This window comes from Podarcis pityusensis, assembly GCF_964106645.2.
Source record: "Podarcis pityusensis genome assembly, chromosome: 4".
In the NCBI taxonomy this organism is placed as follows: Eukaryota; Metazoa; Chordata; class Lepidosauria; order Squamata; family Lacertidae; genus Podarcis; species Podarcis pityusensis.
The window spans coordinates 8,735,466-8,800,054 of record NC_138027.1 but is presented as its reverse complement, the minus strand read 5'-3'; the positions used below and the strand labels follow the sequence as shown (position 1 = coordinate 8,800,054).

At 46.5% G+C, this 64,589-nt stretch overlaps 1 long non-coding RNA gene and 1 pseudogene across 2 annotated transcripts; both read right to left on the bottom strand.

The window, feature by feature from the left end:
- Positions 1 to 21,724: 21,724 nt before the first annotated feature.
- Positions 21,725 to 22,394, bottom strand: LOC308476456 (peptidyl-prolyl cis-trans isomerase A pseudogene; annotated as a pseudogene). The gene has a single exon. The product of its transcript is annotated as a peptidyl-prolyl cis-trans isomerase A pseudogene (transcript).
- A 26,276-nt stretch (positions 22,395 to 48,670) lies between these two features.
- On the bottom strand, positions 48,671 to 64,250 carry LOC308475472. The gene is made up of 3 exons (XR_013985235.1): positions 64,191 to 64,250; positions 55,734 to 56,173; positions 48,671 to 49,316 (listed from the first exon to the last, which is right to left on the bottom strand). It is a non-coding gene; the product is annotated as an uncharacterized lncRNA (long non-coding RNA).
- Positions 64,251 to 64,589: the final 339 nt, after the last annotated feature.

Below are 64,589 nucleotides of genomic sequence, written 5' to 3'. Positions count from 1 at the left end.
GATGAAGCAGTCTGTTTCCTGTCCAATGGCACTTTTGCTCACTCAATAAGTCTGTTCTGTCACTTTTCACGCTAACCTGCAATTCAATTGGTTTTTTAAAATTAAAAATGCATGAAAATCTTCTTCTTTCTTTGGCGATCACTCATAGCCAAGTAAGATTGTCTTCCATAAACACGGTTTTAACAATGAGTCCGTAAGTGACTGTGGAGGCCAATTCTGGATCCATAAGTCCTTCCACAGTGGGGACATTGGTTTCCAGGTGGGAGTTGATCACGGTGTGGATTTGTCAATCATGCCTTCCTCCTAGCACATTTCTCCCTTGCGTCCTGAGTTCGAGTGTCTTCAAAGCCCATGACACCTTTGGTAAAGGCTGTTCTCCAACTGGAGCGCTCACAGGCCAGCGTTTTAATGCATTTTAATGTTGTATTTTAATCTTGTTTTTAAGTTGTATTTCAATCAATTGTTTTTATACCGGTGTTAGCCACCCTGAGCCTGGTCTTGGCTGGGGAGGGTGGGGTATAAATAAAATTTAATAATAATAATAATAATAATAATAATAATAATAACAACATCAACTTCGTTGGACTGGTCATGTTGTGCGGATGCCTGATGATCGTCTTCCAAAGCAACTGCTCTATTCTGAACTTAAAAATGGAAAGCGTAATGCTGGTGGTCAACAAAAGAGGTTTAAAGACTGTCTCAAGGCAAATTTTAAAAATAATGAAGTATAAACACTGACAACTGGGAAACACTGGCCTGCGAGTGCTCCAGTTGGAGAACAGCCTTTCCCAAAGGTGTCATGGGCTTTGAAGACACTCAAACACAGGATGAAAAGGAGAAATATGCTAAGAGGAAGGCACGCTTGGCAAACCCTCACTGTGATCAGTTCCCACTTGGAAACTAATGTCCCCACTGTGGAAGAATGTATGGATCCAGAACTGGCCTCCACAGTCACTTACAGACTCACTGTTAAGACCGTGTTCATGGAAGACAATCTTACTCGACTACGAGGGATCACTGAAGATAAGAAAGAGAGTGCACAGCACAATAAACATGTCAGCATCTGGAAGCGAGGAGTCATAGATTCAAATCCTGCATCTTCCAAAATGCTGGCAGCCAAACCAACAGATTCAAATTACAAGAATGGCGATTCTGACTAAACACCAGGAAGAACTTTCTGATGGTAGTTGCTGTTAGACAGTGGAACGGTCTCCCTCAGGAGGTGGTCGACTCTCCTTCCTTTGAGGTTTTTAAGCAGTGGTTGGATGGCCATCTGCCATGGATGCTTTAGACGAGATTCCTGCATTGCAGCGGGTTGGACTAGATGACCCCTGGGTTGCCTCCCTAGTCTACGATTCTGTGATTCTAAGGTGGCTCACCGTTACCAGGGGAACCAGAACTCTGCAAAACATCAGGAGAAGCAGGAAAGATCTGACCCGGCTCTCCGTCTGCAGCTGTTGAGTTGCACTCTGGCTACTTACAGCAGCGCTAATAAGCTGCCCCATAAATTTAAGAAATTGATTTGTTTTAATGTTAGGAAATATATGGTGTCCTTTTATCATAATGCAATAACCGCTCGGCTCAGATGACTCAGACTCTCTCTGCTTTCCCCCCCTCCTTCCTGTGGAAGAGAACTCCTGTGTGTGCACTTATCACATCACTTACCCACACCCCCGAGTCCTTTATAAGCTTAATTGAGTGTAGTTAATTTTTTACCAGGTAGAGCCATTATAGCTTTGTTTAAAAAAAAAAAACTCTTTATGGCAGTGTGCGGATTTGATCCGACTGACCTCACAGGGATGGAATAGATGCATTTATTTTTTAAAAAATCATTATTACTGTTATTATTAGAGGGAGATCTGGTTAGTATTAGCAACTGTAACTTATATGCAGCCCCCTGACAAGATTGGGGTGGGTTTTTTGTGTGTTTTTTTACAAGATGAAGTATTACCTTTTTTATTTTTTTAAAAAAAAAAGGTGAATATTTGAGAGATAGCTTTAAAAAACAAAAGCCAGAGATGAGCTTTGGAGTCAATTGAATTCTTTTAAAAAAATTGAATTGGGGGGGGAGGGGCTATGCATGTTAAAAATTATAGGGAGTCCCATATGCTTCTCCCATTCCACAGATGTGATTCCTATTTGAATCAGAAGGGATGCTAGGGAGGGGCAGTCTGTCTCTAACACGAACCCACCCACTGACATCAACGGCAATTGCGTTAGCTCAGTCCTGGGTTTGAGCTGCATGCTGCATTGCAGAGAATATTACCGTATTTTTCGCTCCATAAGATGCACTTTTTTCTTCCTAAAAAGTAAGGGGAAATGTCTGTGCGTCTTATGAAGCGAATGTGTGGTCCCTGGAGCCGAATTGCCCAGGGGCGAAAAGCAGATCATGCCTTTTTTTTTGAAAGAGGGACGTGGGTGTTGAAACAAAGCTGCTGATCGGCAAGCGATCGGGAGCGAGATAAGGGAGCATAGCAATAAAGGAGGCTGCCTGGAAGGGGGGAGGTAAAGACAGCGAACTTGCAAGGAGAGGAGACAGGAAGACTAAAGCAATGAGGAGAGAAATTAGAAGAAGAGGAGGAGCAAAAAACTGCTCCAGCTAAGGAAAAGACACTAAGGCAAACAAGAGGGAAGGAGGTGTTGAAAGGAAGCAGCTGATCGGTGGGATCGGGAGAGAGATAAGGGAGGCTAGCGATAAAGGAGGCTGCCTGGGAGTGGGGAGGAAAAGCCCATGGATCCTCAGGATTTTTACATTGGGTCACCCCAAATTCACCATCAGATCACATAACATCTCCATGGCTACAGCCTGCACCAAAAAAATCATGCACCCACTGTTGCGTGGGGCTACAATGGCGCAAAAACGTGGTTACAAAGCACAGATCCACATGGATCCTCATGATTTTTGCATTGGGCTACCCCAAACTCACCATCAAATCACATATCATGTCTGTGGCCACAGCATGAACCGCAAAAATCATACATCCACTGTTTCGTTCAGAATATTTTTTTCCCTCTTGTTTTCCTCCTCTAAAAACTAGGTGTGTCTTATGGTCACGTGCGTCTTATGGGGCAAAAAATACAGTATATCTAGACTGACAGTCAGGCCAGGACCAGACCCTGTCCAATAATAGTAAGGCTTGTACCAGGTTATCGCAGGTGTTCCTAAGGCAGGGGTAAGCCCAAGAACCACGTTTCTTGAGGAGAACAATCAAGGCGATGGAGCAATTCCCCTACGAGGAAAGACTGCAAGCTTGGGTTTTTTAAAATTTTGGTTTAGAGAAAAGGCAAGTAAAAGGTTACATAAAATAATGTGTGGCAGAAAGAACGTGGATAGAGAAATGTTTTGTCTCCATGTCTCATAAAACTGGAACTCATGGTCACCCAAGTGAAGCTGAACGTTGGATGGTTCAGGACAGGCAACCTGAATCGTAGCTGATAATTAACTACTGGTGTTTTCTGCTAACTCTGATGTGAGTGTTTAACCTTAGATCAAGTGATTAAGATATTGAATTGATGACCGCCAACCTGGATGGCATTAAAAGACAAATTCATGGAGATCAAGATGATCAGTGGTTATGAGTCACCAAAAGTGACTCCCTGCAAGATCCCCGTGATTGGGCAGCGACAATTCCCGAGCTATGCTGGACCCAAGTGCTTAAGGGCCCTGCAAACTATTAATTACAAGAAGCACTACTGCTCAAGGAGCTGTGCAGATTGTTGGTGCCTGCAAAGCATCTTTCATTCTAGTCCTGCCTTTATCTGCCCCACAGGGCGGGTGCCGGGAGCAGGTCAGCAATAACTCACACAGTGTCAGTGAAGTTAACTCTTTATTCAAGGAAACAAAACACTAATGAGTCCAAGCTTAGTGAGCACAAGAACTCTTCCCAGTAGACCTTGCCCCAATGAGGCAGTTGGCAGGACTGAACCTTCCCACCGTTCCCTAAGTCCCCTTATCTCCTGGGCCCTTCCCAAGCAATCTGAGACTTCGTCGCCTTATCTTCCTTTGCTCCACCCTCTTCATGCCTCTTCAGATTCTGTGAGACCAGAGGGGAGGGGAGCAGGTCTCAGCAGCAGGGGCTTCTCCTGCAGCCTGACTCATCTCTGCCATAATAATAATAATAATAATAATAATAATAATAATAATAATAATTTATTATTTATACCCCGCCCATCTGGCTAGGTTTCCACAGCCACTCTGGGCGGCTTCTAACCAAATATTAAAAACAATACAGCGTCAGACATTTAAAACTTCCCTAAAAGGCTGCCTTCAGTTGTCTTTTAAAAGTAAAATAATTGTTTATTGCCTTGACATCTGATGGGAGGGTTTTCCACAGGGCAGGCGCCACTACTGAGAAGGCCCTCTGCCTGGTTCCCTGTAACTTCACTTCTCACAGTGAGGGAACCACCAGAAGGCCCTTAGCGCTGGGCCTCAGTGTCTGGGCAGAACGATGGAGGTGGAGATGCTCCTTCAGGTACACTGGACCGAGGCTTTTTAGGGCTTTAAAGGTCAGCACCAACACTTTGAATTGTGCTCGGAAACATACTGGGAGCCAATGAAGATCTTTCAGGACTGGCGTTATATGGTCTTGGCGGCCACTCCCAGTCACCAGTCTAGCTGCCGCATTCTGGATTAATCGCAGTTTCCGAGTCACCTTCAAAGGTAGCCCCACGTAGAGTGCATGGCAGTAGTCCAAGCTGCACTTTTGGCTACCTTCCTCTCCAGCCTCCTCTTCTGCTCTGGTTCTGGACTGCTGTCTTTCACAGAGTCTCCCAGCTCACTAAGCCCTGTTATCTCTCCATCTTCCGACACCTCCTCCTCCCAGTCTACTCCCTCTTCTCCCTCTGACCACTCATCAATGTCCCACCACCAATCCCTGGGCTATGACCCTTCTTCTCTTGGGGGTTCACCATTTCTTTGCAGCTAGCCAGTCCACGACAGCAGATGGCTGTGACTTGGCTTTTGTGGGCCAAATACGGGGGCCAGATTAGGCCTGGGGACCAGAGGTTCCCCACCCTTGTGCTAGAGACATGCAATGTGAAAGGGGGTTAGACTATTGTCATCACCTCTTGCTTGTGGGTTTTTTGGGAAGGATTTGACTAGGCATTGTACAAAACAGGATGCTGGAGACAAAGGATCCAACAGAGTTCGTCTTATGTTCTTAACCAAGAACAGTCGGGACACGAAGACATTCTCTTTATTCTTGCCCCCTCCTCTCTGTTTATGAACACAGCAAAGAGTAAGCAGACATATATCCACCATCTGGGAACAATGCCATTATTTGCAAGGGGGGGGGGGATATCTTGGCACCAAGATCTGTTGCGTTGTAAAGAGGAGACTGAAGATTCGGGCTTCTTCTTCTGCATTGTTTGTGCAAACGAAGTGCAGTAAATTATTCCGGCTCATTGTGCTTCAATTTCTCGCAGCTGTTCAGTTTGACTTAACCAGCTCTGATCTGCACAGTTTCCACCCAGATGGTTTTCCCCCAGGTATTTGCACAGAACGGATCTTTGCAAATGCTTCTCGTTTTACTGTCCTTTTTATGCCAGGCCTCTTAACCTGTGCGGTGCTCAAAATCATTTGATGGGAGACTTGAAAGGAAAGCCATAAAAATGGACACAGAATGCGGAGAGGAGGCATGTTAACAGAATGAGCGTTTTAAGGGAGTTTGCTGGGGGGGGTTGTTTTTTACTCCAAATACCACTCAGGACAGAACAAGATTTTCAGCAGCAGTTTCTAAATCCCTGTCTGTATCCAACACTATGGTCAGCGGCACCATGCACCAACTCCTAGGGGCTGAGCTGTAGAGTTTGCTTTTGAGGGTGCAACAACGTTTGTTTAAATGCCCCCTTATTACTCTTTCCAGTATAATCTCTGGAATCTCTGGAAATGATACTGGGAAAAAGCTTGCTGTCAGGGGTTCAGGGACAGAGGCACAGGGTAGGCAGGAGATGGAGAGCGATGGGGATGAATCCCAGGACAGCGAGGAAGAGGATGACAATGACTCAAGAGATTCCATGAGTCTTTCCAGCGAATCAGAGGATTCCCAGAAGGGGGCGCCGGTGGTCAAGGCCAGGGGAGCCCCAGGGGGGACGTGTCAGGAGCAGGGGGCCAGCGGGGGATCCCAAAGTGGCAGCTGGGCGTCAGGACCAGCCTCCCCGCCAGAGTGCAGCGAAGGGGGTGGAGGTTTCAGTGTATCAGGGGAAGCGGCTCCGGCAGCAGAGAAAGGAGGGAGGTCGGAGCAAGCCACCCTCCCGGAAGGGGAGGGGAGTAGTGAAGGGAGTAGTGTAGCTGTTAAAAGGAAGGTTAGAGGTTGGGCGCGCGCGCCAAGTTCAAATGTAGAGGCGCGCGGAAGTACAGGGAGCCCGGAGGAGGGGCCAGGTCCCAAAGCCCGTAGGAGGGGGCAAGAGCAGTCTGATTCCGCGTCAGAGGAATCCAGGAGGGGCGAAACCCCAGCGGGCAGAAAGACCCTGCGGAAAAGGAAAGAGAGAAAGAGGTGGAGCAGCGCAAGCCTCTTAAACTGGTGCAGGGGAGGGACGGATTCAGAGGGGACTTCAGCGGTCTAAGCCTAGCAGACGTAGGGCTGCGCGCCTCGGATGTGAAGCAAACAATGAACTGCAATAAACACTTTTGTATATAAGAAGAGATGGGCGTTGGTCTTTTGTGAGCTGAGACTTGAGGCAGCCTTGACACTTGCTAACACTAAGGGTGCTTCTAGACGGCCTGTTTATCAAGCATTCATCCTGATTTGTGTTCAGAGAGGTCGGACAAAGCCACTTCCGCCTTCAGAGGAGGTGGGATTGCGGGCTGCACGCCCCCGCCACGCGCGCGGTGGCTGGCTCTCAGCCTCTGCGCGATTGAGGGAATCCCCGGCCGCATCATCCCCTGGGCAGCCAATTGGCTGCTTCAGGGTGTGTGGCCTGCCCAATTTAACGCAGGCGCGGCCAGGGATCTCCCTCTTTGGCCGCCTCCAGCTGCTCCAGTTTCCCACCCTCCCGCCTTTTAAGGTTTCGTCCTTGACCTTGCTATGTACCTTGGTTGGTCGCCGTTGAGGGGCCTGGTAGGAATTTTTTCCACTTGACAAATTGGCACCAGCCACTTGGTTTCGCCTACCTCGTAGCAAATCGTCACAACTTCCTTGGTATTGGCGGTTAGGTATTGGTATTGTTATGTAGATGAAGAGGGGAGGAAGTGCCATCACCTCCCCCGCATATTGAAGGGCAGTCCGATAAAGGATTCTGGGGAGCGTGGCCCTGTCCGAAGCCTGGGGAGGTGAGGGCCTAAGGCACGCCCCCTATTGGTGACCCCGGGGGAGTTCCTAGTTGATGTGCATCAGCAGGACTCCCCCTACTGGTGGTTAACCCTTCCTGGACTTCAAGCGGATGGGCTGAAGCCGGATATAGTTGGTTAGGACCAATGCCTAAGCCAATATCGCTCATCACCTGTAACCTATAAAGTTGTGGCCATATTTAACCCATTGTCAGGGAACTGACATCGGAGCTAGAGGTGGAGGGAAGGCTCTCTAATGATGCTGGAGAAGGGCCCAGCAGGGAGAGAGGCAGCTCAGCAGATGGGGAAGCAATTCAGTGCAACACCAGGAATAAGGAGGGGCAGATGGGGGAATCGGCGAGAGGGCTCCCAGACTCTTCACCGGACACCAGCGGGGAGAGCACTGGTCCTCCGCTACCCACGCCCTCCCTGCGCAGAAGACTTCCGCACAGAGAAAGTAGGAGGAGACTGGGTGTCAAACAACTTTTATGTTGGAAAAGGTTTAAGAAACACCCACTGACGGATTCTGCTAGCGACTGAGGCAGCCACGAATTGAAGGGCTGTCCAGACAGAAAGGTTTAACAAGGCAACATAGCCAGGAGAGGCGGCAACTTACGCAAGAGCAACCCCATACCATTATACTCATTAACCTTAAATAATTGTGTCACGTGTCTTTATTTCCACTGGGGGGGGGGAGACACTCGCCACGCAACATTCCCTGTCTTGCAAAGAGAGGAACATAGGAAGCTGCCTTGTGCTGAGTCAGCACTGTCTACAGTGACTCGCGGTGCCTCTCCTGGGTTTCAGATGAGGGACGCTCACAGATGAGGGACACCTGGAGATGCCAGGGACTGAACCCAGGACCTTCTGCGTGCAAAGCAGATGCTCTCCCACTGAGACGTGGCCCCACCCCCAGAGAGCTTAGATGATGTTGCAGCCCTCTTTAGGGAAGCTTTTAATATTTGTCAAATTATTGTATTTTAGTATTTTACTGGAAGCCTCCCAGAGTGGCTGGGGAAACCCAGCCAGATGGGCGGGGTATAAATAGTAAATTATTATTATTATTATTATTATTATTATTATTATTATTATATCATCAAGCAAGTGTCACCCCCACACTTCCGAGTGAATTTTCCCCATCACTTTCCTTCTGGCAAAAAGTCCAGTATCTGGGGAGGAAGCAGGCTTGTTGTGCAAGACTTCCCAACAGGGTTGCCACCTATTCTGTATAATACAGGATTGTCCCATATTTCAATGTAAAATGCAACATCCTATATTGATACAGTTTTGTCCTGTATTTCAGATTGTGGTGCATGTGTACCTCTCCAATGTAGAGCCAGTGTGGTGTAGTGGTTAAGAGCGGTGGCCTCGTAATCTGGTGAACTGGGTTCGCGTCTCCGCTCCTCCACATGCAGCTGCTGGGTGACCTTGGGCCAGTCACACTTCTTTGAAATCTCTCAGCCCCACTCACCTCACAGAGTGTTTGTTGTGGGGGAGGAAGGGAAAGGAGAATGTTAGCTGCTTTGAGACTCCTTCAGGTAGTGATAAAGCAGGATATCAAATCCAAACTCTTCTTCTTCTTCTTTTCTCTCTCTCATTCTTCCATGTTCAGGATCTTCTCCAAATGCAAATGTTTGAAAGGGTGTGTGAAAGCTATTTAAGCTCTGAGTTGCCAGACACAGACAGGTTTATAAATTCGTGTGTGTGTGTGTGTGTGTGTGTGTGTGTGTGAGAGAGAGAGAGAGAGAGAGAGAGAGAGAGAAATCCCCAAGAGACAATCTTGTTAGGCTGCCATAGGTTGTAATGGATCGCTTTGAAGTTACTTCAGCACCAGATGGGGGGGGAAATTGTCCCACAGCTGCCTTCCCTGTGCTGTATTTTGCGACAACAAAGGTGGCATCCGTACCTCCCAACCAACCATAACTGCACAGCCTATATTTGCCAGCATGCAATTGACTCCCACTCAAAAACAGCAATGATTTGGACGCACCCTAATGGAAGGGTGGCGGGACGTGGGTGGCGCTGTGGGTAAAACCTCAGCGCCTAGGACTTGCCGATTGTATGGTCGGCGGTTCGAATCCCCACGGCGGGGTGAGCTCCCATCGTTCGGTCCCAGCTCCTGCCCACCTAGCAGTTCGAAAGCACCCCAAGTGCAAGTAGATAAATACGTACCGCTTTATAGCGGGAAGGTAAACGGCGTTTCCGTGTGCTGCGCTGGTGCTGGCTCACCAGAGCAGCTTCGTCACGCTGGCCACGTGACCCGGAAGTGTCTCCAGACAGCGATGGCCCCTGGCCTCTTAAGTGAGATGGGCGCACAACCCTAGAGTCGGACACGACTGGCCCGTACGGGCAGGGGTACCTTTACCTTAATGGAAGGTCTGGCAAAATTCTACCTTTTCCCTTTCTCGCGTCGACTGTGCCCCATCTCGTGAACTTTTTCCCCCCTACTGCTCACCCTCAAAGGAATTATAAGGAAAAGGGCAGGCGGGTGGGGAATCCCGCTTTTCCTCTCGTCGAAAAAGGAAATTGCAAGAAAACTCTCTTTCACCCCTTCCTTTCTCCCCGGAGTCGCTATAAAGGCCGCCTTTCCCATTTTCTCGTTTCTGTTATGGGGCCAAGCGTGAACCAACAAGGCCCCGTGGATCCATTAAAGGGTAGCAAGCTGACATCACGCTGGCTCCAGGGCTGCCTCGCCGCTTCCCAAACGCTCCCAGCTACCACAAAGGCAGAGGCACTTTAATCCTGCTGAAAATTGACTTTTAAAAAGTTAATTAAGGAGGTGATTTTCCGTAGGAGGAAAGGAATGTCTTCTCCGCTGCCTCCCTGCCTTGACCATCTATATAGCAAACCGTTCTCTGCCCTTACCCTTCCCTCTCCAAATTGCAGATCTGATGAGGCTTTCCTTGGCCAGCAGATAAGGAGCTGATCAATCTAAGTTCTCATTACATCAGAGAATGTTCTCCTCTGGTGCAAATATTTGACATGTGGTTTCTATTCGGGGGAATATTGGGATCCCTTCCAGGGAGCTTCAGGTCATTGCCTCGAACTTTCCTTGAATTGTTGTAGAAATCGAGGTAATAATAACCTCCAATATCCTGGGAAAGGAGGAGAGGTGGGCAAAAGTTCTTTCAAGCACTTAAGGCGGGAGACAGCGTATCTTGCAAATCAGCAGAACGGCAACTTTAACCTCAGGCAAGAGGGTCATAAAACATTCGTGAAGAGGGACACAACAATTTCCAGCGAGGGCTGGTTCGCCAGCTGTGGCCATTCCTGGAATGAGCTAAATGGGTCTCTAGTAACCTCATTGTTGGACTGCTGCAATGGGTTCTGCAAAAGGCTGCCCTTGAAATCTGTAGACTGCAGCAGGTGCAGAATGCAATTGCCTGGCTATGGAGAAGGGCAACAATTTGGGAGAACGTAACACCGGTCTTAGAGAAGAAGAAGAAGAAGAGTTTGGATTTGATATCCCGCTTTATCACTACCCTAAGGAGTCTCAAAGCGGCTAACAATCTCCTTTCCCTTCCTCCCCCACAACAAACACTCTGTGAGGTGAGTGGGGCTGAGAGACTTCAAAGAAGTGTGACTGGCTCAAGGTCACCCAGCAGCTGCATGTGGAGGAACGGGGAAGCGAACCCGGTTCACCAGATTACGAGTCCACTGCTCTTAACCACTACACCACACTGGTAGCGGTTGCCTGTGAGCTACGGGGTCCAATTCTAGGTTTTGGTATTAGTCTACAGAGCCTCAACGCAGGGCAGATCATAATAACCCGTTTATTATTTTTAAAAGTTCTCATGAAAATCCACCAGCGGTTTAGTGTACAGTGGTACCTTGGGTTAAAAATGTAATTCGTTCTGGAGGTCCGTTCTTAACCTGAAACTGTTCTTAACCTGAGGTACCACTTTAGCTAATGGGGCCTCCCGCTGCCGCCGCGCGATTTCTGTTCTCATCCTGAAGAAAAGTGCTTAACCCGAGGTACTATTTCTGGGTTAGCGGAGTCTGTAACCTGAAGCATCTGTAACCCGAGGTACCACTGTAAATGTATCCTGATAGACACATTTTTGCAACCAATAAGATGTGCATCTTTGCAAAACAATGTTACCTAATATATTGCAGTTCTGTTATTTTTGTAAATATATTTTCATTCCCCTCCCCCCCCACACTACATCCTAGTACAGTCGTACCTTGGTTCTCGAACATAATCTGTTCCGCAAGTCCGTTTGACTTCTGAAACGTTCAAAAACCAAGGTGCGGCTTCCGATTGGCTGCAGGAGCTTCCTGCACTCAAGCGGAAACCGCGTCAGACGTTCGGCTTCTGAAAAACGTTCAAAAACCGGAACACTTACTTCCGGGTTTTCGGGAGCCAAAACGTATGAGTACCAAGGCATTTGAGAACCAAGGTACTGCTGTATGTGCATTTTTCTGGCACATTGTTTTGCTAAAAAACTGCCCTGCAAAATCCACACATGTGTACATTTTGAATGGTGGCTGTGGTTTGATTCGCATATCGTTCTGGAAAGTGAGGCTGTTGTAGGCTCGCTTTTAAATATGAACTAAATCGAATCCGCCTCCTTCCATCCCTAACTAGGAAACATGAAATCATAGGGAGGATGCTATGTACGCTGTATGCCGCCCCAAAACTCATTTGCGTTGGTGCGCCCTGATGACATCATCAACGTGCTGCAGGGACCATCAGCTTTTGGACAATCCCAGCCATTCCTCTCCCTTGTTTCACGTGGAGCTAAAATTCCGCAGGAACAACACTCGTTGGTTTAAAACACACTCACACTCGCAAGAAGATAGATAAGGGAGGCTTGGGCCGTAGAAGTCCTGAATTCTGACAGGACTGGAATCAATATAAAACTTCATTTTAGCTAAGTGATGCGATGTGGGGGCAGAGGAAGGGTAGACAAAAGGAAACAAATAAAGAGGGTTTTTTTGGAAAAGTGAGTGTGAAAGAGACTCCAGGGAGGCAGATGAAGGGCTCTTTATTGCAAAGAACAACATATGATCTGACATGTGTGTTGCACATGGAGGAGGCACTTTGAATCCTTTCCTTTGTTTATGATTTGGGGGGGGGGCAGGGGAGAGAATAAGTATCTTATGTAGAAGCACTGCAGTTGAAATATTTGGTCTGGAGGGCAGGGGGTGTTTTCTATATGCACACCCCTAAGCATTTCTGTCTGTACCTGCACAGTTGGTTCCAAGAGCCCGATTGGAGGGCTGGCGCTTGCATTCCTAGCTCTCAGCACCTCCATAAATCTTGCCAACAGGCTGGATTTCCTGTACATTCGTTTATGTGCGCCCATAAGGGCCCGGGCCGGAAAACGGATTCTCTCTGCTGCCACGATGCCAAGCGTTGCGGTTCATTCCTCTCCCCGCCACCCCCCAGAAGACTCTGATCTCATGGAGCAAATATGTAGAGCTGAACTTCCTTCGATGGCTCTCCAGAAAAGAAAACTCAGTGCCCTAAAGGTGGCTAAGACTACAAAGCTGAAAGCGATTTGAGCGTCATAACGGCTTTCGGAAAACAACCGCAAAGCAAATTGAAGAAAGCAGAGGATCTACTGAGAAATTTATGGGCCGCCATTATCCAGAACCAGCATTTGTGGAGGACTTTCATTGCTTTTTTTTTTTTTTTTTGAATAATTTTTATTGATTTTAACATATAAATTATAAAATGTACCACAAAACTTATCACTTATACAATCTTTTGAGACTTCCATCAGCACCTCTGATGATCCACCGTTTTAACCACTTCTTATGTATTTCTTAACTTTATATTGCCTTTACATCTCTTAACAAATCATCCTTCCCCTTCTCCATTTTTGCAATACTTCCAATAATACTCCTCACAAAACTTCTTGCAAACCTACAAACGTCATCTGATCTTCACAAATACTTTTCAAATAGTCTGTAAATTTACTCCAGTCTTCCGTGAATTTCTGGTCCCGCTGGTTTCGAATCCTTCCTGTTAGTTTATCTAGTTCTGCATAGTCCATTAACTTCATCCTCCATTCTTCAATCGTCGGTAACTCTTCTTGCTTCCATTTTTGGGCCAGTAATATTCTTGCTGCTGTTATTGCATATAAAAAGAGCTTACATTCTTTTCTATTTATATCATTCCCCACAATGCCCAGTAAAAATGCTTCTGGTTTCTTTATAAATGTATATTTCACCATTTTTTTCATCTCCTTATATATCATCTCCCAGAAGCATTTCACCTTTTTACATTCCCACCACATGTGATAAAATGTTCCCTCTTTTTCTTTACATTTCCAACATTTATTACTGACTTTATACATTTTCGCTAACTTGACAGGTGTAATATACCATCTATACATCATTTTCATCACGGAGGACTTTCATTGCTGATGTTGCACAGAGGAGAAATCCGATTCATGTTCCACCTGCAATCTGTTGTGGTACAGCCTAGACGATGGCTTAATTTAGGGATGGAAGAAGGCATTGTGTCTGGTTCCGCTGCGTATTTATCGCATGCCGTGCCGTTTCAATTCTGCTGCAGTTTGTCTTCCCCCAAAGGCTACTCTATTCACCTCATTGTCCACCGTGGTGAAATTACGTAAGTTGTCTTCTCATTACGTTATCCAACCTCATTTATTTCACTGCAAAGGAAACACAATGCAAACGGCAAGGAGGTGCTGCAGATATTACTATTGCACAGTTTGAACTGACAGGAAGCATAAAAACGGACTCCTTTTTGTAATGAAGCATAGTCCAGACCCATTAGATATTGTTCAAAACTTTACTTGGCAGAACTTTCGTCAAAACAGAACAGAAACATCAAATGATACATCCAGACAGTTCCACAAGACATATGCCTGTCCAAGGCATATGCTCAGCATCTTACAAAATATGAAATAACTCCAACAGAGCTAGAAGCAGAGGTTCCAGCCTCCATTTTGCCTTAGGCTGTTTACCTGGAGAGCTTCATTTACATCCTTACTCTCACAGTCTGAGAACAAAGGCAACTCCCTTTCAAGATGGTGATTTGTAATTCAATACCTTAATCACCTGATCTAAGGTTAAACACTCACGTCAGAGCTACCGGAAAACAGCAATAGTTCATTATCAACTATTAAAGCTCCTTAGAGTTCCTTAGAATACTGCAGTGGAATTTTCCAACATCATGCCTTTAGCAACATACAGGCAGGCATTTTCCATTTCAGTCTCAAATAAATAATTATACTTAACAGGGGAAATGTAATCAAAAGAAGAAGAACAGAAGGAAAACCCTGCAGGATCCGGCCAATGGCCCATCTAGTCCAGCATCCTGTTCTCACAGTGGCCAACCAGATGACTGGGGGAAACTGGCAAGCAGGATTCGACCACAAGAACCCACTCCCCTCCTGTGGTTTCTTTTTTTTTAATAGTTTTTATTGGGTTTTACAATTTTATATTCATCACCATTATCACAAAGAAAGAAAAGAATATAAATCCTAATCTCCCCCTCCCCCCATGACTTCCCTCATCTTGTTCTTTGCTTCTCCTGCTTATTTTATTCTACCTTAATACTGTAGTCTTTAAATTAAATATTGTTATATTCTTATCATTTTTGAACCATAATTCTTTTCAAGTGACATCTTACATTTTGTTATTTTCCAATTATCACATCTTAGCTTTTGTGTTTGTTTTCTTGATTGTAAGTGTTTACTCAAACCCTGCTAGTGAGCTCACTTCTTTACAATGTTTCCTTAAAGGTAAAGGTAAAGGGACCCCTGACCATTAGGTCCAGTCGTAGCCGACTCTGGGGTTGCGGCGCTCATCTCGCTTTACTGGCTGAGGGAGCGGGCGTACAGCTTCCGGGTCATGTGTCCAGCATGACTAAGCTGCTTCTGGCGAACCAGAGCAGCGCACGGAAACGCCGTTTACCTTCCTGACGGAGTGGTACCTATTTATCTACTTGCACTTTGACGTGCTTTCGAACTGCTAGGTTGGCAGGAGCAGGGACCGAGCAACGGGAGCTCACCCCATCACGGGGATTCGAACCGCCAACCTTCTGATTGGCAAGCCCTAGGCTCTGTGGTTTAACCCACAGCGCCACCTGTGTATGCCGCCCCAAAACTCATTTGCGTTGGTGCGCCCTGATGACATCATCAACGTGCTGCAGGGACCATCAGCTTTTGGACAAGCCCAGCCATTCCTCTCCCTTGTTTCACGTGGAGCTAAAATTCCGCAGGAAAAACACTTGTTGATTTAAAACACACTCACACTCACAAGAAGATAGATAAGGGAGGCTCTGTGGTTTAACCCACAGCACCACCCACGTCCCTTACAATGTTTCCTTAAGTACAGCCTAAACGGTTTCCAGTCTTTTTTTGAAATCTCTACAGTGGTACCTCTGGTTGCGAACGGGATCCGTTCCAGAGATCTGTTCACCACATGAGCAGGAAGCAACCCGCGTCTGAGCATCTGCACATGCGCAGGTCAAGACTGGCTGTTTCTGCGCATGCGCATGACATCATTTTGAGCGTCTGCGCATGTGCGAGCAGCGAAACCTGGAAATAACCCTTTCCGGTACTTCCGGGTCGCCGTGGGACACAACCTGAAAAGATGTAACCTGAACCGAACACAACAAGAGGTATGACTGTATCTCTGGGTTTTCCAGTTAGCTTCGCCATTTCAGCGTGTTCCATCAGTTTTTCTTCCCATTCTTCTTTCATCAGTATCTTGTTCCCCTCCTGTGGTTTCCAGCACATTGCTACCTCAAACTGTTGAGACAGAGTGTAGCCCTCATGGTGTGCAGCCATGGCCATGAATTTGTCTAATCCTCTTCTAAAGCCATCTAGGCTGGTCGCCATCACTGCCCCCGGTGGGAGCAACAGAGAGCAGCAGCAACAACAGTGAATACCAATTGTATTTATTGGATTGGATTTTCATTCCAGACATGAGACAAACAAGCAAGTCTTGGCAGTTTCTGCTCCCATTTCTGTTTTTGTTGGAATTTTCCGACATCTCTAGCTTTACTGATGCTTTGTTTATTTTTAACTGGCCTATGGTTTTAAACATTTTTTATTTTTATTTTTTGGTATTGCCGTCATTTAGATTGGGGAAAGGCCATCCCTCAGTAATAGAGCACATGTCTTGCATGCAAAAAATTCCGGGTTAAATCTGTGAAATCAGCCGACTCCAAGTTGTGGGATGTGATCCATGTAAAGGTAAAGGTAAAGGGACCCCTGACCATTAGGTCCAGTAACGGACGGCTCTGGGGTTGCAGTGCTCATCTCGCTTTACTGGCCAAGGGAGCCGGCGTACAGCTTCTGGGTCATGTGGCCAGCAGGACTAAGCCACTTCTGGTGAACTAGAGCAGCGCACGGAAATGCTGTTTACCTTCCCGCCAGAGGTGTACCTATTTATCTACTTGCACTTTGATGGGCTTTCGAACTGCTAGGTTGGCAGGAGTAGGGACCAAGCAACGGGAGCTCACCCCATCATGGGGATTTGAACAGCCGACCTTCTGATCGGCAAACCCTAGGCTCTGTGGTTTAGACCACAGCACCACCCACGTCCATGATCCATGAGAGGCAGTCAAATACAACATTCCTTGAAATGCTAGAGAAGACATGCGAGGGAATGTTTGGTCCAGCCAGTCAAAACTTCCTGTTTCTCCTGGCTGGAGCATCCTTGCTTTTGCATGTGATAGAAGGTGGGCGTGACCTAACCTGTCCAGGTAACGAAAGGACGAGTCACACAGCAACCTTTCCTCTTTTTGACTTCCTTCTTCTTTTGACCAGCTTCTAGCTAGGACTGCTCTGCTAGCTCTCAGCTAGCAGAAGCACTGGGAATATTCCCCCATATGGGGTAGATCCACATGTACATATCAGTAACTAAGTCTGCCTTCAGGAATCCAACCGTGAACTGATGTAAGTAAACTTCTTTTACTGACTTTGAATAAGATTGTGGCGTCTTTATTCTTTTAAGAGGGATTCAAGGGAACTTTCCAGGAAAGTACAATTCAATCTGAAGGCAGACTGAGTTGTATAATAGTGAGAGGCTCACACAAGCCTGCAACCAGCTATCTGCTGTGCATGTAAAAAGGGGAATGTAACTCTCCTAAGTAAAGGAACTTGCGAGTGCAAGTTAGGAAGGCTATTAATAAACAATATATCCTCTCCTGCCACCCTGAACATTCCCACACGTGGGGGTGTGGATGTTTCTTCCCAGAGAGCCACAGCCAGCCAGTGTCCACAACACTCAGCTACATGGATCAATGATCTACCTTAGCAGTTTCCTATGTTCCAAACTGTCTAGTTGCATTAGGAATGGAAAGCCACTTTGTGTGATCTGTGCCCAAAGGGTGACCTGTAAATGAGTTTATTATAGATGATACAGCAGCAACATGCCTAGCATTACTTGGGGAGTCTAAGAAATGGCGGGAATCCGTACAATTTTGAAATTGGTGACTAAAATCAGTGCGCTTTCAGAAAGGTCGGTCTGTCAGTCAGGTCAATGACCTTGCACATACAGTGGTACCTCAGGTTAAGTACTTAATTCGTTCCAGAGGTCCGTACTTAACCTGAAACTGTTCTTAACCTGAAGCACCACTTTAGCTAATGGGGCTTCCCGCTGCCGCCGCCCCACCCAAACCACGATTTCTGTTCTCATCCTGAAGCAAAGTTCTTAACCTGAAGCATCTGTAACCTGAAGCGTATGTAACCCGAGGTACCACTGTACAGTGGTACTTCGGGTTACAGACACTTCGGGTTACAAACTCCGCTAACCAGGAAGTGGTTGCTCCAGGTTAAGAAATTTGCACCAGGATAAGAATGAAAATCGTGCGCCAGCGGCAGCAGGAAGTCCCATTAGCAAAAGCACGCCTCGGGTTAAGAACGGTTTCAGGTTAAGAAGGGACCTCTGGAACGAATTAAGTTCTTAACCCGAGGTACCACTGTACATCCAAATTATTTCTGAGGGCACCATCTTGATTTGAAATGGTCTCCAACCATATCCAAACTCCTTGATCTGAGTAACTGTGATGCAAAATCAGGGCTGTTTTGAAAAGTTTGCTCCCAAAATGCATTCTATTAGGCAAAACATTTTTAAAAATGTATATATTAGGGGAAATTCACACTGAATTGCTGGTGAGTTTTCATGAGGACTAAAAAAGTGAGAGAGATAGCAAACAATAGGTTTTGCGACTTTATATGGAGAATGCAGTGCCGGATATATGTATAAACTAAACAAGCTATAGCTTAAGGCCCCACTCTCTTGGGGGCCCCAAAAAAATTTAAAGGGGGAAAACACTGGGTGTACATTTCCAAAATACAAGATAAAAAACAAATAAAATAAAACCTACATACAGCAACAGTGTTTTGTGTTGTGTAGGCTGCTATGATGTAAGTCATGGGCCCCACCTGCTAGCCTGCTCCCTCAAATATCACTGGTTTGCTCCTTTCTATATATAGGGTGCCTACATTCTGCATGTGCAAATGGCTTGAGATATCTCTCAGGTCCATAAATTACCATATAGCATATATTCAACAACAAAAAACAGTGGCAATTTGTTGTGGGCAAAGGACTGCTGGACATATAAAGGGCCCCATTACCTTCCATAGCTTAGGGTCTCATAAATCCTAAATCTGGCCCTTGGAGAATGGATTTCATTATTTTTTTTAAATGATATTTATTGAAAATTTTAGAATTACAAAAGAAAACAAAGAAGAAAAAGAAAAAAAAGAAAGAAAAAACAGAGAAAAGACAAACCACAATCCAACAATACAGATTAATAAAAATCAAGATCAAAAAATAACACAACACAATTAAAAAACAAAAATATGTCACAAACATTTAAAAACAAATCCCATATTCTCAACTCTTTAACTGTCATTACCTTCTTTCTTTGACCTCCTCCTCCTCCCTTTTTTGTATCCTAGTTGTTAATTGTCGCAGCAAATCCTTTCCATATTTCATGATATTCTGTCATTACTTTACCTTAATCTATTTTAATCTTATCTTACTATGAAAACCTTAAAACTTAAAACTTAAATCTTATTTTTACCAATTTTTCATAACCATAATATTCTTACATAATTCTTTAAACATTTTTACTAGAGCCAAATAATTTCGTTTCAACATCTTTCTAACATTCATCAATTTTATAAAACAATCATAATAAAAAAGAAAGAATAACAATCCAATCTTCATCCAGCGTCTCTTCCTCCTGGACCCGGGTTTTGTCAGTCCTTTCTATCCCATCAGTCTGGCGCATTAACCTGGTAACCTTATGTCCGAGGCCCTTAAGTCCCTTCCATGTCCCTTCCGCAGCTCTTCTTGATATTTATAGCTGTATTTTCCTTCGTCTCCTAGTTCTTTCACTCTTGGGAACTCCAGCTTGAGAATGCTTTTGACCCTTCTCGACAAATCAGCCCCTTTTCCATAGTCCACACTAAGCTCCATGTGATATTTAAGAACATGTTTCAAAATCCCTCCAAAATTGAGAGCCCCCACAACCCCAAACATCTCACGGCCCATTGCCAGACTCGAAAAGTCCAAACCTCCCTGCATAGGGGGGTCTATCCAACCCCCCATTTCCAAGCCAAACCAAACTTTATCTTTCCAAATCTGGCTTTTTCCAAGTTCATTTGTCAAAAAAAAAAAAAAGAGAGAGAGAGAGAGAGAATGGATTTCACGCACAGGCCAAGTGATGAAAAGTGAAAACATTTCCTGGAGGACTCACCTGGGCGCTTCCCCTCGCCTTTTATCGCCCAGGTCTATATGTCTGCTAACTGCTTACAACACTCCTCTAGCTCTCGAGAGCCATGTTACGTTGCTCTTAGACCAGCCTTTCTCAACCTGCGGGTCCCCAGATGTTGTCGAACTACAACTCCCATCACCCCTAGCTAGCAAGGCCAGAGCTCAGGATGATGGGAGTTGTAGTCCAACAACATCTGGGGACCCACAGGTTGAGAACCACTATCTTAGAGGGTCCTGCTTAGAGCATCTCTTTTCAAGCCCTAAGCACATCCTGTCACTTGTGCTTCAGGTTCTGGCCTCTTTGACTCAGGTCAAGCGCATGTTGCCACTATGGCAAACTTAGGCCAATTAATTTCCATGGGTCTACTTTGAGTAGAACTTACTTGGCTGCTAAACGGCTCATGTTTCGTCCTGGGGAGGAAAATGAAAACCATACCCATCATGTTGGCCTGGTCTCTAGTCCCACAATCCCCCAGAGTGAAGAGAAATCCGCTCTGTGTTTGAAGCAGTCAATGGAACAAGTCAGCGATGGCAACATGGGTTCGTGTTTACACTCTGCATTTTTTCCTTTGGTGTTGGTTCCTTTTCTTTGTGGCTTGCTGTCTTGTTTCGTTCCCACAGAACCAGCCTTGCCCAACAGCCACATGTGTGTACTAAACAGTTCCAGGGACAAATTCCCATGGAAGCGTCATCCCGTCAGATGTTGCTGTTTTTGATCCCTTTTCTACTTTTGCAACCCCCTCCTCCTTCCGCAGTGCAGCTTCCTGTGCAAGACTCATCTTCGCAGGCCGATAAACAACCCAGAAACGCCGTGCCAGACTTCCAAATCAGCATGGAAAAGAAGAAGAAGAAGAAGAAGAAACATCACCGCAATTAGTGGTGGGCACCATATTCTCCACTCAGTTCAGAATTGGGTTCCACCAACCAAAACTTTAAAACAGGGATAAGAAACCTCTATATGTGGGGGTCTCCGTCAGCCCCAGTCAGCACTGGCTGACAGTGAGGGATAATGGGAGTCCAGCAACATCTAGAATCATAGAATTGTAGAGTTGGAAGGGACCACGAGGGTCAGCTACTCCAACCCCCTGCAATGCAGGAATCTTTTGCCCAACGTGGGACTCGGACCCAGAACCCTGAGATTAAGAGTCTCATTCTCTACTGACTGAGCTATCACAGCTTCCCCGAACCCTGCTTTAAAAATACAGTATTTTTCGCTCTATAGGACGCACCTGACCATAGGACGCACCTTGTTTTAGAGGGGGAGAACAAGAAAAAAAATTCTCCCCCTCTCTGCTCAGCACCCCTTCAGTGAAGAAGCAGGAGAAATGGAGCCCCGTCCATTTCTCCTCCCGCTTGGCTGAAGGGGCGCTGCGCAGCTCTCCCTCTCTGCTGAAGCCAGGAGAGTCTTGCTCTCCCAGCTTCAGCAAAAGGAACCTGAAGCCTCCAGAGCGCAGCGGGAACTCGTGATGTGCTCTGAAGGCTTCAGGTGGCTATCCCTGAAGCCTGGAGAGCTAGAGGGGTTGGTGCGCACTGACCCCTCTTGCTCTTCAGGCTTCAGCAAAAGCAACACGTAGCCTCCGTAGCGCGGAGGGAGCGCTCCCTCTGCGCTTAGGAGGCTTCGCGTTGCTATCGCTGAAGCCAAGGAGCCTACATTCGCTCCATAGGACGCACTCACATTTCCCCTTAATTTTTGGAGGGGAAAAAGTGCATCCTATAGGGTGAAAAATACGGTACATGTCAGTAAGTCAGGAGCACAAGGATTAGAGGGGACTAACCCCAGCTACAGAAGGAATGGTTGATTGTTAAGACAAAGGAATTTTACGACAGCTGCTCAAAGTCAGAGATGGTGATCTTCTTGCTTGTCTTGCCGTTCCTTGACCCAAAGCGCTCCATTGCTTCCACAATATTCGTTCGATCTTTGACTTTGCTGAAGACCACATGTTTACCATCCAGCCAGTCAGTTTTGGCAGTGCAGATGAAGAACTGAGACCCATTTGTATTGGGACCAGCGTTTGACATAGACAAGATGCCAGCACCGGTGTGCTTGAGGACGAAGTTCTCATCAGCAAACTTCTCACCATAAATCGATTTGCCACCTGTTCCATTATGACGAGCAAAGTCACCACCCTGGCACATGAACCCAGGAATGATTCTGTGGAAGCAGGACCCCTTGTAACCAAAACCTTTCTCCCCAGTGCTTAAGGCACGAAAATTCTCTGCTGTCTTTGGAACCTTGTCTGCAAATAGCTTCGAAGGTGACGCACCCCATGGGCTTGCCGTCGGCGGTGACATCAAAAAACACGACTGGGTTGGTCATGATGGCAGCGATGAGTCGAATAAAGGAAGGGGGTAGCTTAAAAAAAAGAAAAGAAAACCACCAGCGGCGGTAACAGGCAGCACTAGCACCAACCCCTCTCCACACAGTAAGGAGTGCGGCACATGTCAGGAAAACAGCATATTTGTTTCCTAAGCCCAGTTAGGAATTTGAACCCGTTGGTGCTGAGATACAATACATCGGAAGCCGTCTTATTGGCAGTCGGACCTCCAAGGATTCAGGCAGGGGACCTTGCATGTAGAAAGTCCCTGATTCAATCTCTCGCATCTCCAGGTAGGGCTGGGAGAGGTTCTTGTTCAGGGGTAAAAGAGAACCTGCTTGCATCACTGATATCCCCCTATGACACGGATGAGAAGCCTTTGGTCCTCCAGGTATTGCTGGACTCCAGTTCCCATCATCCCTCAGCGATGGTCCTGTTGGCTGTCATTGATGAGTGTTGGAGTTCAGGACCATATGGAAGGAGACAGGGTCCCCATTTCCGGCCTAGAATGTGCTCAGTGTGTCCTGGGACACATATTACCCAGGGCAATGCTAAGCTCCAACTCGACTTCTTCCTCTTCTTCTTTGGTGACCCCTCGTAGCTGAGTGAGATTGTCTTCCATGAACACGGTCTTAACAGTGAGTCCGTAAGTGGCTGTGGAGGACAATTCTGGATCCACACGTCCTTCCACAGTGGGGACATAGGTTTCCAAGCAGGAGCTGATCACAGTGAGGGTTTGCCAAGCGTGCCTTCCTCTTAGCACGTTTCTCCCTTTCGTCTTGAGTTCAAGCGTCTTCAAGGCCCATGACACCTTTGGTAAAGGCTGTTCTCCAACTGGAGCACTCGCAGGCCAGTGTTTCCCAGTTGTCGGTGTTTATGCTACAGTTTTAAAGATTTGCCTTGAGACAGTCTTTAAACCTCTTTTGTTGACCACCAGCATTACGCTTTCCATTTTTAAGTTCGGAATAGAGTAGTTGCTTTGGAAGACGATCATCAGGCATCCGCACAATATGACCAGTCCAACAAAGTTGATGTTGAAGAATCATTGCTTTGACACTGGTGATATTTGTTTCTTCCAGTACACTGGCATTACTTCACCTGTCTTCCCAAGCGATGTGTAAAAATTTTGGGAGGCACCATTGATGGAATCTTTCAAGGAGTTAGAGACGGCGTTTGTAAGCAATCCATGTTTCACAAGCATACAGTAAGGTTGGTAGTACAATAGCTTTGTAAACAAGCATTTTGGTTTCCCTGTGAATGTCCTTAAACACTCTGGTCCTCAAACCAAGTGTGAGCAGCAGCCCATCTCCCAGAATCCTCTGCAAGGCATACTTCTTCCATGGCAGATGCACCCATGTTTAAATGGTTCCCTGGCTAAATGTAGGACATTTGAAAGTCCATGGCTTAAGAGGTTTCTAGCTGGATGAAAGGTGCATACCACTGAGGAAAGACCAGCCCATCTTATATTTCAGACCACATGTGCTTTTTGTTCAGGAGAACATATTTCTCTGGTTTTTATATGGCACCAAAAGCAACCACAGCAACTGCTCTTAAAATACACGGGCTTGAGGGTTTCTTTGCAATTTAATCCCAAACACATCAGAGAAAAGGCCTTTGAACCTCAACGTAAAATTTCTCCTCCTGTTACCAAAATCTCTCTGTCCAGCCTCCTTCTTCCCGCTCGGTCCATAGGGATGCCCTCAGCTGTCAGAAACAGATCCCAAGATGACCAATGCTTGCTTTCTTTATTTGTTTATTTTTTTATTTATTTATTAACTTTGCATACCACAGGGCAGTTCACAACTATGTGAATTTGTTGGAAGTGCAACAGCAGAGATCGTGAAGGGGCAGCGATGGGGGAATGTAGGAATGGGAGAGAATTTTGACTTGGTTTGCATTTCCATGTGAACCGATCTAATTCAGCCTTCCCCGCAAAACGACAGACGAAATTCAACATTCCTTCAAAATTTGCACTTCCCCCAATTTTGAGGTGCTGCCTTCCAACAGGAAAATGTGTACAAAAATTTCTTGTATTGGGGTGTGGCTGGGTGTACATAGGAATGCATACTTTTGTATTAAAAACACATATCAAAATCAATTATATATTTTGGAAAGTTGCTTGCTCACTATGAAATTGGATGCCTCTGAAGATATCCACTTTTGCACAATGGTTCCTGCAATCAAGAAGCAGGTTTTCATCTATGTTTGGCTACAACTGGATGCTACTTTGAATCTTTTTATTGTTTTAATTTTATTATATGCTCATCACTGTTTACCTTTTATCTTTTCTATGTTTTTCGCTTTAAACATTTTATCTGCCTTTTTGTTTTTTGTGCAAGCCACCCTGAGTTCCAGCCTAGGAAAAAGGTGGGATATAAACAAATATTATTATAATAATGTTAATAATAGTAGTAGTGGTAACATTATGGGATGTACTTTTCAAAACTGATTCCACACACAACCTTAGAATTCCCAAGCGATGCCAGATACAAGGCTGGTAGCACATTTTACGAGGGGGAAACTGTTTTGCAAAATGTATACTGTTTTGCGGGATGTATGGAAGTGAGAGCTGGACCATCAAGAAGGCTGATCGTCGAAGAATTGATGCTTTTGAATTCTGCTGGAGGAGACTCTTGAGAGCCCCATGGACTGCAAGAGGATCAAACCTCTCCATTCTGAAGGAAATCAGCCCTGAGTGATCACTGGAAGGACAGATCCTGAAGCTGAGGCTCCAACACTTTGGCCACCTCATGAGAAGAGAAGACTCCCTGGAAAAGACCCTGATGTTGGGAAAGATGGAGGGCACAAGGAGAAGGGGACGACAGAGGACGAGATGGTTGGACAGTGTTCTCGAAGCTACCAGCATGAGTCTGACCAAACTGCAGGAGGCAGTGGAAGACAGGAGTGCCTGGCGTGCTCTGGTCCATGGGGTCACGAAGAGTTGGACACGGCTAAACGACTAAACAACAATACATTAGGAGAAAATCACACTTCATATATGGGCGAATTTTTATGGGGACTTTTTAAATAGAAAAATCAAATCAACAAACCAGTGTGGAAAACTGAGGCAGGGAAAAAAGGGAGAAACTAAGAAAAGTCAGCATTGACAAATTCATTTATCCCTGTGGTATAAGTCAGCGAAGGTCCTTTTAAAAGCAGAATTCCACCCACACAGGTCTTTGCCTGCACTTGGAAGGAAGGAAGGCTCCACCTGGTTCAAGATCCTGTACTTCCTTTGAACATCGCACACACAGAAATACACGTACACACTTTGTTCAGGTGTTGCACACCCCAAAAAAGGGAATCCACTCCACAATATGAAAAGCAATATAAGTTTAGAGCCTTGATGCTCTTCTTGGTCACACCATGTCCTTTCCCAAGAATCTCGCAGAAGCAGATTCCAGCTTCCTGTATCAACAGATAGCATCCCAAGCCAAATATACACAGTGCAAAAGGAGAGAGCAGAGAGGCGGGTATAGAGAGCTGAGCTCCCACACACTATTTTGACCAGCGAAATAAATTACCACCAAGTCAAAATATTACTTTCCTTTGCAATGGAATGTGCTGAACACATCAACTGAGAAGGAGGGGGCAGCCTCAGTGGCAAAATCAGGATGCCCATTAGCAGTTCTTTGTAAAAAGTTGTTGTTGCTGCTGCTATTATTATTATTATTATTATTATTATTATTATTATTAACGATCCCAGGGAAACAAGCAACGGCTGCACAGAAAATAGAAATAATCACCACCATCTGCATATAATCATCGTAATCGTACATACATACACCTCAATCACTGGATTTTTACACATCCCTTGGGAAGACAGGTGAACTAATGCCAGTGTACTGGAAGAAGCAAAGATCACCCGTGTCAAAGCAATGATTCTTCAACATCAACTTCGTGGGACTGGTCATGTTGTGCGGATGCCTGATGATCGTCTTCCAAAGCAACTACTCTATTCCGAACTTAAAAATGGAAAGCGTAATGCTGGTGGTCAACAATAGAGGTTTAAAGACTGTCTCAAGGCAAATTTTAAAAATAATGTAGTATGAACACTGACAATTGGGAAACATTTGCCTGCGAGCGCTCCAGTTGGAGAACAGCCTTTACCAAAGGTGTCATAGGCTTTGAAGACACTCAAACTCAGGACGCAAGGGAGAACCGTGCTAAGAGGAAGGCACACTTGGCAAATCCACACCGTGATCAACTCCTGCTTGGAAACCTATGTCCCCACTCTGGAAGGACGTGTGGATCCAGAATTGGCCTCCACAGTCACTTATGGACTCACTGTGAAAACCATGTTTATGGAAAACAATCTTACTCAGCTACGAGGGATTGCGGAAGAAGAAGAAGAAGAAGAAGAAGAAGAAGAAGAAGAAGAAGAAGAAGAAGAAGAAGAAGAAGACCTACATACATACACAATACTATTAACACAAAATTAAAACCATTAAAACCTTACAAACATAAAAAATAAAAGAGCATTTCAGCGGTCCAGACAAATATATGTGCGAGAAGGATCTCTTCTTCAGGAAGATCTCTATTTCAGAATTTTGCTCTCCAACACATGGACTGGGGTGGGGGTGGGGGGGAGAAGGTGGTGTGCCAAGAGATCAGGGCTCATGCCATTTCGACCAAGTATGAAATTCCCAGATTGGGCTCCTGCCTTGCCCATATGTGGTGTAGATAGACTTGGCTTCTTAGCTGCTCCATCCATCATCGTCTCAAGACATTTACTGCGCTCCCGATCACTCCGACTCCCTTCTTGCAGACAGCTGCATGTTGTCCATTAGTTCCAATGTTCTTAACCCCTTTGTTTTGGCTGAGAAATGTCCTGGGTATTTTATTTCCGTCATGGCAAATTTGCTCTTCTTTTATCCAATTTCAGTGTACCATGGTCCCCACCACCAACATAGAAAACTGTCTAGAGCCCACCTCAGCCTTTCTTTGTCTGGTCTTTCCCACGTGTTACCAGTGAGATCCTCGAATCAGCATCTCTGGAGCTGGAGAGATCTTGAATTGCACTCTGCAAAACTGGTTCACCTGCCAAACAGTATCTCAGCTCAGAGGCGTAGCAAGGTCAGGTGGTACCAGGTGCGAAACATTTTTTGTCAACCCCCCCACACACATATTACAAGTTGTTGATTTACCTTTTTTTAGGTAGGTGTGATGGCCTGGGGCTCAGACTCGGAACCAGAGGAGTCTCAGTCTGCACTACAGATCTAAGGCAGACACTTCCTAACCTGAAGAACTTCCTGGAGCACGGCCTCATGGTCAGATGGTAAGTTCTGTCCACTGCAGTAATGGGAAGGTGGGGTAAATTATGAAAAATTTGTAGAACATACTAGATACCTAGGAAGTTGCACTTAGAGCTCTTTCTCATGACTTTTTGGTTTGCAGCGTGTCCCACCACAAACCTTTTGTCACTTGATGGTGACTTGGGGACCGGGAGCCTCGAACACATCTGGGTTGGATGTGTTTTATAAAAATAGGAGCTGATCTCTTGCAGGAGAATTAGGATATTGTGCTAAAGGATCTCTTAATTCATCTGCGACTGAATATGAAGCTGCATATTCAGGCAGTGTTGTTGTTTAGTCGTTTAGTCGTGTCCGACTCTTTTGACCACATGGACCAGAGCACGCCAGGCACTCCTGTCTTCCACTGCCTCCCCCAGTTTGGTCAAACTCATGTTGGTAGCTTCGAGAACACTGTCAAACTATCTCGTCCTCTGTCGTCCCCTTCTCCTTGTGCCCTCCATCTTTCCCAACATCAGGGTCTTTTCCAGGGAGTCTTCTCTTCTCATGAGGTGGCCAAAGTACTGGAGCCTCAGCTTCAGGATCTGTCCTTCCAGTGAGCACTCAGGGCTGATTTCCTTCAGAATGGAGAAGTTTGATCTTCTTGCAGTCCATGGGACTCTCAAGAGTCTCCTCCAGCACCAGAATTCAGAAGCATCCATTCTTTGGCGATCAGCCTTCTTTATGGTCCAGCTCTCACTTCCATACATCACTACTGGGAAAACCATAGCTTTAACTATTCGGACCTTTGTTGGCAAGGTGATGTCTCTGCATTGTAAGATGCTGTCTAGGTTTGTCATTGCTTTTCTCCCAAGAAGCAGGCGTCTTTTAATTTCGTGAGTGCTGTCACCATCTGCAGTGAGCCCAAGATAGTAAAATCTCTCACTGCCTCCATTTCTTCCCCTTCTATTTGCCAGGAAGTGATGGGACCAGTGGCCATGATCTTAGTTTTTTTTTGATGTTGAGCTTCAGACCATATTTTGCACTCTCCTCTTTCACCTTCATCAAAAGGTTCTTTATAGAGATTTAGAGAGAGAGAAGCCAGAGTGTGCCACACAGTGTGAGCTCCCAGTTTCACTAGACCCATTTTGTGGGGTGGGGATTATGTAGGGGGACTGAGAGTTGCCTATAGAAGACAAAGGAGAAATCCTAATTGACATTGGTAGGTTGTTCATTAGCAGGCAGGGCACAGAGCAGAAAGAATGGAAGAAACCTTCTTCGTGCCAACATTGATGTTTGCAGTTTTTCGGGTTTGGCAGTGGGAGAACCATCTGACTTTGATTTTGTTGTGTTGGTGTTTGGGTACGTGAAAAGGGCAGGCAGTGGAAAGAAAGACCACCAGCTTTTTCTTTCACGTAGAATGTGAGATGCCTCTGGATATTTCCAGTGGAAATATATCCCCATGGGCTCCCACGTCCCGAGTGCAAATTACCTAACTTGTTTGCATTTCTCTGCTCAAAGATGCATTAGATACAGAAGCATTAAACCCACACAGGCAACACAACTGTGCAAAGGAACTTTTCTTGGTTTATAGCATGGGTAGGCAAACTAAGGCCTGGGGGCCAGATCCAGCCCAATCGCCTTCTCAATCCGGCCCACGGACATTCCGGGAATCAGCATGTTTTTACATGTGTAGAATGTGTCCTTTTATTTAAAATAGAAATACTTTATTGTCACTGTACCACTTGTTTACAGTGAGATTAAATGAGCCCCCGCTCCCCCGCCCCAATCTCTCAGTCCTTGTTACACTCTGTGTGCTGTCGTACGACCACCAACCTCGAACGTCAGCTGCAATGTTGCTGTCTTCCATTCAGCAGCCTCGCGGCCCACAGGTAGAAACTGTTCTTTAACCTGTTGGTGCGTCTTATCATGCTTCTATATCTCCTGTCCGAGGGCAGGAGATTAAAAATGTGCTGGCCAGGGTGTGAGTCATCCCTGAGAATGTTCCTCGCTCTTCTGAGGCAACGGTCTCCTGCGATGACATCTACCGGACTCAGGGGACAGCCCATGATATTGTATGCTGTCTTCACCAGCCTCTGTAGGGACTGTCTGTCCATGACTGTCAAACCAGCATAAAGGTAAAGTAAAGGGTAAGGGGACCCCTGACCATTAGGTCCAGTCGTGACTGACTCTGGGGTTGCGGCGCTCATCTTGCTTTATTGGCAGAGGGAGCCGGCGTACAGCTTCTGGGTCATGTGGCGAACCAAAGCAGCGCACGGAAATGCCATTTACCTTCCCGCCAGAGTGGTACCTATTTATCTACTTGCACTGGCGTGCTTTCGAACTGCTAGGTTGGCAGGAGCAGGGACTGAGCAACGGGAGCTCACCCCATCGGGGGGATTCAAACTGCCGACCTTCTGATCGGCAAGCCCTAGGCTCTGTGGCTTAACTCACAGCGCCACCCGCATCCCTTGTCAAACCAGCATACCACACCGTAATACAGTATGAGAGAACACTTTCTATCGTGGACCGATAGAAGGAAACCATCAGTTGCTGTCTAACATTGTTCTTTCGCAAGACCCTAAGGAAATGAAGTCTCTGCTGGGCCTTCCTAACTACCTGGGCTGTATTGACCTTCCAAGTAAGGTCTTCACTAAGATGGACTCCCCGGAATTTAAAGGAAGAGACTCTCTCCACACAGCCTCTCCCCCCCCCCCCCCCGATATACAACGGGGCTAGCTCGCCTCTCTTCCTCTGAAAGCCCAACACCATCTCCTTTGCCTTGCCAATGTTTAGGTGCAGAATGTTCTCTGAGCACCATGTGGATACCTTTTGAACCTCCCCCTTGTACGCAGATTCATCTCTGCCTGTAATTAAACCCATTATGGTGGTGTCATCTGCAAACTTAATGGGTCAGATGAAATGTAATCATATGTATATAACAAATACAGGTATGGACTCAGCACGCATCCCTGTGGAGTGCCAGTGCTGAGCTTCAGGGACGTAGATGTAACAGGCCCAGTCCTCACTATTTGTGTCCGATGTCTCAGAAAGAAGAAGAAGAAGAGTTTGGATTTGATATCCTGCTTTATCACTACCCAAAGGAGTCTCAAAGCGACTAACATTCTCCTTTCCCTTCCTCCCACACAACAAACACTCTGTGAGGTGAGTGGGGCTGAGAGACTTCAAGAAGTGTGAAAGGCCCAAGGTCACCCAGCAGCTGCCTGTGGAGGAGCGGGGAAGTGAACCCGGTTCACCAGATTACGAATCCACCAGTCTTAACCACTACACCACATCCAATCACAGATGTTAGAAGAAAGGTCCAGGTCCCTTAACTTTCCATCTCTGGCTATTTCAGACCGCACAGATTGGCTTCTAAATGCAAGGTGAACCGAATTCACCCCCTATCTCTAAAAGGAGGGGTGGTCAAAGGGTACAACGGCCATTCTCTCCAGCCCCACACATATCCATGTATCCACCTCACTCCCAATCAAGCATTGGCAAGGGACTCCATGGAAGCAGCACAAGGAACAACGGTTCAGTTTGGCTTCAGAGCAAAACGGATTGGGGTTGACAGGCAGCAGAGATCTTCAAAGTAGGGGGACTAACGAGAAAAAAGCCACAAATATCCCACTGATTTGGCTTTCTTCCACCATTCCTAAACTCCATTCAATTGCAGGAAAGCATACAGAGAGCCTGGAAGGTGGGGGGGCAGTACCAACAATCCCACATGTAAATCATCATCTAAAGACTATTTATGTTCCCTAAGGCTCACGTTTGTTTGCATGGGGATTTACAACCACTCTGCTTTCTTTTTACTATAATACCCATTTACATTTTTACTAAGTCGTTCCACGAGCAGCACTTTGCCTCGGATTCCCCCCCTTCTAAGACGTCACTGAGAAATGAACATCATGACAACTCAAATTGAGCCAGAAGCCATTCAATCGACAGTGCTGTTTTTTAAAAATCATTTAGTAGAGCCATTCACATTTTAGAGCCATTCACATTGATGGCCACCACTGCAAATTAAACTGTACTTTCCTCTTAATGCCTCTTGCTCACCACGATGCGCATGTAAGGGCCTCTCAATCATGCACAACTTGAACGTAGGCTGCCGCAAGAAGGCTCAAGCCACATCTGCTGCTCTGCCCCCTTTTAAATTAAATGATTCTTATTTTATTAATAAACAAAATAAGCCAACGAGATAGCTCCGTCGGTAGAGCACAAGATTCTTAATCTCTTGGCCTCGTGTTTGAGCCACACATTGGGCAAAAAGATCCCTGCATCTTTCAACTCTACAATTCTTTTTAAAATAAAATAAAATGTTTATTTGGTTTTTCAAATTAAAATCTTACAGAGATATATCAAACATAAATCTTAAAAACAAGATTCCAAGGAATCTCCTGGACTTCCATCCTCCCCTCTGTGGGTCCTATTATTAATCGTTTCGTCCCGCATCTTTTATGATAATCCTTTACATCTCCATTGTGTCCAGAATTCAACCTTAAACTACAAGTGATATTCCAATCCTACTTACAATTTTAACTGTTTACAATGGTCTTTAAGGTAAGTTATCAATTTTCCCCCATTCCTTATTAAAATTTTGGTCTTCCTGATTTCTGATCCTTCTGGTCCTTTTAGCCATTTCAGCATAGTCCATCAACTTCATCTGCCATTCTTCTCAGGGAGGAACTTGATCTTTGGATTTGATCTCCCACTTTATCACTACCCGAAGGAGTCTCAAAGCGGCTAACATTCTCCTTTCCCTTCCTCCCCCACAACAAACACTCTGTGAGGTGAGTGAGGCTGAGAGACTTCAGAGAAGTGTGACTGGCCCAAGGTCACCCAGCAGCTGCAGGTGGAGGAGCGGGGAAGCGAACCCGGTTTCCCAGATTATGAGTCTGCCACTCTTAACCACTACACATCTTCTCTCCATCTCTGGGCCAGTAACATCCGTACAGCCAAGGTCACATACATAAATAGTCTTTTATGATCCCTTGAGATTTTGGCGCCTAGAATTCCAAAAAGGAAGGCTTCAGGCTTTTTAACAAAGATTATTTTAAACATTTTTTTTAACTCATTATGTATCATTTCCCAATTCTACAGTTCTGTGATTCTATGAAATACTGTTACAGCAGATTGAAGGCAGCATAAAATTGGACCCTGAATGTTCCATGTATAGCTGTCAACTTTCAGATTTGAAAATAAGGGATCAGCAGCCTCCCCTGTCCCGGGGACAGTCTACGGGATATCTAACAATTCAGGATAGCAGCAGGAAGCAGCGGAAAATGGCGCTGGAATAAGGGAATTTCCTGCAAAAAAGGAAAGGTTGACAGCTATGGTTCCATGACATTACAAAAAAAATAAAAACCCAGTTTTTCCATAAACCTGGTAGAGGGAATCATAGAGGTGGAAGGCACCTCAAAGCCAATCTAATCCAACCCAACCCACTTCCAATGTAGGACACCCACTCCTACGATATCCCTGCTAGGTGGCCAGTAAGATAATGCTTTAAAATCTTAGCCTCCTCACAGCCCAGCTGGACCTTAAAGCTCTCTTGATTAAGGTTACCAGATTTTTTTCAAAGAATCTGGGGACACTTTTTTTAAAGAGAGAGACAGAAAAGATATTTTTAAAAAGTTATTTAAAAAAATTAAGAAGTAATATCTTATGGTTTTCCCAGTAGTGATGTATGGAAGTGAGAGCTGGACCATAAAGAAGGCTGATCGCCGAAGAATTGATGCTTTTGAATTATGGTGCTGGAGGAGACTCTTGAGAGTCCCATGGACTGCAAGAAGATCAAACCTCTCCATTCTTAAAGAAATCAGCCCTGAGTGCTCACTGGAAGGAAAGATCCTGAAGCTGAGGCTCCAATACTTTGGCCCCCTCATGAGAAGAGACGACTCCTTGGAAAAGACCCTGATGTTGGGAAAGATGGAGGACACAAGGAGAAGGGGACAACAGAGGATGAGATGGTTGGACAGTGTTCTCGAAGCCACAAACATGAGTCTGACCAAACTGTGGGAGGCAGTGGAAGACAGGAGTGCCTGGCGTGCTCTGGTCCATGGGGTCACAAAGAGTCGGACACGACTAAACGACTAAACAACATCTTCTCTTCTGTGGTCTCCTCTGTCGCTTGGCCTTCCTCTGGGCCCCAGCCTGTTCTCTTGGAGTGCTAGCTGCCATGGAGTAGGCTCGGGTCAGGTCTGGGCTCGGCCACATGTCCTTGCCCTCCTGGTGCTCTCCTACCTCTGCTCCTGAGTGGCTGCAGCGGCGCGGCAAGGTTGGGGCTCCCCTCTTTTTTCTCCTTCCTCTTTCTCTCTCTTACTTCTCCTTCTCCTCTTCTCCTTCTCCTTGCGTCAGCTCCGGGGTTTTCCTGGCCCTGGAGCGCCGCTGGGCAGTTGGCCAGGCGCTCTTGCTCCTGGCTTGATTTGGGGGTGTCAGCGGTTCCCCCAGTTGACGCACCAGGCATCCCCGGTTCCCCCTTGGCAGTGGCGGCAGCAGCAGAAGTCTCAGCAGCCCAGAGCCAGCCTGGTAGCGCAGTTGGCTCTGGCTGGCTTCAGGAGCTGCTCACTGCCATGGCACCCACTATTTTGCCTCGCCGGAAGTCCCCATATGATGTGTCTTGTGCCGTTGAACCAATCGCACAACATTCATTCCCTACTAATAAATCTACAACACTTAAAATATAAATCCGGGGACATTAAATGAAATCCGGGGACATTCCGGGGACGGAGTTTGTCCAGGGACAGATTTGTAAATCCGGGGACTGTTGCCGGGAAATGGGGATGTCTGGTAACCATACTCTTGATCCTCTGTACAGTGGTACCTTGGGTTAAGAACTTAATTCATTCTGGAGGTCTGTTCTTCACCTGAAACTGTTCTTAACCTGAGGTACCATTTTAGCTAATGCGGCCTCCCACTGCCACCGCACGATTTCAGTTCTTATCCTGAAGCAAAGTTCTTAACCCGAGGTACTATTTCTGGGTTAGCGGAGTCTGTAACCTGAAGCGTCTGTAACTTGAAGCATCTGTAACCCGAGGTACCACTGTAATGGGCTTCTTTCTCCCACAAGGGAGCCTTGTGGATCCTTTGTGGTGCATTTCTGTCAAGTCTAAGATGCTTACAGGAGACTTAAAGCAGCCCATGATTCTACTGCGTGGTAGATGAGGAGCTCTATAACATAGATTATCCCACCAATGCACAGAGAGAGAGGATATTTTTGCTTTGTTTTTCTATTCCCCGGACTGCTGGAACCCTGGAAGATTCCAGCCAGATTCCTCATTCTGTTCAACTCGCTTTTATCTCCCTGCCCAGCACCCCACAGGATAATAAATACATGGCGTGCCACGTGGATACAGATTTGCGTGGGGAGGACTGTTTTCAATTTCTCCCGGAGTCAGATGTTGGCCGTGAGAGCTCTGCTTACCAGCTGCACAAGGAATCGTTGTTCGCCTGGCCCAGAAAACCGCTCCGGAACAGAGATTGGGGAAGTGTCTTCGATTTGAGGGTGAGGACGTTGAGCAGCATTGTGCGAAGAGAGCAGGAATCTTGTGGCCTGTCCATTTCGTTTGGGGGCTGTTTGGTAATAGGCCGGGTGTGCATTACACACATAGGCTGGTGGATGCACACGCATGCGGGTGAGAGAGAATTGAATAGCTGGGAAACACACCAAGCACCGCATGGTCTCCATTGCCCCAATCACGGATTTTTCAGTGCAGCTCTCTGGCCAAATAATGTGCACAAAGACGTGTATATTTGAGAGAATCATAGAACTGTAGAGTTGGATGGGACCTGAGATCCATCTAGTTCAACCCCTGCAATACAGAAATCTCAACTAAAGCATCCATGACAGATGGCCAGCCAACATCTGTTTAAATATCCTCCAATGAAAGAGAAGGAGGAGAAATCAAGCTTGCTCCATCTCCCATGTGACAGCCCTGGAGATATTTGAAGATGTCTATCATATCTCCTCTCAGTCTCTTCTTTTCCAGGCTAAACAAACCCAGCTCCTTCAACCGTTCATCATAAGGCTTGGCTTCCAGACCCTTGATCATCTTGGTTGCCCTCCCCTGCACACATTCCAGCTTGTCAATATCCTTCTCAAATTGCAGCACCCAGCACTGGACACAGGAGCCCAGGTACGGTCTGACCAAGGCAGGATCTTCTCTTCTTCTTCTTCTTCTTCTTCTTCTTCTTCTTCGGCGATCACTCGTAGCCGAGTAAGATTGTCTTCCATAAACACGGTTTTAACAATGAGTCCGTAAGTGACTGTGGAGGCCAATTCTGGATCCACACGTCCTTCCACAGTGGGGACATTGGCTTCTGGGTGGGAGTTGATCACAGTGTGGACTTGCCAAGCATGCCTTCCTCTTAGCACGTTTCTCCCTTGCGTCCTGAGTTTGAGTGTTTTCAAAGCCCATGACACTTTTGGCAAGGACTGTTCTCCAACTGGAGCGCTCGCAGGCCAGTGTTTCCCAGTTGTCAGGGTTGATGCTACATTTTTTTAGATTTGCCTTGAGAGAGTCTTTAAACCTCTTTTTTTGACCACCAGCATTACGGTTTCCATTTTTAAGTTCGGAATAGAGTAGTTGCTTTGGAAGATGGAATATGACTTCCCTTGACCCGGACACTATACTTCTGTTGATGCAGCCTAGAATAGCATTAACCTCTTTTTCTGTTGCATCATACCATTGGCTCTCGTTAAGCTTGTGGTCTACTAAGACCTCCTAGATCAGCCTTTCTCAACCTGTGGGTCCCCAGATGTTGTTGAACTGCAACTCCCATCACCCCTAGCTAGCAAGGCCAGAACTCAGGGATGATGGGAGTTGTAGTCCAACAACATCTGGGGACCCACAGGTTGAGAACCACTGCCCTAGATCCTTCTCACACGTATTACTGGCAAGCCAGGTGTCCCCCATCTTCTATTTGTGCAGTTTGATATTCCCTCCCAAGTGCAGAACCTTACATTTGTCCCGATCAAAATTAATTTTGAATCTCGATTCTGTCCTTTGCGGCAAAATAAAATCTCATTATATATGGGGAAATGGCTTGCAAAAAGTAATATACTGAGCAAATTGCATAAAAAATGTGCCTATTGGTAGGAAGGGGCTTCAAAATCCATGTGAATTTTTGTGCGGACATGAAAAACTCAAGCTGATGTGAAAACGGAGTGAGACAGGTTTGAAGAAACGAGAAACCGATCCATTCCATTTTTCAGGGTGTGATGGCCTGGGACTCGGAACCAGAGGAGTCTCAGTCTGCACCGGATCCTTTGCTTCAGGCATCATCTGAACCAAGTCTGGGGCCTGATCCTGAAGAGTCCCCGTCTGCACAGGTTCCCCTGCAACAAACACCAGCTGGGCCGAGTCAGGGGTCTGAGCCTGCCCTGGCTCCAGATGTGGGGATGACCTCATTGCCTCCAGTTGGGCCATCACTTACAGCTGCTCCACTACCGGTTGGGTCAGGGGAGGCTGAGGTGGCCTCTGGGTCTAGTAACCCACCAACATCTCCCGAGCTGCAGATACTGAGGTCTGAGAGTTGGAGAGACCTGAGTACTCGCAGGAGGAGTGCTCGCCTTCGGGCGAAACAGGGAGGTGAGTCGCTGGGGGATCAGGACCAGTCCAGAATCTGAAGGTTCCACTAGGAGTCAGTCCGACAGGGCCAAGGCAGGACACGAGGCAGGAAACCAGGCAAGGACAGGTACAGGATCTCAGGCAGGATCTGGCATACACCTGCACCTGCAACCTGGGGTGGGGCCAGACAGCCTTTTATCCCGGTCCTGATCCCCTGGCAACTCACCTCCCTGTTTCGCCCTAGGGCGAGCACTCCTCTTGCAAGTACTGAGGTCTTTCCTTCTCGCCCCAGCTGGTGTTTGTTGCAGGGGAACAAAGACTCCTCTGGTTCCGAGTCTGAGCCCGAGTCCCAGGCCATCACACCTGGGATGGAGGTAGCCTTCAGTTGCCCGCTGGCAGTTTTGCAGAGGGATCTCATTCCGACTGCTGGCACAGCAGCCCCCAATCCCTCCCATGCAAGGACTGGATGTTTCTAATTCCTAAAGCTCAGCTCTCTTGCTATAGTCTCTGACTTGAAAGAGACCCTGCAGAGTGATAGAATACCACACGCCCCTTAAGGCACAAAGCCCCAGTGTGGCGACGGCGAGAGAAAGACCAGGGTTTCTATTACAGATTTCCAGGTCACAACTGGCAACTGGGGTTGGGAGAGGCGGAGGGAGGGAAAGAATTTATAAAACATGTGCTGTTTCAGTGGGACATCTTGTTTAGGAGTCATCGATCACTGCTCACCTGCCCTGCGTGCTCCGGGGTCATCCGCCAAGGCCTGGGGGTGGGGTGGGGGCTTTGCACCTCGGGTGATTTTTGTGATCAAAGAAGTGGACTTTGGAACTTTGCTGATGGTTCCTACAGTTAAGGGGAGATTTACGCCTGCTTGGAGGGCAAGAGTCCCTCCCAAAGTTAAATAACGCTCAAACAAGAAGCAAGGCAGTAGAGCGGATAATAGAATCACAGAATTGCAGAGTTGGAAGGGAATCACATGGGGCATGCAGTAATCTTTCACCCAACATAGGGCCCTGAGATTAAAAGCCTCAAGCTCTACAAACTTATTTATTTCATAAATTTTATATAGCGTTTGTGGTAAAGGTAAAGGGACCCCTGACCATTAGGTCCAGTCGTGGCTGACTCTGGAGTTGTGGTGCTCATCTCGCTTTATTGGCCGAGGGAGCCGGCGTACAGCTTCTGGGTCATGTGGCCAGCATGACTAAGCCGCTTCTGGCGAACCAGAGCAGCGCACGGAAACGCCGTTTACCTTCCCGCCAGAGCGGTACCTATTTATCTACTTGCACTTTGACGTGCTTTCGAACTGCTAGGTTGGCAGGAGCAGGGACCAAGCAACGGGAGCTCACCCCGTCGCGGGGATTCGAACCGCCGACCTTCTGATTGGCAAGTTACGTCCCTAGCGTTTGTGGTAGAAAACCTCAAAGTGGTTTGCGACAGGGCTTTTCTTTTCCAGCCAGAACTCACTGGGACTCAGTTCCTGCACCTCTCAGGTGAGTGCCACTGCCATTATAAGAGAACAAGGTGTGGGGCGTATCATTCACTGAAGCAGTCAAACACAACATTTCCTGTTTCCTAGAGTGGACACACAGGGGAGTGTTGCTCCAGACAGGGAAGACTTCCTGTCATACCTGCTCTGGAGCATCCTCACTCTGTCTGTGACCAGGTAGATGGGTGTAACCCTAGCAGACCCTATAAAAGGGTTAGTCACGCAGCCATCTTCCTCCTTCTGCTGTTTTTTTGTTCTCTTCCTCTCTGCTGCCTCTTAGCCAGCAGCACATGGCTCATCCTTACAGAGGATGGAAGCTACAAGGTAGAAAGTCTGAGGCCTAGCTCAAACTTCTTTTCTCTACACATGTACCTGTAACTACAAGATAAAGCCTGCCTTCGGGACTATACTGTGAACTGAATGTAAGTAAACTTTTCCATTACAGTGGTACCTCTGGTTGTGAACGGGATCCGTTCCGGAGTCCCGTTCGCAACCTGAAAGGAACGCAACCCGTGTCTGTGCTCTTGAAGGCCGCGATTCGCTACTTCTGCGCATGCGCGTGATGTCATTTTGCGCATCTGCGCATGCACGAGCGGCGAAACCCGGAAGTAACCTTTTACAGTACTTCCAGGTCGCAGTGGGACGCAATCTGAAAAAACGTAAGATGAAGCAAACGTAACAAGAGGTATGACTGTACTTTTTTAAAAGAAGACTTGTGTCTTCCTGAGGGAACTAAAGAGGAAATTTACCAGGAACAAGCCAGCCTGGATTGCTCAACTTATATGATTCTGACAAATCCATCAACTTGCTTCCAGCAATGCACAATGTGCTCTGCTTCTAGCTCACTAGCGTGAGGAAGGATAATATTTAATCATAAAGTCTCATAAAGTTCAACATATGGACCTTATGCATGAACTGACTAGAGAATGAACTGATCCACTGGGTCTTCTGCTTTTTTCGTTGAACTTTATGAGACTTCCGTTGAAATCCACAGTTTGATACAATGAATAAAGGGAAAGGGGCCCCTGACCATTAGGTCCAGTCGTGGCGGACTCTGGGGTGGCGCTCATCTCGCTTTACTGGCCGAGGGAGCCGGCGTACAGCTTCCGGGTCATGTGGCCAGCATGACTAAGCCGCTTCTGGCGAACCAGAGCAGCGCATGGAAACGCCGTTTACCTTCCTGCTGGAGCAGTACCTATTTATCTACTTGCACTTTGACGTGCTTTCGAACTGCTAGGTTGGCAGGAGCAGGGACCGAGCAACGGGAGCTCACCCCGTCGCGGGGATTCGAACCGCTGACCTTCTGATTGGCAAGTCCTAGGCTCTGTGGTTTAACCCACAGCGCCACCCACGTCCCCCAGGTACAGGTAGGGTTGCCATATTCCCCAAAGTGAAAATCAGGACAAAGTTGTTGCTACCTGTACCTGAATGGGGCAGATATGGGAACAGCACCAGAGAATAATTAACATGGCCGCTGCGGTCACATTGAGAACAGTCATGTTCCCCCAAGCAGCACTGACAAAGGAGCCCAGGACATCTCGAACGGCGGCATCTAAACATGATCTTGTGTGTTGTCAAACCAGAATCTGCTGCACTGCCCATATCCTTCCCCCTTCCTTCCTCCTCCGACGTGGCTTTTTGGCTAATTGGAAAGGACTGCGCTGCAATTGCTTGCTATCTTGGGAAAATAGGGGGCACAGGTTTTTCCAGACACATGAAACGTCTCAGCCCCTTTCCCACCCGACGAGCTTAAGGCGGAAGATCTCGCCTGTCAAAATGTCTCTGGCGGTACTGATAGTCGTATCTCTCTGTAATCACCTTATGCATTACGTGTCACGACTCCCACGGAGGCCCTCCTCTTAAGAAGGCCCAAGATAGCGCTTTGCAGCTAAGCCTTGTAGCTTTCAATTACCTTGACATGCTACCAATCCATGGGTCCCATCCAGGGGCCCACAGAGGACATCCCATCCCACCCCACCCCCCATCTTGCCTCCATAGTCTTTGTGTTGCAATCAAAGAGAAAGGCTTAAGCCCTGCTCTTCCTCGCTCTCTCTGGAGTCTGTCTTGGCCTGGAACTCGGAACCTCGCGGCAAAAGGGAGAAATATGTCCATGTTACAGAGCGGCCATGCATCACTTAGATGCAAGAGGCAGGCAGTGGGGGGAGACGTGGTATGAATCACAAAGCCGGCTGCATTTCGCTCTGTGGGCACCATGACATTCTCAGCTGTTGCTGATTATCGGGGAAGGAAGGGGTCCGTACAGAATGTGGCTCCTTAACTGATTTCATCTCCTGCATCAGCTGTGTGCCTTTTCTCCCCCAAGAGGCCGGGATATGATAGCGATCCATCAACTGCAATCAAAGGCTGGAAACAGACAGCCGTTTTTATTTTTTCCATTTTTTTAAAGAGGGAGTTGGAAGCGGCTCGAGAGAGAGGGGTTTTCCGCAGCCCTCAGCATAGAGGCCCTTTGCCCTACTTGACACGGCTGGCCAATCAGCTAGAGCAGGGAATCCTGGGAGGAAAAGCTTGCAGCACTGTAAGTTTAGAGAGCAAACGAGTAAGAGGAAACATGATGGAAGGCTGAAAATTGATGTGCAGTGTAGGGAAAGCAGGAGGAGAAGCATTTTTCTCCCTTCATTGTCTTCTTCTTCTTCTTTGGTGATCCCTCGTAGCTGAGTAATATTGTCTTCCATGAACACGGTCTAAACAGTGAGTCTGTAAGTGACTGTGGAGGCCAATTCTGGATCCACACGTCCTTCGACAGTGGGGACATTGGTTTCCGGGCGGGAGTTGATCATGATGAGGGTTTGCCAAGTGAGTCTTCCTCTTAGCGCGTTTCTCCCTTGCGTCCTGAGTTCAAGTGTCTTCAAAGACCATGACACCTTTGGTAAAAGCTTTTCACCAACTGGAGCGCTCGCAGGCCAGTGTTTCCCAATTGTTGGTGTTTATGCTACATTTTTAAAGATTTGCCTACAGAGAGTCTTTGAACCTCTTTTGTTGACCACTAGCATTACGCTTTCCATTTTTAAGTTCGGAATAGAGCAGTTGCTTTGGAAGACGATCATCAGGCATCCGCACAACATGACCAGTCCAACGTCGTTGATGTTGAAGAATCATTGCTTTGACACTGGTGATCTTTGCTTCTTCCAGTACACTGGCATTAGTTCGCCTGTCTACCTCTGCAGCACCACATATCCAACTCAATGGTGTAACGTTGGTAAATGTTGATCACTTCTCTTACCTGGGCAGTTATCTTTCCACAAGGGTCGACACTGATGCTAAAATCCTTCAATATAACACTAGAACGTCGACATGCCACGAAGCTGAAAGTCGGTAGATTTAGGACTGGCAGAAGAAAGAACTCCCCACAAAATAAATTTTGGGGAGCATTTCAGCTTATGTGATTTGCTCTTCCTGAATCTGAATGCTCACGTTCTTTGGAGTTACATCTAAAGATTTTTTCCCCATCCAAGTCAGAATATCAGGGATAGCAATGTGCACATGGACTCACTTGCATGAGCTATCTGGATATGTCCCTGCAGGTACCTTGCTGAGCTGCTCCTATTCTCTGTGGCCTGGGCTGTGCATTTGGGGGGGGGGTGTCACACACATATGCTTATGCTTTGCAACCAGGCTACATAGGTGAGCCAACAGACCAGTTCGCTCAGCAGCCTGTCATTGTCTTTTCAGAAGCCTCCAGTTGACTGTAGCAGCCGTTATCAGAAACGACAGCTACAGGCATTCCTAGAAGGTCACTCTCTCACTTTTCTGCAGCACCTGGCTGGGTTCAGCTGCAGCCAAGAGGAACGAAAGCACACGGGCAACTTCCATGGCAATGATTTCCTTGTCCACCTACCCTTCTGCTTAGAGAAGCCGTTGCCAGAGGATAAACAAGAAGCACCTCTTGGTAAGGTGGTAAAGGACCTCTCGTGCTGCTGTCGGGTCCAACGACAGCTGCTACAGTCACCTGGGAGCTTCTGGACATGTGGCGACTGGTTCATAGTCAGCTGGGTCTATAACTTTATCGTGGCTCCAAGTTTACAAGGGCAGGCTGAGTTTCCAGGCCAGTGGGTCTACCACTACCACTGCTTCCTTTTCTCCAGCAGCCATGCCAGGTGGTGAGGCATACCCATAAAACGTCTGTAGTCCATAAAAATTCCAGGGGTATTACTTTAATAATAAGTCTGGCCCATCAACGTGAGTCCATTACTGGCACCCTGCTAGGCATTGCTACTCTCTCACTCTCCCTCTCTCTCTCCCTCTCTCTCTCTTTCACATACATACAATCTCTTTTGTCCATACCTTCCACCACCCCCACCACCCCTTTCCTTAATGTTCAGGTCTGCCGGAGAATGCCGTAAAGCCTGCAGCCGCAGACCTGGTCTCTTTGAGAGGGAGAGGAAAATTAATAAGACAGTCCGGAGAGAATGGGACGCAATCCAAGAGACAGAGCAAAAAGATGGGGAAGAAATTACGGAGAAATGGTTGGAAAGGGGCCAAGAAGAGAGGGGGGGAAATTGGGGGCTGGGGAGGGCTGTCTGGAGAGGGACATTTTTGCTAGACCTGTTTACTATCTCCTAGTACCGCAGCACATGGCATTAAAAGTCTTCAACACCTTATAAACCCAGCGAAACTAATTTTGCAACACAGAAGTACTTTCCCAGAAGACCCTCCCTGCCCTTCACTCTCTCTCTCACACACACACACACACACACACACATATTGCACACACATTTCCTACTTCTGACCTTCCCCCAGTTTACCTCTACAAAGAAAGGAGAGATATTGGGGTTTCAGCCAAGACGAAGGAGTTAATTTGCCCTTTGATTCCGGCAAGGGAAAAGGAAAGGGGTCTTCAGTGACTGTGAGCAATTGGCACCTATTGCAGGCGTCAGCAAGCTTACCGAATGATGGACCGGTCCATGTTCTGTCTGTCGAATGATGGGCTGGAGTGTGTGCGTACACGCGCTCTTCTGGATCAGAGCTGCGCCCGTGCGCATGCACACATGCTATTTCTCGTGCTCCTCTGACCCGGATGTGCGCCGGAAATAGCATGTGTTCATGCACACAGGCGCTTCTCCATCCCACATGCGTGCACACACCTTATTTCCGGTGCCATCAACCCAGAAGTCGGTTCCCTGCACCGCACCGTGCCGGTAAGGGGGTGGCAAGGGTCGCCATGGGCTGGATAGATGAACCCCATGGGTCACTACCGGCCCAAGGGCCTTAGGTTGCTGACCCCTGATCTATTGTGTGTAGAGATTTTGACAAGGGAGTGGTATAGACCCTGCCGCTAAACCAAAGAGCATCTTACGTGTTCTGCTTGATCAAAGATCCATCTACTGTAGATTTGGGCAGGTAGCCATGTTGGTCTGACGCAGTCGAAATAAATAAATAAAATTAAAAAATGGTGCAGTTGCACCTTAGAGACCAACTAAGTCTCTAAGTTGAACAAATTCAGTTGGTTACTCAGAACAAACTTAGTTGGCCTCTAAGGTGCTACTAGGGACGCGGGTGGCGCTGTGGGTTAAACCACAGAGCCTAGGACTTGCCGATCAGAAGGTCGGCGGTTCGAAACCCAACGACAGGGTGAGCTCCCGTTGCTTGGCCCCTGCTCCTGCCAACCTAGCAGTTCAAAAGCACATTAAAGTGCAAGTAGATAAATAGGTACCACTCTGGTGGGAAGGTAAACGGTGTTTCCATGCGCTGCTCTGGTTCGCCAGAAGCGGCTTAGTCATGCTGGCCACATGACCCGGAAACTGTCTGCGGACCAATGCCGGCTCCCTCGGCCTATAGAGCGAGATGAGCACGCAACCCCAGAGTCGGTCACGACTGGACCTAATGGTCAAGGGTCCTTTAAGGTGCTACTGGACATTTTTTAAATTTTATTTATTTATTCCATCTAATGTAGTTGTCACTTTCTCCAGGGGTCGTACGCCGGTGATGGGTAAGGCCAGAAGCAAACGTGGGTGAAGCAGCAAATTAATTTTTAACTTTGCACAACAAAACAGTTGCTGCTCTATCTTCCACCCAGGGAAGCAAGAAGCATTATCAAAACTTAAGGACACGTTCCAACCAGGAGGAGGGGACACTCCTGTTGCAAAGCAAGGTTGTGATGCATGTGGCCGGGGGGTATGCTTAGTGAGAAACCTGTGTGTACAGCCCCTTACTATTACCTGAAAAGATTTCTTACCCAGACTTCACCATAAGGTTTCAGGGCAGGATAACAAACATATGCTGTTGGCATGTTTCTTTCTCAAGAGACAATGGAGTGCGCCTCCAGGGGTGAAGTCCAGCTGCTGGAGAATCACAGCGCCTGCTGTGGCTGCAGAGATGGGTAACTCGCAAATGCTACCTCCTGTGCTGTTTTTGTTGTGTTAGCAGTGAATTCCCTGGGGCACAAGCCTGGGCAGTGTGTCTGGAGGCCCTGGGCTGCCCAGATGGCAAGACCCCTCTCTTGGCCTCGTTGATGTGGTCCAAAGGAAAGCAGATCAAGATGTTTGGCACCAGCTTGACTGCAGGCATTGCCGGAAGGAGGTGTACAAGGTGCCATCCAACCGCCTTAGGGATTCCACCCTGTATTTGTGTAAGGTTTACTCCTCAGCCTTTTCTTCTCCCAAAGATGTCCCACATATGGATTTTCTACCCTATGTCCCCCAAGTGACCACAGAGACCTGATCACTTATAAATTCATGGATGGAATGGAGAATAGACTCTGTTGGGTCTCATTGCCATCCTCTTGCCCCTAGTGTGTCCTATAATGCTCTCGAAAAACATAGTGAGGAAATGTAAATACCGTATTTTTCGCTCTATAAGACGCACCAGACCATAAGACGCACCTAGTTTTTGGAGGAGGAAAACAAGAAAAAAAATATTCTGAATCCCAGAAGCCAGAACAGCAAGAGGGATTGCTGCGCAGGGATCCCTCTTGCTGTTCTGGCTTCTGGCTTCATCATGTGAAGCCTCTTCAGGGCAGGGGAAGCCTTCATCTTGGGGGCTTTTCCCCGAGGAGGGAGAAGGGACTGATGGGCTGCCCTTCTCCCTCCGTGGGGAAAAGCCCCCAAGAGCTCCGCACGGCTCTTTAAAGGGAGCGCTGAACACGCTCCGCACGGCTCTTTAAAGGGAGCGCTGAACAGAGCCTCCCGCCTGCATTCGCTCCATAAGACGCCCACACATTTCCCCTTACTTTTTAGGAGGGAAAATGTGCGTCTTATGGGGTGAAAAATACAGTATTTAAATATCCGAGTCAATAAAAAATATTTTGTCAATGCATTCCTTTAGATCAGCGGTTGTCAACCTGTGGGTCCCCAGATGTTGTTGGACTACAACTCCCATCATCCCTGAGTTCTGGCCTTGCTAGCTAGGGGTGATGGGAGTTGTAGTTCAACAACATCTGGGGACCCACAGGTTGAGAAAGGCTGCTTTAGATGCCAAAAGCAGTTTTTGAATCCCAAGGAGCTTGGCAGAGTCTGAAGAGGCATGGTGAAGATCTACGTTTTAATTAACTAAAGAAAACTGGAGATGGACATTCAAGATTTCACTTCAGCAAAGAGAAAAGAAAAAAACATCTGCTCGCTCTGCTAATATTAGGATACCCTGGAAGATGTCCAGATCATGTGTAAGGCAAAGCAAAATTGCTACCCATGACTCTTGAACCATCCTGCCCCACATTAGTCATTTTACACCGCACAATAACAGTTCTGGGAACTCTCTGGGATTGTGAATACTGACCTTGTTTAATCAGGTGTCTTAATATTATCTTTCTTTTTTACAACTGCAGGAGAGCGAAGGGACATTTGACTAAGGCCTGAACTTAAGAAGGGGTTCCTGCTTAACTTGAGTGCTGAGCCAAAGCAATATGCTTTCGTTTCAATTCTGTTTTTGGCATTACGGATATACACTTCCGTTGATATGCTTTTGAGTTGCTCCATTGACATGTCCCCTGTTTTTCATCCAAGTCCTGGACTCCAGAGGGAGCTGGGGAAAAGTCCCTAGAAGACTGATTCTTAAGGGTTTAGGGAGCTGGACAATTTCTGAGGTTCGTTTCTTTCGAACGAACTCCCTTGGAAGGAGGGTGGTTTGGAGGTTTTCAAACAGAGGTCGGATGCTCATTTGTCAGGGATTACACGTTTTGCCTAATATACACATATTTGTAAACCATTTGCCCCAATAGAAGGCCCTTTTGTATGTTCTTTTCACTAATATATGCATTTATATGCACACTTTACCCTGGTGTATGCATTTCTGAATACATCACTTGCTTGGAAAACTGCACTGCAAAATTCTGAAACGGACTTTCAAAGGAGGGGTGTGTTTCAGTTCCTGCATCGTTTTGCAAAGCACAAATTAAGTAACACCTTAAAGGTGAAACGAATTGAATTTCTTCGCATACTTACCTGAAGATTGTGACCTGACCTCGTTTACTCAAGCGTCTTAATATTTATATACAGTCATACCTTGGTTAATGAATGCCTTGTGACTCAAATGCTTTGGCTCCCGAATGCTGTGTTCTGGTTTGCGAACGTTTTTGGGAACCAGAACGTCCATCATGGCTTCCTTGGCTTCCAGCTGAGTGTAGGAAGCTCCTGCAGCCAATCGGAAGCCGCGCATTGGTTCTTGAACATTTTCAGAAGTGGAACGGACTTCTGGAATGGATTCTGATCAAGAACCAAGGTACGACTGTATTGCCAAAGGATAAGGATGAAAGGGCATTAGGCTAAGGCCTGAATTTAAGCTGTGTTCCTGCTTAACTTGAGAGCTGAGTCAAAACAGTATGCTTTCATTTCAGTTTTGGTATTATGGATATACACATCTTTCGGTGTGCTCTTGAGCCTGCAAGCAACAACCGCCACTCCCCAATGTATTTTTGTGCATTATCTTCACCAACAGAATTTTTTTCTTTTCTTTTCTTTTTTTTTTACGGATTATGCAGGTATCACTATTATACTGTACACATTATATATTGCATAATTGCATTGCAAAAAATTCAGAGAGCTGCAAATTCCCAAGGGAAACTGTGTTTCAGTTCACATCTTGGTTTGGAAAGTGTGAATTAGTTACGTTGGCATTAAAATCTGAACGGAATGGATTCACCCCCCACCTCTAGTCCCATTCTCTGGGAAACAGGGGCATTTGGAGCACATGAAAACTTGAGGAACATGCCGAAATCCTCAAAAATCCTCAGAAATTCCGTCCAGCCGTTATAAACGTAAGTCCCCTTGCCAAAATCCCTAAGCTCTTTGAAATTATACCGGTGCGGCTCCACATTCCTGCATTTAAATATTATTAGAACCTGACTTTCTTCTCCTGTTCTGAAACTGGAGTGGACTCCAGTTTGGTTTGGCTGGTGCTGGGCAGATACTTCCCCATAAATCAAATTCTAGTGGATGCAGGGTAAGAGCCATCCTGAAACAAATAATAATAATAATAATTTATTATTTATATCCCACCCATCTTGCTGGGTTTCCCCAGCCACTCTGGGCAGCTCCCAACAGAATATTAATAATAAAAAAGCAACCACATCAAACATTAAAAGCTTCCCTAAACAGGGCTGCCTTCAGATGTCTTCTAAAAGTCAAATACAGTGGTGCCTCGCAAGACGAAATTAATTCGTTCCGCGAGTTTTTCCGTCTTGCGGTTTTTTTCGTCTTGCGAAGCACGGTGTCAGAAAAGTTTTGGAAAAGCTTCAAAAATCACCAAAGTCTTCAAAAACCTCAAAAAAGGCTACCACACCGCGTGCTATGAGTTGCTCCTCGAAGTCAAGTCGCAACTGTATTAACGGTTTTAAGAAAAAGGAAACAAACTTGCAAGACGTTTCCGTCTTGCGAAGCAAGCCCATAGGGAAAATCGTCTTGCGAAGGAACTCAAAAAACCAAAAAACCTTTCGTTTTGTGAGTTTTCCGTCTTGCGAGGCATTCGTCTTGCGAGGTACCACTGTAGTTGTTTATTTCATTGACATCTGATGGGAGGGCATTCCACCACCACCGAGAAGGCCCTCTGCCTGGTTCCCTGTAAGCTCCCTTCTCACAATGAGGGAACCACCAGAAGGCCCTCGGAGCTGAACCTCAGTGTTCGGGCCGGACAATGGGGGTGGAGACGCTCCTTCAGGTATACAGGGCCAAGGCCATTTAGGGCTTTAAAGATCAGCACCAACACTTTGAATTGTGCTCAGAAACGTACTGGGAGCCAATGTAGGTCTTTCAGGACTGGTGTGAAGTTGGTTCCTTACATATGTAATCAACAAAGCAGCCCCACTGCAGGAAGTCGGTGGCCATGGAGAGCTTTAAAGAGCCGCTCCTGGTCTCGCGTTTCAAGACATCCTTGCCTCCCGCTGTGAAGGAGCAACATGATCCAATGCACTCCAAAAGGGGGCTGGAAGATGGAGGAGATTATAAACACCAGCCTCCTGAGAGTGACCTGGTCACGCTGTCTTCTCTGCCCAGGTCCCATCAAGCATTCATCTGCGGGGTGCAACGTGTGGCTGACATAAGTTCTAGAAGCAACCATTTCACTGCGCCCCGGCTACAGAAGCTGATGGACTCTTTGACCTTTCTTGGAGCCGTGCTGAGATTCAAGAGCAAGGTCTCTTTCAACGTTTGTGTTTTCCTTTTTAGAACAACGCATCTCAGTGGATGGGACGTAATGGGAAGTGTAGGACCTCCGTTGGGGGACAAGTCATGCTCCTTTTTGGGTAGTGGGTCCAGCTTTGGTCAAAGGTGCACTTGGCTCTCACCTGTGTGATGGATCATTAAAAAAGAAGAAGAGGTTAATGGTGCTCTAGCGTGAAGTATAGTGTCCTGATCAAGGGAAGTAATAGTCCATCTCTCTCTCTCCCTCTCTCTAATTTGCTTTTCTATTTTATCACATCATCAATATACAATGTATACTGTGTTACAGTCAAACACATGGTAATAAGAAAGAAAGAAAAAGATAGTGTAAATATAAAACCTATGTATGTGAATAATAATAGCAACATAACTTATTCCTCCAATTTATTTGACTCTTTTAAACCTTAATTTTAATTCCTCTACCACTTTCCCCCGGTTTCCTATCTTTTCAACTGCGTTTTCTTGCTCTACTAAGTAGTTTTCATTACCATACACTCTCCCACTGTTGAGTATTTTTTTTTCAGTCTGTTACACTTTTCTTGTTATAGTATTTTTCCGTATAATCTACAGTCATACCTCGGGTTATAGATGCTTCAGTTGGCGTTTTTTTGGGTTACGGACCACCGAAACCCGGGAGTACCAGAATGGGTTACTTTCAGGTTTCAGTGGTCACGCATGCACAGAAGCGCTAAGTCACGCTTTGCGCATGCGCAGAAGCACCGAATCGCAACCCACGCATGTGCAGACATGCAGTCATGGGTGGCGAACACTGCGGGTTGCAAATGTGCATCCCACACGGATCACGTTCGCAACCCGAGCGTCCACTGTATATAGAATGCCCAGTCCTCTTTTAAATTCTTGTCGTCTTTATTTCTTAATCTATTTGTCATGCAGGCAAGTTCTAATATTTTAAGATGCCATTCTTCTCTTGATGGTACTGCATCTGTTCTCCACTTTTGTGCTACCAAAATTTGGGCAGCTGTAGTCACATCCATAAAGTAGTTTGATTTGGGGAAGGGGCCTTTCTCTGCTGTTATTATTCCCAGAAGGAAAAGCTTCTGGGGTTTTTAGGAAAGGTTCTTTTAAGCATTTTCTTAAGTTCTTTGGCACATTTTTTCATTCATGGTGGTCTTGTAAAATAATAAAAAAAATTATGTGTGATGGTCTATAACTAACGTATTAGTTCCACACTATTCTGTCTTGGTCGGACCTCACCTGGAGTCCTGTGTCCAGTTCCAGGTGCCACAATTTGAGAAGGATATTGACAAACTGAAAAGCGTAATGCTAGTGGTCAACAAAAGAGGTTTAAAGACTCTCTCAAGGCAAATCTTTAAAAATATAGTATAAACACTGACACCTGGGAAACACTTGCCTGCGAGCGCTTCAGTTGGAGAACAGCCTTTGCCAAAAGTGTCATGGGCTTTGAAGACACTCGAACCCAGGGCGCAAGGGAGAAACGTGCTAAGAGGAAGGCATGCTTGGCAAGTCCACACCATGATCAACTCCCACCCATAAATTAATGTCCCCACTGTGGAAGGACGTGTGGTTCCAGAATTGGCCTCCACAGTCACTTACGAACTCATTGTTAAAACCGTGTTTATGGAAGACAATCTTACTTGGCTACAAGGCATCGCCAAAGAAGAAGAAGATTCTGCCTTGGTCAGACCATACCTGGGGTCCTGTGTCCAGTTCTGGGTGCTACAATTTGAGAAGGATATTGATAAGCTGGAACATGTGCAGAGGAGGGTGCCCAAGATGATCAAGGGTCTGGAAACCAAGCCTTATGATGAACGGTTGAAGGAGCTGGGTATGTTTAGCCTGGAAAAGAAGAGACTGAGAGGAGATAGGATAGACATCTTCAACTACCGTATCTCAAGGGCTGTCACATGGAAGATGGAGCAAGCCTGTTTTCTCCTGCTCTAGCAGCTCGGACTCAAGGCGATGTCTTCAAGTTATAAGGAGATTCCGACTAAACTTTCGGGAAAAACTTTCTGAAGGTAAGAGCTGTTTGGCAGTGAAACAGACTCCCACAAGAGGTGATGGACTCTCCTTCCTTGGAGGTTGGAAGGCCATCTGTCAGGTTTTTAAAAAAAAATCTGTGGTTCCTTTATTCCAGGAAATGGACAACTCTTGGTGTCCCAACGCTACGATTCTATTATTCTAAAGTCCTCCATCTCTCTCCCTCTCTCTCTCTGCCTCCCATTTCCATACACAAAGTTTGACCCTCAGCACCTTGAAAACCGTAAGACTCTCAGAGGGGGGAAAGTATTAAAAGTCTATAAACCAGTGGAGTAATATAATACGCTCCCAGTAACCGCGTAAACATGTGTGTGTAATAATAAGTTATTAAGAACCCGCAAGCCGCTGTGTCAGAGCTCGCAGGTTGGCACGCTTCAGAAATTTGGTATGGGTTTTCTTGCATATATATGTATGTAGTCAAAATAAAAGTTTCCGAGAACTGACCTGCCAAATCTGGGAAAGACTCCAAAAAATGTGTGTCAATGGCGAGCGAAGGACACCAGCGGTGGATCGCGGTGGATGGGGAGACGGAGTGCTGCCATTTCCCCGAATTTTGGAACTGACTGATCAAAGGTTAGCACAGCTGGAGATGGAGGGAGGAAATCCTTCAGAGGCACTGAAGGATAAATTGGACAGTCTTGATCAAGGATGGGCACCCAGTGGAACTAGGATTGCGTGCAGCCCTCCATCTTATTCACATATAAATTTATTAAATTTACACACACACACTTTCCTCTCAAAGGAGTAAACCCATCCACAAGAGAATGCAATTAAAACTTCTCAAAAACAATTAAAAAAAACCTTCTAAAAAGAGTTTAAGACTCCTTAAAAAACAGTTGAACAAATTGCCTACTCCCAGTTAATAATTTCAGGGTTGCTATAGATGGTACCTAAGGGTAAAGGTAAAGGGACCCCTGACCGTTAGGTCCAGTCGTGGCCGACTCTGGGGTTGCGGCACTCATCTCGCTTTATTGGTTGAGGGAGCCGGCATACAGCTTCCGGGTCATGTGGCCAGCATGACTAAGCCGCTTCTGGTGAACCAGAGCAGCGCACGGAAACGCCGTTTACCTTCCTGCCGGAGCAGTACCTATTTATCTACTTGCACTTTGAGGTACTTTCGAACTGCTAGGTTGGCAGAAGTAGGGACCGAGCAACGGGAGCTCACCCCGTCACGGGGATTCGAACCGCTGACCTTCTGATCGGCAAGTCCTAGACTCTGTGGTTTAACCCATAGCACCACCCGTGTCATAGATGGTACCTAACCCCTGTAAAATTAGCAAAGATATATCGCAATAGTGATAATCTATGTTGGAAATGTAAAGAAAAAGAAGGTACCTTTTATCATATGTGGTGAACCTGCCCCAAGGTGAAAGACTTCTGGGAGAAGATTTATAATGAATTGAAAAAAATGTTGAAATATACATTTACTAAGAAAATAGAGGCCTTTCTTCTTGGAATAACAGGTCTGGAATTGCCCAAGAAAGATGCTAGACTGTTTTTGTATGCCACAACTGCAGCTAGAATTTTGCTAGCTAAGAACTGGAAAACACAAGAAGTCCCAACAGTGGAGGAATGGCAGATGAAGATGATGGACTTTTCGGAGCTAGCCAACCTGACCGGAAGAATCCGCGACCAGAAGGAGGAGGACTACCAAGAGGAATGGAGGAAATTCAAAGACTCTTTAGTTAAATATGCTAAGATAACTTAAATAGAAATACTTGCAAAATCTAGATAGGTTTAGGATTTAAATATGTGATGTTATAGAATAACATGTTTAAATTTAAAATGAAAAGAAAGAAAGACGTTAATTGATTAAGTAAATTTTATGAGAAATTTGTTTTGGAAAACTCTTATAATGATATATATTGAAACTCAGCCAGGGGGATTCGAGGAAGTCATGTAACAATGTTATTAAGAGTGGAATAATTACAGTTAGGATTTATGTTTGTTTGTTTGTTTATAAATTTTGGAAAATCAATAATTTTTTTGGAGAAAAAATAATAATAATTTCAGGGTTGCCAGGAACAGGTCTTTCATCCACCCAGTCCCTGGGTAAACAGGAATAGATTTAGGTTCTACCATAAAGTCAATGGTAAGGGAGACAAAGGCAACTCCCTTGGAGGGGTGGTGTTTCCACACAAATGGGGAGCCGCCACCAAGAAGGCCCTGTCAGGACGTCGCCACCAACTGGCCAATTTCGTGCATCCCTTGCCCTGATTTCATGTGGGTGGCAAGGAGGCAGAGTGATAAAAAGAGAATAAAGAAGGGAGGGAAGGGGATGGCCCCATAATGTTTCTCTCCAGTCTTGGCTGCTTCCAGTATCATCCAGCTCCCCCACTCCTTTGAGGACCCGAGGGAATATGGTCCTCAACAGCAACAAGAAGATTGCCCTTATCCTTGATCTGGATTTATCCGGGAATTGAGAAGGCATTTCCAAAGCAGCCGCCATGGGAAAGGTGGGCGGTGTCTTGATTAAGTGAGACTTCATAACTTTTACTGGAATATGGACTGATTTGAAACACATTGAAGTCTCGCTAACCCCGTAACAGATAAACATCCCTTGTGGTGCATGATTCAATAATACAGTGCTGTGGTTTCACCCCCTACTTTTCTTACAATGAATAATCATCATGCAACCTCAGCTTACAATGTTAGAAACCCCAACACGGAGCTTTTTTTTATTTTGGTGGTGTGTCCTTATGTCTCCAGATGGGAAGAAACTTCTCTTCTGGGCGCTACAGGAAACAGGCCATATGTGGCCTGTGTGTGTCTATTTGACCATCAGGATCCTTTGAAGGATCCCACCTCTATCTGAAGATAAATAAATTATTATTATTAAGACCTCTGAAGGCAGCCCTGTGAAGAAGAAGAAGAAGAAGAAGAAGAAGAAGAAGAAGAAGAAGAAGAGGAGGAGGAGGAGGAGGAGGAGGAGGAGGAGGAGGAGGAGGAGGAGGAGTTTGGATTTGATATCCCACTTTATCACTGTCCTAAGGCATCTCAAAGCGACTAACAATCTCCTTTTGCTTTCTCCCCACAACAAACACTTTGTGAGGTGAGTGAGGCTGAGAGACTTCAGAGAAGTCTGACTAGCCCAAAGTCACCCAGCAGTTGCATGTGGAGGAGCGGAAACAAGAACCTGGTTCACTAGATTATGAGTCCACTGCTCTTAACCACTACACCACGCTGGATCATAGGGAAGCTTTTGATGTTTAATAGACTATTGTATTTTAATATTTTGTTGGAAGCCGCCCAGAGTGGCTGGGGAAACCCACCCAGATGGGCGGGGTATAAATAAATTATTATTATTATTATTATTATTATTATTATTATCATTATTAACCGCCATGGGGTCCTTTGCCTTTTTTTTTTTTACTTTTACCTTTGTTGTCCATAAGCTGTTGGTGTTTCTCTCTGTCATGGTCCACTTCTTCGCTCCATAACATATAACAAGTAACATGCACATATCAAACACTTCAGCGATCAACTCTAAGGAAATGTTTCCATTTTTCAATATGAAGCTGAGTTTTCCAAAGGCCGCCTATGATTGTTTCATTGTCCTTTTCATTTCTGCTGTTTTGTTTTCTCTTCTCAGCATGATTTCTAAACAGATGTGTAATTCATCTTGCTCCATTTCTTTATTAAAGTTGGGGCTACCTTTGAAGGTGACCCAGAAAACTACAACTAATCCAGAATGTGGCAGCTAGACTGGTGACTGGGAACGGCCGCCGAGACCACATAACGGTCTTGAAAGACCTGCATTGGCTCCCAGTATGTTTCCGAGCACAATTCAAAGTGTTGGTGCTGACCTTTAAAGCCCTAAACGGCCTCGGTCCAGTATACCTGAAGGAGCGTCTCCACCCCCATCGTTCTACCCGGACACTGAGGTCCAGCTCTGAGGGCCTTCTGGCGGTTCCCTCATTGCGAGAAGCCAAGTTACAGGGAACCAGGCAGAGGGCCTTCTCGGTAGTGGCTCCCGCCCTGTGGAACGCCCTCCCACCAGATGTCAAAGAGATAAACAACTACCTGACATTTAGAAGACATCTGTTTAGGGAAGTTTTTAATGTGTGACATTTTGATGTATTTTTAATCCTTGTTGGAAGCCGCCCAGAGTGGCTGGGGAAACCCAGCCAGATGGGCAGGGTACAAATAATAAATTATTATTATTACAGTGGTACCTCGGGTTACATACGCTTCAGGTTACATACACTTCAGGTTACAGACTCCGCTAACCCAGAAATATTACCTCGGGTTAAGAACTTTGCTTCAGGATGAGAACAGAAATCGTGCTCCGGCGGCAGCAGGAGGCCCCATTAGCTAAAGTGGTGCTTCAGGTTAAGAACAGTTTCAGGTTAAGAACGGACCTCCAGAACGAATTAAGTTCTTAACCACAGGTACCACTGTATTATTATTATTATTATTTTCTAATTGTAGACCATTCTTGATATAAATCCTATCAATTAGCAAATGCAAAATCTTGCACTATCGTGCCCACCTCTGCTCCCTTTTCTGGTGACACGTTTTCCCTACTCTGGGGAGCCACTACAAGTCAGAGTAGACAGCTTGCAAGCTCCACCATTGGCTCATCATGACACAGCTTGGGTATGGAAACCATTATCCTCAGGCAGAGACAGCAGGCAGTGGAGGAGAAATATTCCACAACGATTATGAGACGTTTTTATTCTCAGCGGGAAGCAGAGTCACTGTCGAGAAAGGGGCTGGGTCCGTTTGTCTGCAGGCTTTGTTATTTTCCTCCAGACCCGACGTCGCTCAGCAGATGGTAGCAAAATTTGACATCTCCCGGCTATCCTGTCTGCTTACGGCTGGACACTCTCAAAAGGGAATGCCTTCTGACGGCTTGTTAAAGTTTGTTGCTGCTCCATCCCTCTGCTGGATCCGCTTCATGCCTTTCCAAATAAGATCTGTTTTGTGTGCTTGGTACCCATACGCACAGCTGGCCTGTACGAAAACATTCCAGAAAAGGAAAAAAAGAGAAAAGGTCGATGCAATAAAAGAGGATTGCAGAGTCATCCAGGACAACAGAATCATAGAGTTGGAGGCTCATCTGTTCCAACCCCTGAAATGTTGGAATCACAGCTAAATGATTCCTGACAGATGGGCATCCTATTGGTGTTTTGCAACTTTGACCTGTTGCAGGATCTTAGTCAGACCCAGTTGAATATAGCTGTGATGGCCTGGGATTCGGACTCAGAGGCTGAACCTGAGGAATCCCAGCCTGCACAGGATTCCCCGCCTCCAGAACCAGCTGAGCCGGGGCTGGGGCATGAGCCTGAAGGGTCCTCACCTGGGCTGGATCCTCAGGTGCAGGCACCAGCTGAGTCTGCTCTGGCTTCTGAGGTGATGGAGGACCCATTGCCTGCAGGTGCTCCACTCTCAGCCCCATCAGGGGAAGCTGAGGTTGCCCCTGGGTCCGGTCACCCTCCAGCCTCTCCTGAGTTGCAGAGGCTCAGGGCAGAGAGGCGGAGGGAACTAGGTTCCCGCAGGAGGAGGGCTCACCTCCAGGCCAGGAGAGGCGAGTCACCTGTGGACTGGGGCCGCCCTATGCCTCGGGGCAGATAAAAGCCAGCCAGCCCCAGTCCCAGGTTGCAGGAGCAACACTGTTGGTAACCTGTTCCTGCCTGCACCCTGTCCTGCTCTTCTGCCAGAGTTCCTGACCTCACCCGACTCCCTGCCTTGGACCCAGCTTCAGCTTTGACGGACAGCCTCCACACCGCACCCTCGACCTGGGGCTGGACTCGGACCTCGCTGGACGGTTAACCCTCGGGACCAGCACAATAGCAGAGCATAGGCAGACTTCCAGAAACAATCCGTTGCAGGCAGGAAGGATGAAGCAGGAACAAGTCGCTGCTACCAGTAACTTTGTTACTTAGAGGTGTTTATTATTTACAGCAGACTCTACAATTACTATATACAAGATGCAGGCACGGATCTTAAACTCTCTCTCTTAACAAACTCCAAACGACTCTCAGAACACCACACTGACCAACCAACTATCCAGCCTAGGAAGGTCATGCCTATGTGGAGACCTCAACCTATAGTAGAGCTGTATCCAAGGTCCCATATCTCTAGGCAGAATAACTCCCTCTGCTCAGTCTTCTTGGCCTTCAGCCAACTCTTAATTGCTTTGTGTGAAGCTGCACATAGGCAAAATCCCAACACATCCAACCTCTGCTTGAAAACCTCCAAGGAAAGAGAGTCATAGAATCATAGAGTTGGAAGAGACCACAAGGGCCATCGAGTCCAACCCCCTGCCAAGCAGGAAACACCATCAGAGCACTCCTGACATATGGTTGTCAAGCCTCTGCTTAAAGACCTCCAAAGAAGGAGACTCCACCACACTCCTTGGCAGCAAATGCCACTGTCGAACAGCTCTTACTGTCAGGAAGTTCTTCCTAATGTTTAGGTGGAATCTTCTTTCTTGTAGTTTGGATCCATTGCTCCGTGTCCGCTTCTCTGGAGCAGTAGAAAACAACCTTTCTCCCTCCTCTATGTGACATCCTTTTATATATTTGAACATGGCTATCATATCACCCCTTAACCTTCTCTTCTCCAGGCTAAACATGCCCAGCTCCCTTAGCCGTTCCTCATAAGGCATCGTTTCCAGGCCTTTGACCATTTTGGTTGCCCTCCTCTGGACACGTTCCAGTTTGTCAGTGTCCTTCTTGAACTGTGGTGCCCAGAACTGGACACAGTACTCCAGGTGAGGTCTGACCAGAGCAGAATACAGTGGCACTATTACTTCCCTTGATCTAGATGCTATACTCCTATTGATGCAGCCCAGAATTGCATTGGCATTTTTAGCTGCCGCGTCACACTGTTGGCTCATGTCAAGTTTGTGGTCAACCAAGACTCCTAGTCCATCACCTCCCGAGGGTGTCTGTTCCACAACTGAACAGCTCTTAGTCAAAAAGTTCTTCCTGATGTTTAGTTGGAATCCCCTTTCTTGTAACTTTGAATCCTACCTTCCAGGGCAGGAGAAAACAAGCTTGTTCCATCTTCCATGTGACATGCATTGATATATTTGAAGACCGCTAGCATAGCTCCTCTCAGTCTCCTCTTTTCCAGGCCAGACGTGCCCAATTCCCTCAACTGCTTCTCCTAAGGCTTGGTTACCAGACCCTTGATCATCTTGGTCTCTGTCTGAAGTCCAGGTTCCCCGCTTGATAACACAGTAAGTGCGGATAATTAAAAAGGAGGATTTGTTGCATAAACAAACTGATAACTTTGGACGGCTCCAACAAAGCCTCCGGCATCATTACTCAAGATGACCCTTCTGAAGACTCCTTCCGGTGTCTACAGAATATATTGGACTTTCGCACCTTACGTCTTTTGTTTTGCTTCCTGTCTTACAGCCCTCCCATTCGCCAACTCTGCAGACTTATTGGATCAGCTCCAACCTCTTCCTTTTCCGAGAGAATCTCTCTGTCTCTGTTCAGGCCTGTTTGAGCTGTCAGAGAAGTTTGGCTCTGTTCCAGCCCACTTTCAGCTACAGCTTTATCAGCTGTCAAGGTTAGGAAGAGTTGAAGTCTGCAGCTCCCAGCTCTCCCCTGTTTGACTCACATCTAAGCCTCTCTGTCCCTGGCTGTTTTCTTTTCTTGGAGCTGGCTCATTCCTGACAGTTGCCCTCCTCAGCACCTGTTCCAGCTTATCAATATCCTTCTTAAACTGTGGTGCCTAGAATTGGACACAAGACTCCAGCTGTGGTCTGGTCAAGGAGCACTATCACCTCTCTTGATGTGGATAACATACTTCTGTCGATGCAGTCTACAATTGCAATAGCTTCCTTGCGTCAAGATTTGGGCCCAAAGGTTACCTCCATATTTATCTCCATAAATAACAACAATTTGGAAGTTCCGAGCCCCAAGGAGGTTAGATTGGCCACAACCAGGGCCAGGGCCTTTTCAGGAAGTTCCTGCAGCCAATCAGAAGCCATGCTGGACGTCCGGCTTCCAAAAATCGTTTGAAAACCGGAACACTCGCTTCTGGGTTTCGATTGTTCAGGAGCCAATTTGTTCAGGGGCCAAGGCATTCGAGATCCAAGATACGACTGTATGCTGATATATCACAAGGACTGGAATTTAGCTTGGCTGCTTCTTCCGAGATACATGGCCCAGCCCTACATGGTGAGCGAGTCCCAGGTAACTACCATAGAGTTACCAGAATTTCCAAAAGTCTGTGGCTTGGCTTTTGAAAAATAGGGAGTCTTCAGTAATTAGCTAATTAGGAACCACTGTTCTAAATAGTTGTTTTATATACAGTGGACGCTCGGGTTGCGAATGTGATCCATGCGGGAGGCACGTTCACAACCCGCAGTGTTCGCAACCCACAGCGCTGCGTCTGCACATGCGCAGGTCGTGATTCAGTGCTTCTGCGCATGTGCAAAGTGTGATTTGCTGTTTTTGCGCATGCGCGAGCGCCAAAACCCAGAAATAACCTGAATGTTAGAAAAAGGTTGGAGAAGAATATTAGACCGTATTGGCAGACAGGGTATAATGGAATAAGTAAACATGAAGTGTAAAATGAGGATAGAGGAGAATTAAATACTTTCGAATGTTAAAATAAGTAAAAGAAAAGAAGGTTAGAAGGATTTGCTGGAGATACGATTTAAATTAGAATACAAAGCAGGGAGGTGAGAGGAAGTCATGGAAACAAGTAAATGGGAAAATGGTTGTAATGGTCTAATTTGATTTTTGTTATTTTCTACTGTGATTTTTTGTCTTTTTTATTTCTTTTTTATTGTCTGTTTTTTGTAAGATGTATGTGGTTTGTGTTTTTCCTTTTCTATATTTTTTTTTGTAACTTTAAAATTGGAATAAATATTCTTTAAAGAAAAACAAAACAAAAAAAAACCCAGAAATAACCTGTTCCGGTACTTCCGGGTTTTGGAGCATCCGTAACCCGAAAACACGCAACCTGAAGCGTCTGTAACCCGAGGTATGACTGTATGTATATATATATATATATATATATATATATATATATATATATATATGATAATGTTATTCTTTTATTCTCTTTTTAAACCGCTTTGAGGTTCTTGGGCTTTTGTTTTACAATCGAGCGGTGTATAAATGTTATTGTCAAGGAACTGCCATTGGTTCAGGATGGAGAGAGGAAAAGCCGGATGGATTACAGAGAGCCCCCAAAGATCGTGGAAAGCAGCTCCTCCTCAGCGGAGGAGAATAACCACACCTCCAGTGGAGAGGAGCTGCAGGGTTCGAAGGAGGCGAGGCGTTGCCAGGACACCTTGTTTGGGCAGAGCGGGGAGGGGAGAGGTCCGCCGTTACCCACGCCCTCCTTGTGCAGTAAGGTTTCACGCTGAGAGGGGAGGCACAGACTGGGCGTCAAGAAACTACTTTGCTGGGGAAAGTTTAAGCCCCGCCCACTCAGGGATTCTGCCAGTGAATGAGCCAGCCACGGGAGAGTGGCGCTCTGGACAGATAAAGTTTATTTTGCATCAAAAGCAAGGCTTCACAGCCGAGCAGGGAGGTAACTGCCTGCTTGCTCTCAAGCAACCCCTTGGAAACCTAACAGTTATGAAATAAACACATAATAAAAAGAGCTCAAGACAGGGAGGTCCAATGCTCTGTGAGAGACACTCAAAAGGAAGTGCTTTTGCTGAGGCCTTCCAGTGTCTCGCGAGGCAGGCAGAATTAACACCTCAAAGATAATGTGAAACTGCTCATTTCATGGATGGTGAACGTGTTGCCCCTCCATCCTTCAGGGAAGAGGAGAAAGAAGAGCCAGGAAGGGTCAGACACCGGTCTCCTGAGAGGAAAATCTCATGCCGGCCACTCCAGCCTACCTCGGCAAATGATTTATTCTTCTTCAGGGGAGCGCTAAACTTCAAAGTTCAGATTAATGAGATAGAAACACTTTCCAGGTGCTCCCCAAGGGGGTGCAATATATCAAGGTGAGACTGTCATGGTGAAACTTTCCACAAGGATGTGATGGGTTGGTAGGCACAGAATTTATTTATTTTTCTAAAGGGGGGGGAGGTGTGTGGTGATGACAGAGGCAATTGTGAATCTGTGCCATGCCACAAATTTCCGACAGATTAGTTAGAAGATTCGGGATAGAGGAAAGGATGAATTGCCTCACACAGTTCTTTTTTAAAAGGATTTGATCCCGCAAATTGACTCTAAAAGATGATTAGATGCATTCATGGAGGAGAGGGCTATTGATGGCTATGCCCTCCAACATTTCTCTGATGAAAATAGGTAAACGTACCCCTGACCGTTAGGTCCAGTCGCGGACAACTCTGGGGTTGCAGCGCTCATCTCACTCTATAGGCTGAGGGAGCCAGTGTCCACAGACAGCTTCCAGGTCATGTGGCCAGCAGGACTAAGCCGCTTCTGGTGAACCGGAGCAGTGCACAGAAACGCCGTTTACCTTCCTGCTGGAGCAGGATCTATTTATCTACTTGCACTTTGACGTGCTTTCAAACTGCTAGGTGGGCAGGAGCTGGGACTGAGCAATGGGAGCTCACCCCGTCGCAAGGATTTGAACCGCCGACCTTCTGATCAGCAAGCCCTAGGCTCTGTGATTTAGACATGTCCTAGTATTAGTATTAGTATTAGTATTAGTATTAGTATTAGTATTAGTATTAGTATTATTAGTGTTATCATAATTATCATACCCTGCCCATTTGACCAGGTTGCCCCAGTCACTCTGGGCAGCTTCCAACAAATATAAACACATGATCAAAGAATAAACATCAGAAAGCTTTCCTAAACAGATGTTTTGTATAGGTTATATAGTTACCTAGCTCCTTGGCTCTGGGGTTGCAGGACTCCACACCCTCCAACTTTTCTCCAGTGAAAATAGGGAAATCCCAGGGAAAAGCAGGACCATCTGGGATCAAATCAGAAACTGGGACGGCTTCTGCAAATCCAGGACTGTCCCTAGAACAGCCTTTCTCAACCTGTGGGTCCCCAGATGTTGTTGAACTACAACTCCCATCACCCCTAGCTAGCAAGGCCAGAGCTCAGGGATGATGGGAATTGCAGTCCAACAACAACTGGGGACCCACAGGTTGAGAACCGCTGCCCTAGAAAATAGGGACACTTGGAGGGTCTGTATTGTGCCTTCAGTGTTACAGGCAATATGTCTCTGAAGGTCATTTGTTGTGGATCACAAGTGGGGAGGGTGTTCTTGCACCCGGGGGTGTTTTCTCCCCCCCCCCCACACAAGAGCATTCCTCCTCTAGGAAGCCCACAAGGAAGATCTGAACACAACAACAACTGTGATTGCCTGGGATTCAGACTCAGAGGCTGAACCTGAGGAATCCCAGCCTGCACAGGAGTCCCTGCCTCCAGAACCAGCTGAGCCGGGGCTGGGGCATGAGCCTGAAGGGTCCTCACCTGTGCTGGATCCTCAGGTGCAGGCACCAGCTGAGTCTGCTCTGGCTCCTGAGGTGATGGAGGACCCATTGCCTACAGGTGCTCCACTCTCAGCCCCATCAGAGAAAGCTGAGGTTGCCTCTGGATCTGGTAACCCTCCAGCCTCTCCTGAACTGCAGAGGCTCAGGGCAGAGAGGCAGAGGGAACTAAGTTCTCGCAGGAGGAGTGCTCGCCTCCAGGCCAGGAGAGGCGAGTCACCTGTGGATCGGGGCCACCCTGTGCCTTGGGGCAGATAAAAGCCAGTCAGCCCCAGTCCCAGGTTGCGGGAACAACGTTGTTGCTAGCCTGTTCCTGCCTGCACCCTTTTCTGCTCTTCTGCCAGAGTTCCTCACCCCACCCCACTCCCCGCCTTGGACCCAGCTACAGCTTTGATGGACAGCCTCCATACCGCACCATCGACCTCGGACTGGACTTGGACCTCACCTCTCAGTTAGCCCCCCCGGACCAACACAAAAACTCTCCCTTCTCGTGATTCATGGTCCTCAGAGGCACATGTCACCTCCAACGATGGAGCGAGAACAAAGCCATTGTAGCTTTGGCATTTCCCTAATTAAACTGTGTTGATGAGCTTAGAAGTACCAAGGCCTTCATATTTGATGGATAATGACTATGGGGTTCGTTTCAAGGCAAGCATGTTAAATGTTCAACCGGCCAACTCCCACGGCGAAAGAGAGATCCATTGCCACAATCCATTTCATCCTTTGTTTCTTCTCGCGCCTCTCCTGTAATTTATGTTAACATCTGACCATCCCGTCGTTGCTCACGCAATGGAGAAAGCAGAGGGGAGGCCTTTGTAATATGAATGAGCGTTCTTATCGGCGCGCCTTTCACATCCATATTGCGAAGGGATCAAAGCCCAGAGCTCTGTCATGTCAAAACACCCAAACATGGCTGCGCTTCTCTTCCAGCTGTTAAACTAATCTTCCTCTGGAGGAGGAGATTAGGAAGCTGCCTTAAATGGAGCCTGGCCATTCATCCATCTAGCTCCTCAGCGGCTACCAGACAGGAGCGTCTCTTCACCCTACCTGGAGATGCCAGAGATGGATAAATCTTCTGCATTCAAAGCATGTGTTCTACCATAGAGCTGCGAACACAGGCAACTGCTTTATATGAAGCCACACCATTGGTCCATAGATAGCTCAATATCATCTATACTAGGGGTGGGGAACATCAAGCATGGGATGTGAATGTTGCTCCCACCATTCACTGGCCCTGCTTCTGTGATTTTGAGGTCTTAGACATATGGTAATGTTCATAAGTGTACCAACCAAGCACAAACATAGATCAGCACAGGAAGACCGACCTGGAACCATTTTTGATTTCCAAACCGTCCCAAACTGACCAAATGTTTTCTCTGCGAGGTTAAAGGAAAATGGAAAAGTCTCCCCATTGCCTTTTCCTTCACAAACCCTGTCTTAAGGGTATGTCTGTGTTTGAATAGGGTGTGAGCCTGTGACCTGGCCCAGGAACTAAGTATTTATCACTACAAAAGAATGGCCAGGCTACCCAGGAAATCGAATCTAGTAAGCAGGGTATCCAATCAAGTAACCTGCCAGACAGGAGATGAACAACGACAGGAGAAAAACAACATTCTAATTTCTGTTTTAGACCGCCTTTTCTGTGCTGTAGGTATGATGTATCTGGGGGGTGGTCATAGGTTACACCCCTTTTGTGATGTATGTATGATGTATGGAGGGTTGGTCTTGATCTACAGGGTGGCAATTTCAAAAGTCCATAAAGGCCTTGCGCACCATTGTTCTGGGTTCCTCCTTCCTCCTTCGTGTGGTGAGTGAGGACCCTGTTGCAGCAGATCAATAAAGATCAGGCTTACTAGCTGCTTTGCTTCTCAATATTCTCTGGTTGGCCTCTGTTATTTTCTCCTACCAATAGGGAACCTACGTAAGGTCTCTATATGGGCTCTTGGATACCCCATAAGGGAAGATGGGCAGATT